The sequence below is a fragment of the Marmota monax genome, unplaced genomic scaffold (assembly GCF_021218885.2).
Source record: "Marmota monax isolate L192 unplaced genomic scaffold, Marmota_monax_Labrador192_F-V1.1 WCK01_AAM20220418_F8-fsc00179, whole genome shotgun sequence".
Lineage (NCBI taxonomy): Eukaryota > Metazoa > Chordata > Mammalia > Rodentia > Sciuridae > Marmota > Marmota monax.
In genome coordinates, this window is record NW_026695200.1 from 4,490,905 (window position 1) to 4,562,993 (window position 72,089).

At 35.1% G+C, this 72,089-nt stretch overlaps 1 long non-coding RNA gene across 1 annotated transcript; it reads right to left on the bottom strand.

The window, feature by feature from the left end:
- Positions 1–4,099: 4,099 nt before the first annotated feature.
- On the bottom strand, positions 4,100–53,203 carry LOC131423604 (uncharacterized). Its single transcript, XR_009225348.1, has 9 exons — positions 53,104–53,203; positions 49,854–49,894; positions 42,632–45,998; positions 40,173–40,328; positions 35,928–36,014; positions 35,279–35,365; positions 33,821–33,947; positions 26,864–27,013; positions 4,100–7,207 (listed from the first exon to the last, which is right to left on the bottom strand). It is a non-coding gene; the product is annotated as an uncharacterized LOC131423604 (long non-coding RNA).
- Between the last annotated feature and the right edge of the window lie 18,886 nt (positions 53,204–72,089).

Consider the following 72,089-nt stretch of genomic DNA (forward strand, 5'->3'; position numbering starts at 1 on the left):
CCAGCTCATGGCTGCAAGTGTTAAGGTTACAGATAAAGGGCAGTGCCACTGAAATTTTTCTTAAACCAACCTGGGGCATAAGTTAACAACTTCTCGTTCTTGAAGACAACATATGGGAGACAAGGAGCATTAGTTGGCCATGGGCTGAACAAACAAGATCCTGGTGATTTGCCTTAATGACCCTTAGGTTGGAGGAAAATAACAAAATTTGCAAGTAAATCCTACTGTGTTGAAATTCTGATCCTCACAAATATAGCTGATGCTATCCTTGGGTATTATGGTTTGAATATGCGGTACCACCAAAAGCTCATGTGTGAAACAATGCAAGATGTTCAGAGGTAAAAAAAATAGATTATGAGAAGTATAACCTAATTAGTGGATTAATCCACTGATAAGGATTAATTGTGTGGTAACTGTAGGCAGGTAGGGCTAATCTAAAAGTAGGAGGTCCTGGAGGTGGGAATGTCTTTGGGGTTTATATTTTTTCCAGATGCCCTTCAATAGATTAATGGATAAAAAAATGTGGCATTTATACACAATGGAGTATTATGCAGCACTAAAAAATGACAAAATCATGGAATTTGCAGGGAAATGGATGGCATTAGAGCAGATTATGCTAAGTGAAACTAGCCAATCCCTAAAAAACAAATGCCAAATGTCTTCTTTGATATAAAGAGAGCAACTAAGAACAGAGCAGGGAGGAAGAGCAGGAGGAAAAGACTAACATTAAACAGAGACATGAGGTGGGAGGGAAAGGGAGAGAAAAGGGAAACTGCATGGAAATGGAAGGAGACCCTCATTGTTACACAAATTACATATAAGTGGTTGTGAGGGGAATGGGGAAAAAAAAACAAGGAGAGAAATGAATTGTAGTAGATGGGGTAGAGAGAGAAGATGGGAGGGGAGGGGAGGGGGGATAGTAGAGGATAGGAAAGGTATCAGAATACACAGTCACTATTATGGCATCATGTAAAAATGTGGATGTGTAACCGATGTGATTCTGCAATCTGTAATTGGGGTAAAAATGGGAGATCATAACCCACTTGAATCTAATGTATGAAATATGATATATCAAGAGCTTTGTAATGTTTTGAACAACCAATAAAAAAAAAGAAATATCATCTGTGATGTGACTTTAAAACACAATTTCCTATATATGCCAAAGTGATCAGTATACCCCTCAAGCTGTGACATTTTATTCAAATGCCCAAGTAGACTTCTCTCCAGAACTAATGGATATATAAGTTTTTCTGTAGCATTCTGAAGAGTTGTAGATGACACTTCTGGGAAAGAAACAATATGCTCAATCTTCTCACAATCGATGAAAAGTGAATCCTAAAATCTAGGTATTCCAAGAAGGACTAAGAACATACTGCCTACATGTGAATGAACTAAAAACAGAGCATGTATCCTCAAATTTAAAACAGTATTTACTAAAGGAGAAAAGATAGCCTCTTCAGCAAATGGTGCCGGAAAAACTGGAAATCCATATGTAACAAAATGAAATTAAATCACTATCTCTCACCATGCACAAAACTCAACTCAAAGTGGATCAAGGACCTAGAAATTAAACCAGAGACTCTGTGTCTAATAGAAGAAAAAGTAGACCCTAATCTTCATCATGTGGGATTAGGCCCCAACTTCCTTAATAAGACTTCTATAGCACATGAATTAAAACCAAGAATCAATAAATGGGATAGATTCAAACCAAAGCTCTTTCTTTCTCCATTATCTGCCTCTAGCTGCACTGACTCGACTGGACAGCAGTGACTGAACCTTGTGAGGTTATATTACCTTAAACAAGAATAGGCAGAATACACATACTTATAAGGCCCACATGGAATGCTCACCAACATGTACCACACTGTGGACATAAAATACACCTTAAAATTTAATAATATCTTGTCTGTTCTCAAGTCAATATGAAATCACAGTAGAAAGAAAAAATCAAAAACTAATTGGAAAATACCCATACTCATGATGATAAAATAACCAATTTTAAATACTATGCTAAACATAAAGAAAACTCAGCTGGGCAAGGTGGTGCACACCTGTAATCCCAGCATCTCAGGAGGATGAGGGAGGAGGTTCACGAGTACAAAGCTAGTCTAAGCCTCTTAGGGATGTTCTGAGCAACTTAGTGAGACCCTGTCTTGAAATAAAAAATTAATAAGTGGGCTGGGGATGGGGCTCAGTGGTTAAAAGCCGCTGGGTTTAATCCCTGGCACAAAAAATTCTCCAAAATACATTTACTTAAATGTCAATTAAAATAAAAATTTATCAATAACTGTGGAATACAAGGAAAGCAGAACTTAGAGGAAAATGTATGGAACTGGATTCATGTCTCAGAAAATATGGAAGATCTAAAAGCAATCATCTGATTTTTTTTACTTTGATCCCAGAAAAAGATGAGCAACATATTTAGAAAATGACATAATATTGCAAAGATAATAAAAGAAATTAAACAGAGTTTTCAAATGACTTGATAATAGTTTGCAGACTATGATGTATCCAAAAGTTGAAGGAAAATACAGCACCCAAAAAGAATCACTGCAAACAGTGTATTAATTCAGGGAAATTTCATTTGCTTACTAAGGTAGCAAACTCTTAACTGTGAATAATCTGCCTAAAAGAAACTTAGGTAAATAACTAGTGGCACATTCATATTGTAAGACAGCACATGTGATAAAGAATAAGTTCAAAACAAATGCTGTCTTCTGAGACACAAGAGAATTATGAGGTTTGTGTGAGAATATCAACAAATATTTAAGAGGACATGCAGGCCCAGGTGAACATATATGTGTGTGTAATACTGAAATGTCTCCTCAAGACCTGCTCAGTGCTGCCTATCACCCATTGCTAGAGCTTACCTGGAATGCCTGATCCTGCCCATCATACCTTTGTCACTTACCTGTGTTCCCTTCTCTTGGGTTGCTGGAACGATTGTTATAAATGCAGAGTGGCAGTTGTGTACTCTTTGTTTCTTCATTCCAGAGTTACACGGTGCTTAATATAATAAGCTCTGGAAAGAAAATTGTTGTGTTAAATAAATTGCTTAGTAAAAGATAGCTATTATCCACAAATATAATCAACAACTTTTAAAAAGAATGCTCAAAACTGATATATGAACATGTAAAGAAAGTAATCTCAAGAAATACTATTATTCATTTATTATTAACTCAATAATTATTACCATTGACATTAATTAATTTTCAAAGCATAACATAAGGTATTGATAATCCATAAGGAAAAAGAAAAAGAAAAAACAAAAACAAAAACCCCTCCAAATTCATAAATCAGAGAACATAGTTTCTAGGTGGATCAGAGACCTATACCTAAATGTAAAAACAGTTCAATGCATCACTTAGTATAAAATTTAGCAAAATAAATTCATGACTTTGTGGTAGTAATTATGACTTTGTGGGTACTAATTATTAAGCTAAATCTAGGAGGAAGTATCCATATAAAAGAACAATTATCTAACATAGTCAAAGTGAGCAAAAATAGACAAAGACTGAATTAATCTCAAGAGTCTCCCTTTTTTTTCTTGTGGGGCTTTTGCTGACATTTAGAATTAAATTGCATGACATAGTGACAGTTTTTTTCTAACTGCAATATATATCATTTGTATCAAATGTAAAAATGCATTTCATTAACAATGAAAGAATAAAACTTTTAAAACCAGACAGGTAACTTTTATAACTTTTTTTTCAGTAAACATGCAGAAGGTACTCTAATACTGAATTATAATCCCAGTACTTTTCTATTTTTTTATGTTGAGATAGCATTTAAATTGCTCAGGCTGGCCTTAAACATGTGATTGTATCTCAGTTTCCCAAGTTGCTGAAATTACAGACATGCACCACATTGCCAAGGTAACTTAGAATTTTTATCTAAAATTTATTCAAAATAACCAGTTTGAGCTTATAATAACATAGTTATTTATCTTTTATAACTCCTATGATTGCATGAAAAACAGAAAGACATATTACTATACATAATATTAATAAAGGTATTCTAATATTCTTCATTCAGATGAAACTCTCATGAACCACATTTTGACTCATCTTACCCATGACAATTCCTTTTTTAACCATTATCTCTATTAATCAGAAGCACAGGTGATAGGGCTTTTTTTTTTTTTTTTTTGATACCAGGGATTGAACCCAGGGACACTTAAATACTGAGCCACATCCCTAGCCCTGTTTGTATATCATTTAGAGACAGGGTTTCACTGACTTGCTTAGTGCCTCACTTTTGCTGAGGCTGGCTTTGAACTCATAATCCTCCTGTCTCAGCCTCCCAAGCCTATTCTTGAGAGACTTGTGCTATATTTTCCAAAATTCTTTCTACTCTATGGACACTGTTTCTACATGTTTTAAAGTTACAGTCACCAGAAGGTGACAACAGAAGAGATTTGTTTGTGTGTATGTGTGTGTGTGTGTGTGTGTAGTCATAAGTTAACATGATTTATAATTTAATTTTTAACAAACAAGATTTTTAGACTAAATTTATGTATGTGCATCTGAGCACTATCACAATCACCATGAGCTTTCTAGCCAACAGTGTTCCTACTGTCAATTTCAAGATGTATCTTTATTGGAAAGAAAGGAAAATGTACACTATTGGATCTATGGAATACTTTACTTTTCTCTGAAACTTACCATTTCTCAGTGATTCTATATTATCTATTATTGAGAAAACATTCTAAAATACGGTTTTATATAAATTGACCAATGTTATTTACCTTCCATCAGGAATAAAGATGAAGTTATTAGTGAACTACTAGAATTTCAAGTTTAACTGTAGTGAATTCTAATAATTTTACATTGCCTTGACATACATTTTTGTATACATATCTAACTTGCTCATACCAAAAATTTGGTATAGACATCCATGAAACAGTTTATAGTTCTCTTTCTCTTCCACTAAAGAGCTTAAAGGAGGAAAAGAACTACAAACTGCTTCACATATGAATAAAACAAATTGCTAGTATGAGCTTATAGTAATGTATATATTTATTTATCTTGCATCACTTCATAAAACCACCTCATGGTGACAACTTCCAGGGGACAGGTAGATGTGGCAGTTTACAGGTATGCTGGCTCCAATTTCCTACAAGGATGATGAGATATTCCAGTGACCCGTTCTCATATACAGTGTGATTCCATGTAAAATGTGCTTGCTTCCTGGAAATCACCAATTATGACTCTCCTTGAGAAACATGCTCAAAATATCCTGTGCCACATGAAGGCTATAGCACACTGGTATCTCTTGTTTCTCTCTTTTCTCACTGTTCCTCTGTTCTGTGGGGTTTATGTCTGACTTCCTATAAACACTGTGGGGCATGCTGTCCACTTCTCACTGGGATCTAGCAATAAAGAAACGTATTATTTTTTCTCCTCTGAACTTTGTATTACCAACATACTTAACAGTAACTTATTTTCTAGTAAAGGCTCTCCTAGACAGTGTCTATCTTGGTAGGAATAGAGTGAACACAGATTATACAAAAGCCAAAAGGATATCTGCTATGTAAATAATTGTCCTATGTAAATGAATCTTGACATGGATAAGACATAGTGGTATGAGTTCATCCACCAGGTTAAAGAAGCATCCCATCATTTTGATTAGCTTTTATATAGTTGTGATCAGAAACCTGTCAAGAACAATTAGAATAGGAAAGGTTTATTTTGGCTTATGGTTTTTGAGGTTTAGTCTACCATTGGCTAACTCTGTAGCTTGGAGACCAAGGTGAGGCAGAATGTCATGGTGAAAGTGTGTGGCACAAGAAAGCACCTCGGGGCATGACAACAAGAAAGAGCAAAGAAAGGGAGGGGAGAGGGAAATGTAGAGAGAGAGGAATATGGAGAGAGAAAGAGAAAGAGAGACAGAGAGACAGAGACAGAGAGAGATATAGAAAGAGACATAAACAAAGTGCTGTACCAACCTGGGATAAAATATAAAATCCAATGTCATGCCCTCATTGATCACCACCTCCGGCTACACCCTACCTGCCTACAGTTACCATCCAGTTAGTCCATCAATGATCATGTTTAGCTTCCATAATCTAATCATTTTACCTCTGAAATGTCTTACATTGCCTTACACATGAGGTGATAGAGGATACCTCATATTTAAACCACATCACCTATGAAAGACCCATAAATACCTAGGACCAAATCCACTCTAATCCAATCAGAGTGGGGCTAGAGTTTATAGACACTGATGGGAGACCTAAAAAACAAATTACAAATAAAAATCCCTCAACATATATAGAATGCTAATTTAACAAACTATGGTTGAAAAACTCATTCAAAAGGAAAACAGAAATGACAAAATGTTTCTAAGATTGCTCTGGAGAGGCAGCTTTGTAAAGATGGAAAAATCTACGTACTCAGAATTTCTGCCCCAAACTTATGAGCAATGCTCCCTTTAAGTGACATTCAAAATTCATTTCTCCAACCCATAGCAATCCTATATCTATTTATTCTTTACCTTTATTTTGCTACTCACATGGACAGTTATCATGCAAGTCTCTTTATGAAGAAGACTGCAAATGTAGATGTATTAAGATTTTCATAAAATTTTAGATCTTTCCTCTTGCTTCTGTGAACAACACATATTGGGTACATGGTATACAGAACTGGCCTTTGTGTTCCATGATTAATATATCTCATTAGGAATAATCTCACACAATTTATAATATATTGGCACCTAGAATTTCAGTTTTTAAGAATACTCAATGTAATAGCAGGTTATGATCTGAAATGCATGCACCATTCTTCCTTTGACCAATAACTTCCATTAAGGCTAGATTGTGGAGCCAGGATGTTGTGCTCTTGTCTCAAGATGCAGTGTGACTTTGGGAGGCTTGCAATTTCATCTTTCTGAAAATTCACATTGTCAGATGAGCCTCTGTGAAATCTGCTCACAGGTGGTTGAGCAGGTTGTGAGAACTCATATCTGCTGTGCTTTCATGAAGTTATATTGGGAATGTGGTACTCAACACTGTCGCCTCTATTCCTATGAGCTCAAGTTAGTATAGTTCATTGTCTATCACTTGCCCTCCCTTAATCCTTAGCTCTCAAGTTAATGCTCCTACCATTTTGAATTGGGTCACTCTATGTCCTACTTACTTGGGTATTCTTGTATCCGGCCTATTGCTAACTTCGGTGTTATGTTTTTCCTTTTGTTCTTTCTTTTGTTTCTAGAGAATTTGAAGAGGAAACATTCTAAGTGTACATCACGATATATTCTAACATATGTACTGAAATAAATTGGACGTGTTGGTTAGACAATTACTTATATTTTAAGAAAAATTAAAATTACACAAGTGGGAGAACTCTCCATTTTTTAAACTGCAGATTTTAAAAGAGCCCACCATTTTTCAGGGATGAAAAATGAGCTTGGAATGGTTAGAAAGAAATTCTTGAATAACAAATGCCAATAAAACACCATACATACATACACACACACACACACACGTGCTATCCTGACCTCAAATGTGAGAAATGTGGTAGAGGTCAGGTGTGTCCCACTCTCTAGGTCTTTAGGCCATAAGAGCTAGTTTTCTCATTGTGGCTATTAGTGCAGTGTGGAGAATATGACCCATGATTACAGATCCTAAAATCAATCCTTGACTCTGTGGATGTCCACATGGTACAGTGTGCAGTCACGTGGCTCTGAAGAATATATAGATATGGGTCTTATATAAAACCCTGATGCTGACCATCTGAGAGCTGTGGCTCTGCGCAGGGAGCTGGGTAGTAAGTGGTCAGTCCTCCCTGCTCTGAAACTCTTTGTTTAATCAGCCCATATTCAGAGTTGCTGTTTGAATCTGCAAGGCTTTGTGGCAGCTCGGTTATTTGTGCCCAGCCAGACTGTGGCAGGATATTGCAAAGTCTGAGAGCTGGAGAGAGTGGAAGATAGGCTAAAAGTAGAAAACAAATTCTGAGTGTCCTAACCCCAAAGAACCACCTGGAGATGAGAAGAGTGGTAAGGAAACTTAGGCTCACCCACTTAAAAACAGTTGAAAAGACAGGCAAAATTTAAGTGTGATGCTAACAGAAGCATCCTTAAAACAGTGCAAACAGCTTAAAACCAAATTGTGAAAAGAAACCTAAGCCAGAAGTCTGAAGCCATGTTGTAGAACCCTTAGTAGTCTAGTCGCCCTCTTAAATCAGCATGATATCTTCCCAGGCCCAGACAGCTGCATATTAAACCTGAGGAAAAGTCCCCTGCAATGAGACAGCTTAAGAATCCAGCCAGAATAACTACTAGAAGGACCATTAGGAACCAAATATACTGAAACCTCCTATCCTTTACACTCACCACAAACAAGGGGAATGAATGGCCTGTTGGGGATAGATGCTGTGAAGTATACCTAGCCCAGCTCTGCAACCCAGGCAAGGACAGAAAGCCCAGTGCAGTGTCTGCTTGCTCAACTCAGATAGAGACAGCAATGAAGCAATATGGCCTCAAACAAAGGGTAGAAGATTCACAATGCACCAAACACTGAACTGGGTGGGGGGAGGCACAGTGGGAAAACTATGGCATTCCCCAGGATTATGGGGCCATACCAGAGGGAAGATGCATGAATATCCAGTGACACAGACATTCAGTGGAACATTACCAATCTAAGCAGCAGAAAGTTACGAATTCCAGCCCCATTGCATTGCCTGACACATAATCACAACACACAAGTGAAAGGACATTAGTTGGATATTTGTGGGACATTGCATAAGACATAGAAAACAGGGAATCAACAGCCAACATTCACAATGTGGGGCAGTGGAAACTAGAGTTTAGGTGAACCACCTGGAACCTTCAACTATGGTACCTCAGAGAGTGACTTCAATTCGTGGAATATTTCTGCACCATGATACAATGGTGGAAAAATCCACAAACAGAATTCCTGCACTCACAGATAGCCAACAAGATCTTCACTATCATGAAAAGGATACTGTAGAGGGGAACAGGTGTACAGTGACTCACAGCAATCACAGGGAACTCCACAGCCTGCATCCTGAACTTATGCATGCCACAGAGACAGGCCAGCCACAACACCACACCCTCTAAGTAATCAGCTGCAGGACCCTGGGCTAACAAACCAGAAGCTGCTGGTAATAGGTTCTTTACAAGTTGGTAATGGGCTCCTGCACACCTGCAACTCAAGAGAGAGATCCACAGACAAAGACTGGTGGACATCTGCTAAATGTCCAAACTCCAATGAAATCCAAACCAAGATTCAACAAGAATTTTCTTCTCCTTGGCATGGTTTACTATAAACAATTCTGACAAACTTTAATCCTTTAAATAACTCTTTAACTCAAATTATTTAGTTATTGCCCTGAAGCCAACACATTTGAATTATTAAATCTGAAATTTTTAAGCATTAATTGGAATTAATCTTCCTATCTTTGTTTTCTGAGCTCTGGTTTATACTTCCTCCTCTTACTCCTATTCATCCTCATGCATTACCTGCCACTAACTTAAAAACCCACCATTCACCTATTTCTCCTTTCTACCTTGGTGTGAATTATTCTTTCCTATCATTTACCTTCCTCCCTCCCTCCCTCCCTCCCTCCCTCCCTCTCTCTCTCTCTCTCTCTTTTTCCCTATACTTTTTGCCCAATCTTTCTTCCAACTCTTGTTTTAGCTCACACTTAAGATCATAGTTAGTTCACTAAATTCAACAACTAATTTTTTACCTATTTGTGGATTGTACTATAGTTTATACATACATTTGAAGAACCATAGAATACAACTGCAACAAGTTTTTGTTTCTTATAAGGTTGAACAGCATGAGGCATGGCTCTGAAGATATTATAAGTAAATAGATCTCAGTGGAATCTCTGAAAGTGGTGTTAAAACTGGCATCAGCATTGGTCACCCTTTGACTTAAAATATCATTATATGGATACTCACTCATCCCAGGATTCTTAAGGAAAGAAGCTAATTAACTATCCTTTGTGGGCTATTTGAGCGTCTTCACTCGGCCTTGGAGCTAAGGAGATTTTGGTTTGGCATTACAAGATATTTTGCAGCTCCTCACTCTTAATGGATTGTGCAATACATGAGACTTCTGTCTTTGCTTGGCTAGGAAGACTGATCTCATAGCTCTGGAGTTTGGCATGACCGACCCAGAACTAGACAGCCCATCTCTTACTTTAATTGGCTAAGAACATTCTGTAGAAAAACTCTGAAGTTCCCCCATATATATAAAGCAAAAACAGGCTCTTGCTGTCTCTTCCCAGTGTAGAAGTTTGGCCCTTAAGGTCAAAGAGCTGTCCTGTCCTGTCCCACTTTATAAAACATTACTTCTGTGTCCTGTGATTTTTTTGCTATATTTCCCAGCCAGCCCACACCATGCAGGGGAACCCAGCTTCTGTCTCCTGTGCTGGCTGTGGGCAAGAGTCCTTCATTTAAAAGAAGTTAGAAATGTACTGATAGGTAAGTATACATATAAATATGAAAAAGCAAGGGAACAAACCATTCCAAACACCCAACAATGCTTCAACAATAGAACTGACACCACAGTGGAAGGAATGTCAGGGAGGAATTTAGAAAGTTAAGATGTTTCACGAGCTAAAAAGGGAAATAATTGGTGTAACACTATGAAAAGCAGTTTAAAGGTTTCTCAGAAAACTTGGAATGGAACCACCATTTGATCCAGGCATCCCACTCCTTGGTTTATACTCAGTGAACTTAAAATCAGCATACTATGTGACACAGCCACATCAATGTTTACAGCAGCTCAATTCACAAAAGCCAAACTATGGAACCAACCCTAGATGCCCTTAAACAGATGAATGGATTAAAGAAAATATGGTACACATACACAATGGAATATTACTCAGCCTTAAAGAAGAATGAAATTATGGCATTTGCAGGTAAATGCATGGAACTAGAGAATATCATGCTAAGTAAAATAAGCTAATCCCCCCAAAACAAATGCTAAGAAGATGCTGATTCATTTGGAGGCAGTGGGTAGGGAAGAATGAAGGAACTGATTCATAGTGGGGCAGGGGGTAGGGAAGAATGAAAGAACTTTGGATTGTGCAGAGTGGAGTGAGGGGAGTGGAGGCGCTGTGGGGATGGGAAGGGTGATGGAATGAGATACTCATTATTACTCTATATACATGTGCGATTACACTACTGGTGTGACTTAGCACCATGTACAGCCAGAAAAATAAGAAGTTGTGGTCCACTGTGCATCGTGTGTCAAAATGCATTTTACTGTCATATATAAGTAATTAGAACAAATTAAAAATATAAAAAAATGGATAGAATTTTAAAAGCTGCAAGAGAAAAATGGCTGATCACATTTAGAGGTATACCAATCCAGATTTTAACTTACTTCTCAACCCAGAACCTAAAAGTCAGGAGGGCTTGGAAAAATACATAAAGAGTTCTTAAAGAAATGGTTGCCAGTCAAGAATATATGCCAAATAAAGTTAAGCTTAAGAATTAAAGATGAAATTAAATATTCCATGATAAAAAGAAAGCTGAAAGAACTCATAACTATGAAACTGCACTACAAACACACCCAATAAAATATTGCATGAAGAAAAAAATGAAGAATAAAAATGCAAACCAGCATAGGGATAAATTACACTAGAACACTCATTTAAAAGAGAATCAACTGCAATTTAAGCATTAGAAATAAATCAAAATGGCAGGAAATAAAGTCATCTCTCAATAAAAACCCTGAATGTAAACAGTCAAACTCTTCAATCAAAAGACATTGGTTGGCAGATTATAATAAAAAACAAGACCCAACAATATGCTGTCTTCAAGAGACTGACCTCACAGGCAAAGACATCACCTACTTAAGGTGAAGGAATGTGGAAAACAACAAAAACAACAACAACAACATCGTATTCATATGGGTCTCATAAATAAACAGAGGTTGCTATTCTCATATCAGATAAAGTAGACTTTAGGCCAACATTAATTAGAAAAGACAAAGAAAGTCATTTCACCATGCTTAAGGGAATCATACATCAATAAGATTTGATGATCATAAATATGTATGCTCCAAACAATAGAACATCAATGTGCATCTAACATACCCTTCTCAATATTAAGAATCAAATAGAGCAAAATATAATAATATTAGGTAACTGAAACATGCCTTACTCACAGCTGGATAGACCATCTAAACAAAAACCAAGTAAATATTCTACAGAACTAAAAAAGAAAATTAATATTAGGGACCTATCAAACATTCATAGAATATTTCATCCATCAACAAATGAATTCACTTTTTTCTCAGCAGCAAATGAAACACTATATAAAAGAGACTATATATTAAGTCACAGAATCTTGCCAAACATAAAAAACATAGTGACGATACCTTATATTCTATGAGACATAATGGGTTGAAATTAGAATATTAAAGATAATAAAAAGAATATTCTACTGTCATGTATAATTAAAAAGAACAAAAAATAGCTAACACTTCAACACTTGCAGATTAAATAATATACCTTTTCATTTTTAGTCGTAGATGGACACAATGCCTTTATTTTATTTATTTTTTTGTGGTGCTGAGGATTGAACCCAGTGCCTCACATGTGCTAGGCTAGCACTCTACCACTGAGCTACAACCCCAACCCCTAAATAATACACTTTTGAATGACAAATGGACAGCAGAAGAAATCAATGGAGAAATAAATTCTTAGAAGTAAATGAGCATAATGATAAACATATCAAAATCTTTGGACCAATATGAAGGAGTTCCTAAGAGGAATGTTCATAGAATTGAGTTCATACATTAAAAAGGATTAAGAAAAACATCAAACAAATAATCAACATTACATCTCAAGGCTCTAGAAAAGGAATAACAAACCAAAATACAAATCAGTAAAAGATAAGAAGTAATTAAAATCACAGCCAAAATCAATGAAATTGCAATAAAAAGCATTTCTGCAATCTGTATTTGGGGTAAAATTGGGAGTTCATAACCAACTTGAATCTAATGTATGAAATATGATATGTCAAGAGCTTTATAATGTTTTGAACAACCAATAAAAAAAATTAAAAAAAAAAGCATTACAAAGGATCAATAGAACAAAGAGTTGGGTTTTTGAAAAGACAAACAAAATTGATAAACCCTAGCCAAACTAATCAAAAGAATGAAGGAAAAACTCAGTTTATCAAAATTCTAAATGAAAAAGGCAATATCACCACAGGCACTACTAAAATCCACAGAATCATCAGATAATATTCTGAAAGTACTATATAATCTAAAGTAACTAGAGAATCTTAAAATACTAACAAATTCCTAGTGACGAAGGTTCAGAAAACATATGTTGGAGAAAACAGCCTTTTTTAACAAATGGGGCTGGGAAAAGTGGAAATTAATATGCAGTATAAGGAAATTTAACACCTATTTGTCAGCTGCCACAAAATTCAACTCAAAGTGAATTACCACAGTGAATCTCCATATTATGTACAACCAAAGTCTGGGAGCCTAACTGGAATAAGATGTAACCTATGTTTGTATAAATATGTCAAAATAATTTACTATCATGTATAGTTAGAAAGAACAAACCAAAAAAATGGGAACTAAAGACCTAGTAATTAGACCAGACATTCTATACCCTCTAGAAGAAAATGTAGGACCAATATTCCAACATGTCCATTATTGTAGTATACTGATTTTATATTCTTTGGGATATATATTGTGGAGTAAAATAGCTGGGTTTTATGGTGGTCTAATTCCTACTTTTTGGGGGAACTCCATACTGCATTCTGGAGTGGTTACAGTAATTTGCAGTTCCAACAACAACAAATTACTGACAATCTAAGTGCCTATTGAGCCAATCTAAGTGCTCTTCAACAGAAGAACAGATAAAGAAAATGTGGAATACATACACAATGAAGTATTGCTCAGCCATAAAGAAGAAAGACATTATAACATTTGGTGCTACATGGATGGAACTGGAGGCTATCTTGCTAACTGAAATAAGCTAGTCAAAAAGGCAAAAGTAGAATTTTTCCTTTAATATGCAGAAGCTAATCCAATATAAGGGGGAGGGTGTGAAAAAAAGAAGAGAAGAAAAATCAGTGGACTAGTCAATAGAATGAATGAGGGATGGGATAGGGAAAGATAGTGGAATGAATCTGACACTAACTTTCCTATGTACATTATCATAGTGAATCTCACCATCATGTATATCCATAAGAAATTAATTAAAGAAACAACTATAAGTAAATAACAGAAAGATCAGTAGAGTACAGGAAAGGGAACATGGGGAGGTCCAGGGGAATAGAAGGGAGAGTACTGGGGACTGAATTAAAACAAATAATTATGCATGTTTTTGTATTATGTAAAAATGAATACCATAGTCATATGTAATTAAAATATCTATATAAAAAAGTACAACTTTTAAGAAAAATTTAACACACAAGTGCTTTCTTTCTTTTTTTTTTAATATTTATTTATTTAGTTAGTTTTTTCGGCAGACACAACATCTTTCTTCTTCCCCAGTAAATACTTTTTTAAAAAGAAAGCACTTGACATACAAACAAAGATGTTGTGTTAAGTGCTTTCTTTTTAAAAAAGTATTTACTGGGGAAGAAGAATGATTTTAGAGTCCCTGAACTTTAGGGTGTTTTCCTGAAGCAGGTGCATGTAGGATTGAATTATTGCTAATAAGATGTTTTTTTGTTTTCTCCCTACATGATAATTTATTAACTTAACTCAGTGATAGGTATTGGTGTAAGGATTTTTATACCAATATAAAATTTTTACATTTTTATTTTCCATACATTTAGTTTCAAAGAAATTTTCAGAAAAAGCACAAGAGTTTCCTATACCCTTCAATTCATTCTACTGTCAATATCATGATAATGATGATATTCTGGGATACCTTACCAGATTTACCGTAATTTCTATTATTTATTTATTGCTACTCAAAACTGGCTTATAGATTATTGCCTCAAAACCAAAAATATTATTCTCATTTACCCAGCCTCAGGAATCAAGATACAGATGTTGGAGAATTCCGAGGACTCCAGTTAAAAACTGGCCTTGGGAAGTATTCACTCTAGCTTCTGTGACTGTTATTAAGAGTCAGTTCCTACCTGACTGATGTGATTTCACTGGAGAATAATTTCAAGAAATTAAAGAATTAATAGCCATCTTCACTAACTCTTCTTCTAAGAAGGTAAAAAAGAACATTAGGAGGAAAGAATACTTCCCAAGGTAAGTCTAGGACCTAACACCATAATGAGAGAAAAATGGGTTGTAAGAAAAGAAAATTACAATTTTCCCCATAAATTCCAAGGCAGCAGTTCTCAAGAAAATACTAGCAAACAAAAAAAAAAATATCAGCAACATATTTTAAAAGTAAAAAAGATTGTACACCATAACCAAGTTGTATTTACCTCAGGAATTAAATTTTGAATCAATACCCTAAAACAATAACTGAAATAGAATAAATTAATAGAACAACGGAAAAACCACAAGATCCACTTTAAGAATACAAAATAAGCATTTCACAAAGCCAAAAACACATTCATAGTTGAAACTATGAAAACCATAGACATAAAGAAGAATGTTCTTCCCCTAAAAGGGCAACCATGTAAAAAATAACAATTTGTGGTATCAGGAGACTCTCAGTGATTTTCTCAAGAAGAAAGAAAATGATACTCTTTGAGTCATAATTTGTGTCAGTGTAACCTGAAGACTCCTCTCTATCTCCTATCCTCTTCTTTTACCTCCTAACTTCTTTATTTTTTATCTCATCTTTCAACTGAAGTGAGTGTACTATCATTATGCTTAATCTTTTCAATCTATCCTATATTATTTTTCATCCACTTTTCTCCTTGGGTAATAGAATTTCATTATTTTTTAAACATTATTACTAATTAGTAATAATGTTTAAAAAATATATTGATACATGATTCATTCATAACCTACCACTGTTACTGGTGATTACTTTCTCTTCTCAAAGAGGTACTGAGAATTGAAATGAATACTATTGATATGCTGATTAGACATGTGGAAGGCTAAAGGATATCCCAAGCCCAAGGTTTATTATAAATACCGAACTACTCACTAAAGGATTCTAAAACAGCAGAGGAAGAGAAAGACATCCCAATAGATGTAAAAACAGAGGACCTTTAAAATTATGATGAGCTGGGCATGGTGGTGCATGCCTATAATCCCAGAAGCTCAGGAGGCTTAGACAATAGGCTCAAAAGTTTGAGACCAGACTGATCAACTGAGTGAGGCCCTAAGCAACTTAGTAAGATCCTGTCTCAAAATAAAAATTTTTAAAAAGTTCTGGGGATATGGCTCTATCACTGAGTGCCTCTGGTTTCAATTTCTGGTACCAAAAAAAAGGAAAGAACAAAATAAACAGGCTCAATTACATGTTACCTTTATGAGACTCACCTCACAGGCAAAGACATACACAGGATATAAGTTGAAGGAAAGCAAGCAGGAATAGCTACTCTCACATCCAACAAAGCAGGCTTCAAAATGAAATCAGTTACAAGACACAAACCATATGACTTCACTTTGGTAAAAAGGACACATAAACAATTTAAGTTAGACAAATAGTAAACAAACATTTATGCTCTAAATGCTGGCGTACCTAACTCCAAAATGCAAACACTTCTCAAAACATAGACTATAATGTAATATACTATATAATACTACTTGGAAATTTAAACACACCTCTTTCACCAATAGATCATCAAGAATAAAAAAAAATTTGTAATGGTCAGACCTAAAAATATTATAAATCAAATGGACCTAACAGACAACTATAGAATATTTCATTTAACCATATCCAAATTCATTTCCTATGTAGGTATTATGGAACATTCTTCAAAACATATCATATATTAGGTAACAAAGCAAGTCTTAGCAAATATAAATAAATTATATAATTCCATATATATATATATATATATATATATATATATATATATAATAAGGGAATAAAAGTTGAAATAAAAAGCAAGATACTATTCAATACAAGGTGTAATGTTTTGGATGTGATATGACCCCCAAAAGCTCCTGTGTGACACAATGAAAGGTATAGAGGAAAAATGATTGGGTTATGAAAGCCTTAACACAATCAGTGAATTAATCCTGATAGGGATTAATTGAGTGATAATTGATGTAGTAAGGTGTGGCTGGAGGAGGTGGGAATTGTTTTGTGGCTTGGGGGTATATATTTGCATCTGTCAAGTGGAGACTTCTATCTCAGCTTCTGATCACCAAGTGAGGTGCTTCCCTCTACCACACTTTTATGCCATGAAGTTCTGCCTCACTTCGACCCCAAGGAATGGAGCTGGTCTTCTATAGAATAAGATCTCTGAAATTGTAAGCCCTCAAATAAAATTTTCTTCTACAATTATTCTGGTCTGGTTGTTTAATCACAACAGTGAAAAAGCAGGCTTAAACAACTGGTAATTGAACTGGAGGCCATTTGTATCACATTTTTGGTTGAGATGTTGTCTGCATTTTTCTTATGTCCTCAAATTTTCTGTGAGACTGATCTTTTAAAAGTGATGGATTTAGTAATCTGTCAAAAGAAATCCTAGGCAGCATAGGATTCAGGTGGTAGCATGAATCCTATGCTGGCAGCTTTTAGTTAAGTTTCTTGTGATATTCAGGAGGAGAAAGTGGAGCAGAAACACTTGAAAAACTTGAACTTGAAAGGCAGGAGTAAAACTGGGGCTCAGGAAGTTGCAAATGTTAAAAAAATTACTGCCACTTAGAGAAATGCTAGACTTTGCTCAGAGACTAAGAAAGATGGTTGGAGGGCAACTGAAGAATTGGCAAGATAATATCCATCTCAGACTCAAGGAAAAAAAGGCAAATATTCTCTTTAGACTAAAGAGCAGTGGAGCATCCAACTTGCACAAGGGAGCCTAGGAAGTTCTTTAAACATGTTCATACATGGAGGAAGTCATGGTTCCTGCAGAAATGATGGCAGAACTTGGCACCAACTACGCGGTGCTGGTTCTGCATAAATGCAGGGATGATAGTTTTAGAGGGTCACAGAGGCTTCCACCAAGATTTCAAAGGAAGGCCTGGTAGTCCAGGCAAAGTGCAGGAGGGTCAGAGTCCCAGCAGGCAGACCCTGATAAAGTAATACATGGAGATCTAAGGAGAAACCCAAAGCTGCAGTGGAGCCCCCCATGGTTAAGAAATGCCAGTATTATGGGATGTTCGCTGAGAAAAACTGCAGGAATTGAGTGGAGACAAGCCAACAGGGTGTCCCTGTAGGCATCAGCCAGCAAAGCTACAGGAGTGGAGCAACAGAAGAATTTTGGAGAGAATATCATAATGTCTTGTTTTCCAGGTACAGACAGAGAACTACAAGAACTTGTTTTCCCAGCTGGATTTCTGACTTGGTTTGGTCCCATTCCTTCTTTATTTGACTGTAACTTTCTATATGCTTACAATGTATGCTTACATATTTCATACTTGTAAATTGCTTTTGATTTTTATAGGAGCTTATGATGTGAATTTGCTTTGAGTCTCAGAATAAGAATTTGGAGTTGAACTTTTGGGAAATTATGGACCTGAGAATATGGGAACTCATAGAAATGGACTAAATGTATTTGACATTATGAAATGCTCATGGGCTTTGGGGGCTAGGGGAGAAATGTTATAGTTTAGATATTAGGTAATCCTGAAAAGCTCATGTGTGAGACCAGCAAGAACATTCAGAGGAGAAATGACTGGGTTATGAGAGCCTTAACCCAATCAATTAATTCCCTAATAGGAATTAACTGGGTGTTATCTGAAGATATTATCACATGGGTGGAGATGTTGGTCACTGGGGCATGTCTTTGAAGAATATGTTTTGTATCTGGTGAGTGGAATTTCTCTCTGCTTTCTGATCATGTCCTAAGCCACTTTCCTCCACCACACTCTTCTGACATGATGTTCTGCCTCACTTCAAGCCCAAGGAATGGAGACAGTTATCAATGCATGGAGATCTCTGAAACTATAAGCATTCCAATAAACTTTTCCTCCTCTAAAATTGTTCTTGTCAGTCTGTTAATCACAGCAGCAAAAAAACCAGGCTATCAATGCTGTTATTAACTGAAATTTTGGTTGCAAAAGAAAAGAAAGACAATAAGCCCTTCCCACTCATAGTGTGAAGTCTGAAACACATTCTAATTTTGTGGTAATTACTATTGTCACTAAAAAAGTGACCAAATAAATAAATGGGCAAAACATCTCAAGAATTATTTCTCAAAAGAAATACTACAAATATCCAAGAAATATATGAGAAAAAAGTTGAACATCCTTGGCAAGCAGAGAAATGCAAATCAAAAGGTACACTGGGGGTTGGGGATGTGGCTCAAGCGGTAGCTTGCTTGCCTGGCAAGCGTGCAGCCCAGGTTCGATCCTCAGCACCACATACAAACAAAGATGAAAACTAAAAAATAAATATTAAAAAAATTCTCTCTCTCTCTCTCTCTCTCTCTCTTTTAAAAAAAGGTACACTGGTATTTCACCTCACTCCATTTAGAATGTTAATCATCAAGAATACAAATAACAATAATTGCTGGGAGGACAGAAGAAAGAGAGATACTTATACAGTGTCTGTGAGACTTCAAAAATTATATAACCACTTGGGAAAGCCGGATGGATATTCCTCAAGAGACTATGAACAGTGCTATTATCAACACTGATATGCATGTATCACTATAGTATATCAATTTTAGTTTTGGGGGATAAATAATAGGCAGTGGGAAAGCTGGGTTATATAGTTCCAAATTCAAGCCTTCTGAGAATAATCTTGGCCAGATAGTCTAATCATAGTTACAAACTTATGACCCCAAAACAAATGGAATTTTAATGTACTGTATGTAGTTTGGCAACAATATGTCTTGAAGTAGGAGGAAAGTGGTCCACAAATGATTCACTTAATTATTCTATTAGATTATAATTTTATTTATATTGTGAAAGAGAAAAGAAAGACAATAAGCCCTTCCCACTCATAGTGTGAAGTCTGAAACACAATCTAAAGGACCAGAAGCTGGTGAATTGGTTTTTCCCTTTTCGACCTGTCAAGGTACCCTTTCAGTTCAGGGGTCACTTGTGCAGCAGGGCAATTTCTTTAAGGCAATATCCTATAAGGGAAAATATTCAAGGGCAACCTAATGGCTATATATGGTCAAGCCCATTTACTTCTTTGGATATGTTCATCTGGAGAAACAACAGCCCCTCCTATTGAGAAGATTCTGTGCTTCTAACTGAGCTTTTGTGCCATATTTTTATCATTTACCACCCCATATGGGAAGACTTCCATATTATGATGAATATCAGGTGCACAGAGGAAGAAAGAGGATGGTCACTGTAATGGTTAGAGTTTGAAATGTTCCTCAAAAGCTCATGTGTTGAAGGCTTACTCCCACTGTAGCAATATGAAGAGGTGAGTGTGAGTTTTTAGGAGATGAACAGATCATGAGGGCCTGGACCACAATAGCTGAAGACTACTAGAATGACAGGAAATGTACGCTGGCGGGGCATGGTTGAAAAAGGATCACTGGAGGTGTGCCCTTAGGACTAGAATTATGTCTTGTCTCTTGGTCTTTCCCAGTGGTGTGTATACCCTCTCTCTCCCACACTTCCTCTCATCCTTCCTCCTTTCTCTCTGATTACTGGCTGCCATTAATTGAGCATCTTTCCTCTGTCACATCTTTCTACCATGATATGCTGCCTCACCTCAGGCTCAGAGCAATGGAGACAAATGAGATTGGACTAATATCTCCCAAATAATGAGCCAACTAAACCTCCTTCATTAAGGAGGTCTCATCAGCTCTTTGTTACAGCAATGAAAACAAAATTGTTAACGGAGAATCAGGGTTGTTCCTGTAATTATACCTGACCATGTGATTCAAAAGACTTCGACACTGGTTTGTGGAATAAGTTTGTATAGGATTAGAGATGCAGGATAGAGAAGCCTTAAAATGTTGTAAACTAAGCTTAATAGGCATTGCTAGTAAAAGCTTAGAAGACCAGAATTCAGATATAAATGTGGGCAATAATAACTGAACTTAATAAATTTCTGTTGGAAAAGACAACTCTACTGGAAATTAGAAGGGAGGCCATTCTTATTTGTTCTGGCAAAGAATTTTATAGTTTGTCAATGCCCTAAGACTATGTGTGAGGCAGAATTTAAAGGTGATAGATTAATTAAACTAGTGGAGGAAATTTTAGGGCACAACAGCATTTAGACAGTGGCATGAGGATTACTGGTGACTTTTAGCGAGGTTTACTAAGATACTCAGGATCAAAGAGCAGAGAATAAAGATTTGAAAATTTGCAATTGGGCCAGAAAAGGAAAATGTTAAAAGTTAGGGCTAACGAGGGTGAATAGATTAGCACAATTAAAAAGAGCCCAATATTTTGCAAGGACAAGAGAAAAGATGCCTTGAAGGGCATCTCTGGCCAGTCCCTGCTATCCCACCTATCACACACTCGGGGTGTAACACTTGCAAATACTTTGACAGACTTTGCTTTAAGAAGAGAAAAATGGATGAATTGCTCACATAGGGACACTTAAGAACTTGTTTCCCAGGATTTGTTTCACAATGCTCAGCTTCACTCAGAGGCCACTGCAGTCATGGACCAAAGGGGCCTAACTACTACTCCTGCTGATGATAGACTTTGGCTTTGTCCATGTGCAGCTGTTTTTCAGAAATGTAGGATGCTAGAGTTATGAGGTGTTGGGTTAAACACTAATCAGTGCCTAGGAAAGCTTGTAGTGATATAAAAAGGATTCTAAACAATGTAATATTGAAGAAAGTAGCAAAGGGTTTGCTAGTCACTTCACTTATCTCCAATATTTAGGTAAGTATCATAGCAGAGAAATTTTTTTTTTTTTATTTTTATTTTTTTTATTGTTGGTTGTTCAAAACATTACATAGTTCTTGATATATCATCTTTCACACTTTGCTTCAAGTGAGTTATGAACTCCCATTTTTAGCCCATATACAGATTGCAGAATCACATCAATTACACATCCATTGATTTACATATTGCCATACTAGTGTCTGTTGTGTTCTGCTGCCTTTCCTATCCTCTACTATCCCCCCTCCTCCCTCCCCTCCCCTCCCCACCCTTCTTCTCTCTCTACCCCCCCTATTGACCTTCATTTCTCCCCCTTGTATTATTTTTCCCTTTCCCCTCATTCCCTCTTGTATGTTCTTTTGTATAACCCTGAGGGTCTCCTTCCATTTCCATGCAATTTCCCTTTATAGCAGAGAAATTTTGGTTGCAAAGAATGCACCAATAGAACATCTGAAAAAATTCACTTGCCCAGTGAGTATATAACTTTTCACACACATACACACACACATACATACATATACTCCCGCTTGTAGATGTGATGAAGACCTCTACTATATCCTGAACTATTACTGCCTAGGAATGTAGGAGAATAAGAAAATGTCCAAAAGCTCTTCAGTGAATCCTCCAAGTTCTTTCTTTAGAATCAATACACAGTATGCTGGGCCATTTGCAGGGCTAGGGCTAAGAAACTGGCATAGCTGGCAGGGTCCTAAAGAGGAATATGTTGAGTTGACTCCAGAGTTGGAAAAGGACACAGGATCTGTGGAAGAAATCCCAGGCTGGCCACTAGCCTCATCGAGGTTTCAGGCTGTTCCCTATTGAAGAGGTGGGGACCACTGGGTAAGTATGGGGATGTCCTGAAAATACCAGAGGGATTGCTGAGAGTATTGGAAACACATCCAAAGTAGTCATGAGAAAGCAAACAAGGACAAAAAATGCCACCATAGCTGTAGCATAGCCCTTATTGTGGTACTGAAGTTAGGCACAGACCAGGAGTTAGCCACCCAAGCTCAGTTCCGCAGAATACTAGAAGAGTTAAAACTAGAAAGAGAAGCCCATTTAGCACAGGGTGACACAAAGATATGCTGTTGCAGTGCTTAGAACTTGCAGATGAGCATCTTCAGGTCATAGCATGCTCCTCTGCTAAATTTCATGGACACTATGGGTTCAAAGTCTGTGCTAAGGTATAGGTAACTAGCAAAAACTGGGATCCTCAGATGTGGGACCCACTCAGGGAGTCCACTATTTCCAGTGATTCATAAGTTGAGATTGATGATAAAGATATAATGGAAGACATACTGGTAATGGTCCAAAAGTTATTAAAGACTCAGCAGAAGCAGATTGAGGGGGCTGATCCAGGTCTGCTCTCTGCTCCAGAGAGATATTTACATATGACCATGAAATTGTATGTCCCTGGAGAACTGGTTGAATTGGGGTCCAAGTTCAGGCATAAAACAAAAGAAAGCATAATAGCATTGCAACTGTGCCTGTGCGACAATGGACCAGATGGAATAATGCTGAATGGTATACAATTGACTAAAGTGGTTTAAGTAACAGCTCACCCTGCTTCTTGTCAGTGACTACTGTCTACCGCCACAGGTATAAAAATATGGGGTTACTACTGCTTCAAATATGAGGTCTCCCCAAAAGTTCACATGTAAAAAAAATATTTCAGAGTGAAAATTACTAATTTATGAGACGTATGACCTCTGATATGGATTAATTTGGCAGCAAACTCTAGGCAGACAGGATGTGAGTGCAGGAAACTGGTCACTGAGGGTAAACCTTGGGAGCATACATTTTGTCCCTGGTGCAAGGAGCTTTCTCTCTCTGCTTCCATATTGCCATGTTCTGAGCTGCTTCCCTCTGACATGCCCTTTAGCCATGGGACTCACCTTGGGGCTAGAGCTATGGAGTTAGCTGACCATGGACTGAAAATCTGAAAACATGAGTCAAAATAAACTTTTCCTCTTTTACACTTTTCACAGTAGCAAAATTTAACTAAAACTACTAGCTGGGCTGCTTGTTGCCACTCACAATACATGAGTAAATTTAGGTGAAATTCCTACATGTAATGATACCTGGGCATCTGTGGAAAGAGTGAATAGCGATTTTTAGAAACAAGACATGAAATATGCTATTTCTGTGCAGCCTTGCCCAGGACTGGACAGTACAACTTTTACTGCTGGGATGAAGGACACATTCATTCATGTATTGATACATTCATCCATGTAGACTGTTAAAGGAAGTCTGTTTCATGTTTGGGCAGTTTCAGCCACGAAGCAACTGTTAGAGGTTGACAAGCCCACATTGAGGAAACTCATTACCATTTATGTACCCATCATGTACTAACTATGCTAGATCAGAAAAGAAGCTATCACATAATACTGGAAGGACAGGAAGTTATCACACCATCCTCATGGACTAACCCAATTTAAAGACACACACTTTGTATATCCAGTAACACAGGGATGCCACAACATGATTGTCAGGAAGGTATTATTTAAGCAGCCATATTTGGTGAATGAGTTTTTGGAAAACCCAGACAGAGTTATGATATGATGTGATATGATATGATATGATATGATATGATGAAATCATCACACAGGACGAAACAAGATCCACCAAGAGCCATTGACTATTCAGACAGGAAAAAGATCAAAAGGGACTTCTCCTTCCAAACTGTAGATAATCTGAAGCTGATATTTAAGAGAAACAGAGTCCACAGAAAATATGCAAAATTCTACCAAAATAATAGGGATCACTGGGATAGGAAGAGTTTTAATTGCCTTTGTATTCTTAGGGAAGGGGAGCATGGGAGGAATAGATGAACTCTAGATAGGGCAGAGGGGTGGGAGGGGAAAGGAGGGGGCAGGGGTTAGCAAAGATGGTGGAATGTGATGGACATCATTATCCAAAGTACATGTATGAAGACACAAATTGGTGTGAACATACTTTAAATACAACCAGATATATGAAAAATTGTGCTGTATATGTGTAATAAGAATTGCAATGTATTCCGCTGTCATTTATTTTTTAAAAAATCAATTAAAAAACTAAATACTAAGTAATACTATTACTAACTCTCACCACAACTTGAATTTAACTGATTAATCCATAAAGAACACTTCTCAGAAAACCAGGCCATGGGAAAAAATTACTCCTTTCACATGACCCTTATCCCAGATGTAGTCCCTAAACAAACCTAAGTTAAAGGAATCAAGGATAAAGTATTTGAAAGTGTTACCTAACAATTTGAAAGTGTTACCTAACAATCACAGATACAAGGATGGACATTTCTGGATTTGGGATAAATATCTATGCTTTATGCCAATTTCAGGCCCACTGAGTCAAAACTGTTCCACTCTGTTCAGAAAAGAAATCAATCATATGACCAACGGCCAAGTGTCAAATACTTTCTGGGATGAATTTCAGAACAAACTTGCCACCACATTACAATTTTATAAGAAAATGACTGGTTTGCAACATGCTGGACATGAAGACTAGGAAATGCCGGGCACCAAATGGAACTGAATGGTCACATGGCACCAACCTGTGGCTATGGTTTCCCCAAGATGCTTGAAGATGGACTATGGTGTATCAGTGGGTGAAGGGATAATAAAGATATTAAGTCGACTTGCTAATTATGCAAATCTTTGCCACAAGTGGGTTTTCATCTATATTTTCTGGTATGATCACCTATCATGGATCTCTGATTCCCTAATATCAAAAAGCATTAGACATTCTCATGGGAACCCAAGGGGGAACTTGTACTATCATAAAAGCTACATGTATATCCCTGAAAGTCCAGGAAATGACTTTCTGAATCTACAAAAGCAGTCCAGGAGGAGGCCATGATTGATGATTCAGGACTCAAACTAAATGCATGGTTATCATCTTGACTGGGTGACTACATGCTGGCAAAATTTAGTCATGTTTCTAATAGGTCTTATACGCATAGGATTATTCTTATCCTATGGGATTTATTTTTGCTGAGGAATAATGTCTTTATTACAAGACCCAATGAAATTACACTAGAATGAAAAAATAAAAAAAAATAAGTGGAAATTACACAAATTCATTATGATAAAATAACCAATTTTAAATACTATGTTAATCATGAAGAAGATTCTGCTGGGCATGGTGGTGCACACCTTTAATCCCAGGGTCTTAGGAAGCTAAGGGCAGAGGATCAAAAGTTCAAAGCCAGTATCAGCACTTTAGGGAAATCATGAGCAACTTAATGAGATTCTGTCTCAAAATAAAAAAAAAAAAATTAAAAATGGGCTGGGGATTGGCTCAGTGATTAAGAGGTGCTGGGCTCAATCCCTGACACCAAAACAACAACAAAAAAAAAACTCTCAAATACTTTGAATTAAATGAATTCAATGACAATTAAAATGAAACTTTATCAAAAATTGTGGAATGCAAGAAAAGCAGAGCTTAGAGGAAAATGTATGAAACTGAATGCATGTCTCATAAAATATGAAAGATCTAAAAGCAATCATCTGAATTTTTACCTTGGATCCCAGAAAAAGATGAATAAACTAAAATCCAATATATGTAGAGAATGACATAATATTGCAAAGAATATAAAAGAAAGTAAACAATTTTCAAATGACTTAAAAACTTAATATTCTGCAGAATATGAATGTATCCAAAATTAGCAAGAAAAATACAGCACCCAAAAAAAATCAGTGCAAATAAGAGAATATTAATTCAGGGAAATTTCTTTTGCTTACTAAGGTGGCAAACAGTTAACTGTGAATAATCTTCCTAAAAGAAACTTAGGTAAATAGCTAGTGGTACATCCATAATGTAACAAAGTACATGCAATAAAAAATAAATTCAAAACAAATGCTGTCCTCTGAGACACAAGAGAGAATTATGAGGTTTCTGTGAGTATATCACAGAATATGGAAGAGGACATGAAGGCACAGGTGAATATGTATGTGTGTGTAATACTGAAATGTTTCCTCAAGACCTTCTCAGTGGTCCATATTACCTATTGCTAGAGCTTACCTGGCATGCCTGATCCAGTCCACCTGACCTTTGTCATTTACCTGTGATCCCTTCTCTTGGGTCAGTGGAAAAATTGCTGTACATGCAGAGTGGCACTTTTGTACTCTTTGTTTCTTCATTCCAGAGTAACATGGTGGTGAATGTAATAAGCTTTGGAAAAAAATTGGGTTCTATAAGTAACTTAGTAAAAGACAGTTATTCTGCACAAATATAATCAATTTTAAAAAAGAATGCTCAAAACTGATACATGCACATTTAAGGAAATTAATTGCAAGAAATGTTATTATTCATTATTAACTCAGTAATCATTAATCTTAATATTAACTAATTTTCACAGAGTGATGTAGAGTATTGAATAACCAACAGGAAAAAAACCCCGCCAAATTCACATATAACACAACATCATTTCTAGCTGGATCAGAGATCTAGACCTAAATTTTAAAACAATACAATACAGTATTTAGTATGTAATTTAGCAAAATATATGCATGACTTTGGGGTAGTGATAATTATTACACTAAAATTAAGAAGTAACCACATACAAGAACAATTATCAAACATACTCAATGTGAGTAAAGACCAGACACAGACTGAAGTAAACTCCTTTTCTTTCTTGTAGGGGTTTTGCTGACATTTAGAAGTACACAATTCAATAGAGTGACAGTTTTCTCTAATTGCAAGATGTTTCATTTGGATCAATTGAAAAATGCATTTTATTCAAAATGAAAGAGTAAAACTTTTTGAACTGACAAATAACTTTTATAATTTTGATTTTTTTTTTACAATATTGGGAATTAAGGGCTGGAGAATGGCTCAGTAGTAAAGTAGTTGCCTAGCATGTATGAGACCCTGAATTCAATCCCAGCACCTTCAAAACAAAAAACAAAACAAAAACTCAGGGTGCTCTCCCACTGAAATATATTCCAAGTCTTGTTTCTTTCCAGTCTATAGAAACCACTTCTGCAAGGTTTGATGTTACAGTATAATCAGAAGTTGACAAGGTGTGTGTGTGTGTGTGTGTGTGTGCATGTGCGTGTGTGTGCGTGTGCGTGTGTGTGTAGCAATTAGATAAAGATGATTTATAATTTATTTTTTTAAAAAAAGAAGTTTCAGCCCTAATTCATGTGTGTGCACAAAGCACAATCACAATATGTGACATGCATTCTAGCCAACAGTGTTTCTATATTGTCGATTTCAAGATATCTATATTGGAAATATCTATATTAGAAAGAATTTGAAGTGTACCTGGTAGGATTGATGGAATACTTCACTTTCTCTGTGACTGACCATTTCTCATGATTCTAGGCTTTATGATGTCTCATCTGCCATATTATCAACTACTGAGAAAATATTCTAAAATATAATTTCATGTAAGTTGATCAACTCTATTTACCTTTCATCTGGGAATAAAGACAGAGTTATTAGTGAATTACTAGAATTTCCTATTTAAATATAGTGAATGCTAATAATATTATGTTGTTTTTTCATCCATTTTGAATACATATCTAACTTGGTCATATCAGAAATTTATTTAGTCATCATGAAACAGATTATTGTTGTCTTCCCCCTCCACTAAGGAGTTTGGAGGAAAAAATGAACTACAAACTATTTCACATAAGAATAAAACAAATTTCTAGTATAAGCTTATAGTAATATAGATATTTATTTTATATCACTCCATACAACCACCTCATGGTGACCACTTCCTGGCGACATGTAGATGTTGTACTTTACTGGTCTGCTGGCTCCCATTCCCCACATGGATGATGAGAGATCCCAATGACCCCTTCTCATACACAGGGTGACTTCACATAAAATGTGCTTGCTTCCTGGAAATCACCAATTATGACTCTCCCTGAGAAACCTGCTCAGGAAATATCCTGCACCATATGAAGGCTATAGCTCACTGGTGTCTTCTGTTTCTCTCTTTTCTCACTGCTCCTCTGTTTTGGGGGTTATGTCTCACTTCTTGACATCTCACAAACTTTGTGGGACATGCTGTCTGTCCACTTCTCACTGAGATCTAGCAATGAATAATCTGTGTTGCCTCCTCTGTACTTCATGTTACCGACACCCTTAAAGTAACTGCTTTTCCAGGTAAGGCTCTCCTAGATAATGTCTATTTTGGTTAGGAATAAAGTGAACATTGATTATACCAAAGCCAAAAGCATATCTCTTATATAAATAAGATTCCTCTGTGAATGAACCTTGACACGGGTGAGACATTGTGGCATAAGGTCATCCAGCAGAATAAAGAAGCACACCATCATAAGGATTAGCTTTTATATCACTGTGATCAAAAGATGAGTCAAGAAAAACTAAAAGAATAAAGGTTTGTTTTGGCTAATGGCTTCAGAGGTTTAGTCCACAAATGGCTAACTCCATAGTTTGGGGCCCATGGTGAGGCAAAACATCAGGGTGAAAATGTGTGGCAGAAGAAAGCAGCCAGGACATCAGGACATGAAACAAGGAAGAAGAGAGAACAGGAGAGGGAGGGCAGAAGGTGGAGGGAGAGGGGAGAGAAACAAACAAACAGAGAGTGTTCCACTAACCTTGGATAAAAGGTGATGTCCCCCTCATCTAGCTCCTCCAGCCACACCCTACGTTCCTACAGTTACCATCCAGTTAATCCATCAGTAGATAGATACACTGATTAAAGCTCCCATAACGTGATCATTGTAGACCTCTTCTCCTCCACTAAGGAGCTTGGGAGGAAGAAATGAACTACAAACTATTTCATGTATGAATAAAACAAATTTCCAGTGTAAGCTTATAGTAATGTAAAATATAGAAAATACTTCAGAACATTAGGGCACTGACTTACACATGAGGTTTTAGGGGACACCTCGTATCTAAACTGCAACAACCATGAAAGGCACATTGTAAACACACAGAACCAAACTCAGACTAATTCAATCAGGCTAGGGTAGAGTTTATGGCCACTGGTGAGGAAACTAAAAACCAAATTAGAAATAAATATATCTCAACATTATTTAATGCAAATCTAACAAACTATGGTTCAAAAAATCATCCAGAAGAAATATAGAATTGACAAATTTAATTATAACAGGGTTTTCTAAAGGACTTGAAGGTAAGTGTTGTCTTTTGAATTCTTGAGAAATAAAATCTGATTGAAGAATATATTTTCTAATTGTGAAACTATTTATGCTCCCTGTTATTACTGACATTCGTCTGAGCTTCTCATTTCAAGTAAAAATTGCACTCTTAAGAAACAACAACAACCACAAAAAAAAAAAACAAGAAAAAAAATAAAACATTCCAGTGGGAATATCAGTGGGAAGCTGCAAGTACTTTGCCTGGCAATAACAAGAAATAGCGCTTTCTGAGTGTTGGGAAGATGGTAGAATTGAGCTAGCCAGCAAGTACTGAACTCCTCCCAACACAGAAAGGAGACAGCAAAGAAAAACCAGAATTGACACATGTATGACAAAGTAAATGCTCCAAGACTCTAAAGTTGAAAACCTGGAGAGAGTGGAAGAAGGTCAGGAGTAGAAAACAAACTCAGAGTTTTTTTTTAACACCAAACCAAAACCTGGGGTTGAGAAGAGTGGCAGGGAGAACAGAAGGAGAAAGAGAGAAAGGGGGAAGCAGAATATCTCTTAAGATCACCCACTAAAAAAGAGTTGAAAAGACAGAATTTAAACCATGATGCTAACAGCGCAAACAGCCTATATCCAAATTGTGAAAAGAAAACAGAGCCAGAGGTCTGCAGCCATCTAGTGGAATCCTCAGCAGACTATTTACCTGCTGCATCACATACAGCCAACATTCATCTTTTCAGTCCCAGACACCTGCCAATTAAACCTGAGAAAACTCCCCGGTTGAATCTAGTCAGAAAGAACTCCCAGAAGGACCACTACTATCCCCAAATCACCGAAACCCCCTCTCCTTTACCCTCACCACAAACAAAAAGAATAAATGGGCTGCTGGGGACATGTGCTGGGAACTGCACCTAGCCCAGCTCTGCAACTAAGACAAGGACAGAAAGTCCTGTGCAGTGTCTGTTTGCTCAACTCAGACAGAGACATCTATGAATCAGTTTGAGCCCTGAACAAAGGCAAGAAGATTAATCATGCCTGGACCATGGGGGAAGGGCACTGTGGGGAAACTAAGGACAGTCTCCATGATTATGGGGCCACACCAGAGGGAAGCTGCCTGAATATCCAGTAACGTGATTCTGCAATCTGTATACGGGGTAAAAATGGGAGTTAATAACCCACTTGAATCAAAGTGTGAAATATGATATATCAAGAACTATGTAATGTTTTGAACAACCAACAATAAAAATTAAAAAAAAAAGACTCCATGGAAAATTACCAGTGAACTCAGCCAGAAGGGGCTGCTCCCAGCCTTAACTGGTTTATAGCCTGACCTGCAATCACAATACACAAGTGAAAACACATTACTTGGTATTTGTGGGACTCTGCATCAGACTTAGTAAACAGAGGGAATCAACAGCCACCATTCACAACCTGGGGCAGTTGAAACTAGAGTTTAGGTAAACCATCTGAGATCCTCCATTATGGGACAACAGAGAGTGGCTTTGGCCAGGGAAATAGTTCTGTACCACAGAACAATAGTGAAAAACCCACAACCCGAATCCCTGCACTCACATATAGCCAACAAGATCTTGACTATCATGAAAAGAATCCTGTTAGAGAGGAGCAAATTAATGGTGACCCATAGCAATCACAGGGACATTCCACAGCCTGCATCCTGCACACAACAGAAAAAAGCAGCCACAACACTGCACCCTTTAAGCAATCAGCTGCAGGCCCTTGAGCTAACAAACCAGAAGCAGGTTCTTAGCAACTGGGAAGTTGGCTCTGATAACCCTGTAACTCAGGAGAGATCCACAAAGACTGATGGACATCTGCCAGATGTCCAAACCACAAGAAAAACCAAATGAAGATTCAATGACAATTTTCTTCTCCTTGGGATGGTTTACAAATGGAAAAGAATAGAGAAAAACAAAGACAAAAACCAACATAAATGCATTTATGTGAAACTAGACAAAGATCCTGAAAACATATGTTGGAGAGAATATAGCCTTTTTCACAAATGGTGCTGGGAAAACTGGAAATCCATACGTAGTAGAATGAAATTTAACCCCGATCTCTCAGCCTGTACAAAATTCAACTCAAAATAAATCTCCACATCATGTATAACCACAAATCTTGGAATGTAATTAGAATAAGATACACTGCATGTTTATATAGATGTGAAAATATAATCTATAGTCATGTATAACTAAACAGAAAAAAATTAAAAAGTGATTTAAAGATGTAGGAATTAGACCAGAAACCCTACATATACTAGAAAAAAAATCCAGGACCAATATTCTAAGAAGTCATCTCAGAAACTGACAATCAAATTAAACAGCTTCTTCACAGCAAAGGAAACAATTGAGAGTGTGAGGAGTAAGCCAACGAGATGGCATAAAATTTTTGCCACCTGCTCCATAGAGAGGTCACTGAATATTCAGAATATACACAACACTGAATTAACACCAAAAAAGCAAATGACAAATCAATAAATGGGGAGTAGAACTAAACATATACTTCTCAATTGAAGAAATATAAATGGCCAACAAATACATAAAATCCTGTTCAAAATCTTTACCAATTAGGGAAATACAAATCAAAACCAGATTGAGATTTCATCCCACTACAGTCAGAATGACAATTATCAAGAATATAAGTAACACTAAACATTGGCAAGGATGTGGGGAAAAAGGCATATTCATACATTATTGGTGGAACAGCACATTAGTGTAACCAATCTGGAATGCAGCATGGAGATTCCTCAAAAAACTAGGAATCAAACAACCATACAACCCTACTATTCTACTCCTTGAAACATATATCCAAACAATTTAAAATCAGCATACTACTATAATGGAGCCACATCAGTATTTACAGAAGCACTATTCACAATAGCCAAGCTATTGAGCCAACCTAAGTGCCCTTCAACAGAAGAATAGATTTTAAAAAGGTAGAACATATACACAATAGAGTATTACTCAGCCATAAAGAAGAATGACTTTATGGCATTTGGTGGTAAATGACTGGAACTGGAGTCTATATTGTTAAGTGAAATAAGCTAGTCCCGAAAGTTAAAAGTAGAATATTTCCTTTAATGTGAAGAAGTTAATCCAATATAAGGGGAGGGGGTAAAAAAGAATAGAAGAAAAATCAGTGGAATACTTAAACAGGTATAAAGGAGGGATGGGATAGGGAAAGATAGTGGAATGAATCTGACCTAGTTTTCCTATGTACATATATCAATATATCACAGGGAATCTCACTATCACGCATATCCATAAGACACTAATTGAAAAAGAAACAACTATAACTACATAGCAAAAAGATCAACAGAATAGAGGGAAGGGAATTCAGGGAAGGGTCAGGGGAAGGTAAGGAAGAGTACTAAGGACTGAAATAAAACAAATTAAAATAAATTATGATTTTCAAATAATGTCAAAATGAATATTATTGTTATGTATAACTTAGAAAAAAATAAAGAAAGAAAATAAATAGAGCTTTCAGAGATATTGAGACACAGGCACCTTTAAAAAAATTTACTGGGGAAGAAGAAAGTCCCTGAACTTCATGGTATTTTCCTGAAGCAGGTGCATGTGTGTTTGAATGATGGCTAATAAGATGCTATTCTTTTCTCTCCCTACTTGACAATTTATTGGTTTAACTTGGTTGTTCATGTCAGGATTTTCATGCATTCATTTTATTTTAATTAAATTTTGTCTTACAGAAAGTTTCAGAGACAGTATGAGAATTTCAACTCTTTCTACTGTTAATATCATGCTAATAATGTTAATCTGGGATACCTTATTATATTTAGCAGAACTTGTACTATTTATTTATTGCTATTTAAAACTGGCTTTTATCTTATTGCCTCAAAACCACACACATTACTCACAATTACTCAGGTTCAGGAATCCAGATATAGATGTTGGAGCACGTTAAATCTGGAGTTGGGAAAGATCCACTCTAAGCTTATGTGACTACTATTAGGATTCAACTCCTGCCCGACTGAGGTAATTTCACTGGAAAATACCAAAGCAGAATTCTCAAGAAAATACTAGGAAACAAAAAAAAAATATGAGCAACATATTAAAAAAATAGTACAAAATAACCAAGTTGTATTTATCTCAAAAATGAAATATTGGTTCAACACAAAAAAACAAAAAGTGAAACAGAATATATTAATAGAATAAAGAACAAAACCCTTAAGATCAGCTTTAATGATACAGAAAAAAACATTTCACAAATCTAAAACACATTCATAGTTAAAACACTTAAAAGCTTAGACATAAAAAAGAACATGTGTATATGTGTAATCCCAGTGGCTCAGGAGGCCAAGGCAGGAGGATTGTGAGCTCAAAGCCAGCCTCAGCAAAAGCAAGTTGCTAAGAAACTCAGTGAGACCCTGTCTCAAAACAAAAAAAAAAAAAAAAACAAGCCAAGCCTTGGGATGTGGTTCAGTGGACAAGTGCCCTGAGTTCAATCCCCAGTACCACCTACCCCCCAAAAAGAATGTTCTTCCCCTAAAAGACCAATCATGTAAAAAATAGCATTATGTGATATCATGAAAGTCTCTGTCATTTTCTCAAGATTAGAAACACAAGGATATTGTTGTAGTCAGAATTTTGTGTCACTGCAACTAAAAAACTCCTTTGTATCCCCACACTTTTTCCTTCCTAATTTATTTTTTATCTCATCTTCCCATTGAAATTAGTGCACTATCACTTATGCTTAATCTTTATAATCTATTCTATATTATTTCATACCCACATTTCTCCTTAGCCAATAGAATTGTAGAGACCATTAGTAATAATGTTTACAAAATGTTGATGTATGGTTTGCTCTTAAACTACCACTGCTACTGGTAGTACTTTCTCTTCTCAAAGAGGCACTGGGAGTTGAAATGAATACTTAGATTATGTTGATTAGATATGTAGAAGCTAAGAGATATCCCAACCCCAGGTTTATTATAAACCCAGAACTATTCACTAAAAATTCCTAAAATAACAGAGGAAGAGATTGCCATCCCAATATGTGCAAAAACAGAGGACCTCAAAAAATATGATGAGCTAGACATGGTGGTACATGCCTATAATCTCAGAAGCTCAGGAGGCTTAGACAGGAGGATCACAAGTTTTAGGCCAGACTCAGCAACTTAGTGAGGACCTAAGCAACTTAGTAAGACCCTGTCTCAAAACAAAACAAAAAAATTACAAAAGAGCTGGGATGTGGCTCAGTCATTGAGTGCACCCGGGTTCAATCTCTGGTACCACCCCACCTCACCAAAAAATTAAAAATAAAAAAGGAAAAATAATAAACAGGGCCAGTTATCTGTTACCTTCATGAGACTTACCTCACAGGTAAAGACGTACACAGAATGTAAGTTTAAGGAAGGCAAGCAGGAATAGTTATTCTTACTTCCAAAAAAGCAGGTTTTAAACTGAAATTAATCACAAGAAACAAATGATGTCACCACACATTGGTAAAAAAGAACACTTAAAGAAGTTATAAGAATAGTAAATATTTATGCTCTAAATGCCAGTGAGCCTAATTCCAAAATGCAAACACTTCTCAAAATATTGACTTGTAATATAATACACTAATATAATACTACTTGGAAATTTCAACAAAGCAAAACTGTCTACATTCTTTTATAAATGGTATTAATCTCAGTAATGCACTTTTCTTTCAATATACAAAAACAATTAATGCAATGTGCTATATTAGTAGCATAAAACACAAAGCCACATGAATCTCAAAAGATGCTAAATAAGTACTTAACCTTTAGGAAAGGTAGTAGAATACAACAGTTACTAATATGGCATTATGTAAAAAGGTGGATGTGTAACCGATGTGATTCTGCAATCTGTATTTGGGGTAAAAATGGGAGTTCATAACCCACTTGAATCTAATGTATGAAATATGATATGTCAAGAGTTTTGTAATGTTTTGAACAACCAATTAAAAAAAAACCCATTCAAGCAAGGTGTGAGAGAACATACCTGTAATTATAGTAACTCAGGAGGCTGAAGCAGAAGGATCACAATTTTGAGGCCAGACAGCAACTCAGTGAGATTCTCAGCAAGGCCCTGTTCTCAAAACAAAAAGTTAAATATACAATGTAGCTCAGAGGTAAAGTGTCCCTGGGTTCAATCCCCAGCAAAGCAAAAAACAAAGCATTCATGATAAAATCTTGCAATAAATTAGTCATAAAATATCTCCAACAAAACAAGGATCCATGAAAAATTGAGTTTTCCTGAAAGGCTGAGTAATTTCCCCAAGTTTAGACACAAAACAAGGATGTCTACTCTTACCACTTCTACTCAAAATTGTGCCAGAGGTAGTGATCACAGCAATTTGGCTTGGAAAAAAAAATGGACATTCAATTTAGAAACAATCTCATATTCTCTGTTTATAAATTACATGAATCTTGTATACAGAAACAACTAGTTATTCTAATTTATTAGACATTGCATCAAAGATCATTAAGGTTGCCTAAGTTCAACCTAGAAAGATCAATATCATTTCTATGTACTATCAATTAATATCTAAAATGAAACTCAGAATTCCACTTAACACATCAAAATATTTATGAATAAATTTAACAAGGAAAGTGTAAGATGTTTACACTGAATATTAGACTTACTAAATGAAATTAGTAAAATCTTACACAAATGGACTATATGATACTAATCGCTTAGAAAGCTTGATAAGATGATAATACTTTTCAAGTTAATGTATAGACTATTATATACTTGTCCAAGTTAATTCTAAAATTCATACATATATGCAATATATCCATAAGCCAAAACAATTTTGAGAGAGAATAAGATAGTTGGCATAGTATATTCATACTTCATACTTCATAATTTCATATTCATACTTCCTAATTTCAAAATTCAGTAGTGGTACTAATCCCAATTTGTTGTACAAGAATAAGGAGAGACATATAAATCAATGGAATATAATTGAGTGTTCCAAAAGTAACTTTTAAATTTATGGTAAACTGAATTTATAAGGTTTTCAAGAAAATTCAGTGTGGAGAATATTTTTCAATAAACACTACTGAGACAATTGTATGTTCCCATGGAATTTGGCCTTTTATCTCATATCATCTACACAGTTGACTAAAAAATAATCATATATCTAAATTTAAGTGTTAAATAGGCCAAACCCATACATGAGAACACAAGAATACATATTAACAGGAACAGGTAACACAATTTGTTCTAATGTATGACTCTGAACACAAAAGTAAGATAAGAAAAAAAAATCATGTCTATTAAACTTCACCAGAATTAAGATATTTGTGATTTGAAGAATACCATGAAAAATAAAAGGACAACTGAATGGAGAAATGTTTTCAAGTCATAAGTCATAGGGTTGATTAGTATAAACATATAACATTATCTAAAAACTAAAAAAAATACAAATTAAAATCAGCAAAATTATCTGAATACATATTTTTCAAAGAAGCTACAGTCATATCTAACAAGCACACAGAAAGATGATGCCTGCCATTTTTCATTAGAGAAATATAAATTGAAATAATGACACACATTTTAAAATCTAAAAGGTATATTTCTAAATTAAAAAAAAAAACATATCGAAGAGGCAAAATACTGTGTAATTCTATGATTTCCTAAAAAGGGCAAAATTATAGACACAGTAAAGAGATCAGCAATTTGTAAGGGATTAGGAGAAACAAAGATCAATAGGTTAAGTTCAGGGGAATATAGTGGTGAAATTCTTCTCTAAGATATAGATATAGATATCGTATACGTAATACTGATTTTTTTTGTCATTTGTGACTTATAATTACACATAATAGTGGGGTTCATTTTGACATTCATAAACGAACATATTTTGCTCCATTTCAATCCCTAGTACTTTCCCTTTCCTTTCTCTTAATCCCTTTCTGCTCATCAACTAGTCTTTTTTCTTTTTATTTATTGTTTTATAAAAGTGAAAGGAAAAACCATGGAAAGAAATTAAACAAATTATGTTTTGAGTATGATTGCAACAAATTCTACTTTTATGTATAATAATAATATATCAATTAAAAACAGAATTTATCAGGTGGAGTGGTCCATGCCTATAACCTCAGTACCCAGTGTTATGTTTTGAAGTTGTCTTCCAAAAGCTCATTTGTGAGACAATACAAAAATATTGAGAGGTGAAATGATTGGGTTATGAGAGTCTTAACCCAATTAGTGAATTAATCCCCTAATGGGGATTAACTGAGTTTAACTGAATGTGGGTAGGGTGTGGCTGGCTGAGGTAGGCACTAGGGATGTGCCTTTGGGGTATATATTTTGTATCTAGCAAGTAGAGTCTTTGCTTCCTGATCACCATGTGATCCACTTCCTTCTACCACAATCTTCCACCATGATGTTCTGCCTCACCTCAAGCCCAGAGGAATGGAGCTAGCTGTCTATGGACTGAGACTTCTGAAACTGTGAGCCCCCAAATAAGCTTTTCTTTCTCTAAAATTGCTCTAGTCATGTCTTTTAGTCACAACAACAAAAAAAGGTGATTAAAACACTCAGTTACTTGGAATAGAAATTTTTTAAAAAGATGGGAGGTAGCTCAGTGGCAGAACACAAGGCCCTGGGTTCAATCCACAGTACTCATAACAAAACTATGAAAAAACAAAAATCTCCAGATATTTATTAAACATGGATTTTACTTATACATATGTAAATTACAAACCTTATTTAGTAGTTTAGGGGATTCTCAGAGATAAAAGCAGAAAGAATATAGTTTTAATTCAAGCATATAAAACAATCTCACTTGAAAGTTGGGGAAAAAGAAGACTGACCTAAATAACATAGAAAATAAGTGGATCCAGGTGTGGTGGCACATGCCGGTAATCCTAGCACCTCAGAAGCTGAGGTAGACGGTTACAAATTTGAGGCCAGCCTCAGAAACTTAGTAAGGCCCTATGCAATAGACAGAGCAGATAGTCCTCCCTGCTGTGGGAGTCTTTATGTATTTAGCACATGTTCAGCCTGTGTCCAACTCCTAGATCACAGCATGGTAGTTGGGAACACTGTGTTCTATATTTTGCTTTTTTTTTTTTTTCCTACCAGGGTTTCTCCACTTATGCACAAAATATGTGTAGCACATATCTGCCCTCTCCTTTCAGATATGTGGTGATTTAAAGTTAATTTTGAAGTTGGTATAAGTAGGGGTTGACCTAAATCATCATACCATCACATCTACGAATTAATGTTAACTATTTATGCACGCAGCGCGCGCACACACACACACACACACACACATTTTTTCTGCTCACCTGCTATCATGGCAATACTTTTCCTATGCTTTGTGTTCGCCAATGGGTAATATGATTACAGGATATATTTATCAACAAAGTATATGGCCCCCCAAAATACCTTCCTTGGATCAGTAGAAAAATTTAATTTTCAGAGGGTTTTCTCAAAGCATTAAATGTCAAATAATCTTTTTAAAACAGAAAATGGGAATTCTGTTCTCCAAGAACACTCTTCTGAATGCAGAGATGATTTGTTTCCTGACACTGATGTTTCTCAACAGTGGCTTTTAATAAACTGAAATCACATCTTCAAAAAAAATTAGTGGGATGTTACAGATGTATTTACTGACAATATGTAAAAACAGGGTTTTCAGGGTATGTGAGGCATAGGAACTCATCTTTGAAGAAATATTATTGATGTTAAAACCAGTCACTTGGTAATGAGGAGCCAGTGAGGAAGAAAGGAAAAGAGTCCCCAGAGTTTGATGAAGTGTGTTCCTGAAGCACTTGTATTTGGAGCAGATGATAATAAGGGAAGGTGCTTTGGTATTCTCTCCCTAAGCATCCACTTAGCACCTGAACCCAATGTTTTTGGTTTATTTCTATTTTAGGGTGGCTTTCTTTTTTCCATCAAAATGATAATATAAAATATTCTTTTCAAATATTTTTAGATTTACAGTAAGTCTCAAGAATTTTTACAGTTTCATATACCTATCAGCTTCGTATACTATTAACATGTTTCAAAATGATAGTGTATTTGTGAAAACTTGGAAGTTAGTACTTTTTCAAAACTATTAATGGAACTATAGACACTCTTTGTATTTTACCAGGACTTCCACTTAAAGTCATATTCTCATTTCACTATCTATCCAGAATACCTCATGAGAGTTAACTGAAAACTGTACAACTTACTCATTGCTGCATATTGTCACATAGCTTTGGGGCTCAAAGCCTCACAGACATTACTCACAGTTTCCCCATGTCAAGAATCCAGATGTAGATAATGGCATAGACCAAGTTTTCCTGATATCTCAGAGGGAAGAATCCCATTCCAAGATTACATGATTGTTTTTAGGAGACAATGCTGCACCAGTTGTGAAGACTTCACAGCTGAAGTATTTCAAGCCTTTAAAGAATTAATAATAACCCATTATATAGTCTTCAAAGAACTGTACCATGAACAGTGGAGAAAACACTTCTTGAAACATTCTATGAGGCCAATTTACCCTGATATCACAAATAGTAAGAGTTTACCATAAAATGATGTTACAGATCAATATGCTTTATAAACATAAGAGGGAAAGTCCTTAAATAAATACCACCAAAACAAATGAGCAACATGTAAACTATTATTCATTATGATAAAATGTAATTATCTCAGTAGTGAAAGTTTGGCTCAACATAGAAAATAATTTAATACAAAATATTAATAGGACAAAGGAAAAAAATGACCATCTGTAGAAATGCACAATAATTATTTTGACAAAAACCAAAACACATTCATGGTATTAATACCCAATAAACTAGGCATAGAAGAGAAATTTCTTCACCTAAAAAGGCAATCTATGAAAAGCTCATATAACAGAGTATCATGAAAGTCTCAGTAATTTCCCTTAGATTATGTATGATAAGAATGTGCACTCTTGCCATTTCTCTTCAACATTTACTGGATGATGTAGCCATGGCAGTCAGTTTAGAAAAATAAATGTTATGGTTTGGATATCTAACATCCCCTGAAAAGCTCATGTGTTAGGCAATCCAGAAATGTTTAGTGGTGACATGATTAGATTATGAGAGCGGTAACCTCATCAGTGGATTAATCTGTTTGATAGATTAGTAATTTAAATAAACTACTGGGTGGTAACTATATAGATGGAGTATGGCCTCTAACTATGTCTTATTTCTGGTCAGTGTCTCTCTCTCTCTCTCTCTCTCTCTCTCTCTCTCTCTCTCTCTCTCTCTCTCTCTCTCTCTCTCTCCTCTCTGCTTCTTGGACGTCCTTAGCTGAGTAGCTTTCCTCTGTGATATCCTTCTACCATGATGCTATACCTCACCTCAGGCCCAGAGCAATGAAGTTGGCTAACTATAGACTGAGACATCTGAAACCTTGAGCTCCCCCAAATCCTTTCCTCCTATAAGTTGTGCCTGTGAGGTACTGTGGATATAGTGACAAAAATCTAACACAATAAATATGAGACATCCAGTTTAGAAAGGAAAAAGTGAAACTACCTAAATTTGCAAATGACATGCGTATATAAAATCCTAAGTTATCACTAAATAAGATTAGAATATAAAAACAAGCTCAGTAATTATTCAGTATAAATACGGTCAGTACAAAATTAATTGCATTTCTATATAATGGCTATTAATTAATCTAACAATGAAGGCTCACTCATATGGAAGTAAAAAAAAGTTGATCACATAAAAACAGAATGTAAAATGATGGTCTCTAGAGGTTAGGAATTGTAGCAGGTTGCAGAGACAGAAAAGGGTTGTTTAACGATTACCAAAATACTCCTTAGATAGGAGTAATAAGTTCTACTCATCTATAGCACAGTAGGGGGACTATAATTTATGACAATTCAATATCTCAAAAAAAGTAAAAGAGGGATGTTGGTTGGTCTCCAATACTAAGAAATATTAATTACACTGATTTGATCATTACATGTTTTATACATGATCAAATTATCTCATCAAACCCATAAATATGTACAATTAATATGTGATAATTAAAAATAAAAAACAGCAAATAATTTCATTACTAATAGCATAAAAGGAATACATACTTAGGCATACATTCAACAAAGTATGTATGAGGTATGTCCACTGAAAACTGCAAAACCTACTAAAGAAATTAAGTAAATCCAACACAAATATTAAACAAAATTCTTTATCATTACTCAGTAGGTTTAATATTGTTATGATGGCAATACTTTCCAAATGGGTCTATAGATTCAATATCATTCTTACGAAAATTCTTGCTTCTTTAAAAAGTTTTTCAGTAGTTGACAAAATTATTCTGAAAGTCACATGGAAATAACTTTCTCTAGAACTATCATACCATCTTAGAACAAAATTGGAGTACTTAATTTGTTAAATATCCTAATATCTGAACTTACTATAGTCTTACACTAAACAGACATTATAGTATTGGTATAGCAAATAATATTTCAATAAAATCAAGTTGAGTGTCCAAAAAGTATTCCCTACATTTGTAGTGAACCGATTTAATAAGATTGCCTAGAAAATTCAATATGGAAAATTACTTTTTCAACAAATGTTGCCTAGACATGCTATTATTAGCATACATGTTATACTCTTTGCTTACTCTGTATATATATACATATATATATATATATATATATATATATATATATGTATATATATATATATTGAACTTTCAACAGGTCATAAACTTAAAAGCAATACCTTAAATAAATGGAGAAGATGACTGAAGGGAGCTTGACAGTGATTCCTGGTCTCCTCACAACACAAAAAGGAGGCAGTAAAGGAAAAGCAGAATTGAAAGGTGGTGTGACAGATACCAGACCTGATTATAAAATGAAGGTATAAGAACAATGATGAAAAACCAAAGCCTATGGAAAGGGTTGATTTTACTATACTTTGTACCTTTCTAAACTCTGTAGGAATATAGCTACACCACTTAACTGCTAGTATAAATTATATGTTACTATGCCACTTAACTGCTGACTAAACTAAAATCTCATTGGCTTAATTCTTAGAACTTTAGCTCTTAGGGAGATGAACTCAAGTCATCTTGAGTTATTGCTCCCTATGGTGAAGGCCATTTCACAATGACATAGGTGTTTAATGTCTTTGTTCTACACCTGGGAACTACTTACCTTAAATTCCCTGTGCATGGTCTTTGGTCATGTAGACCAAGAATCCAAGCCCACCAATGTTGTAATGGTTAAGAAATGATGTCAAATTTCCTATAAAAGCCCCATGTTACCTCAGCTCAGGGCCCAGATCTTCAGAGCACCACCTCATCTGGGTCTGCCAGTATAAAAAAACCCGGATTCTCCAACCCTCTGAGTGATGCTTGGTCTCTTGTTAAGTGTAACTGCCATACCATTTTCCAGAGGTCTCAGTGGGATTCCAACCATTCAGGTCCTTGGAACTGCCATTTGATTTGATGGTAGAGAGGGAGCACCGGAACTGACAGAAGAGTGCACACCACCTGAAGACTTTTCTGGGTTCCTTTAGGCTGATGCTCCAGTTCCCCCAGAATGGCTGAACCCCAACTAGACTCAGAGGAAGGACAGACCAACTCACCAGGATCCACTGACCACAGGAAAAGGTAGGTTCCAGGACCCAAGTCAGGCGTATCCCTCTGGATAGAAAGAGTCTTATCACCTCTCAGAGCAGCATGAATATGCTCCATGACAATTTGGAGTGGAAACTGCAGCTGCAAAGGAAAGGAAGGGGCTAAGGCAGTAGCTTAGTAGGCTCCAAGGCAGTTCAGAGCGGAAACTACAGCTCTAAACGGGAAGGGGGGGACACGGAACACACAGCTTGAGTATAGGCTGAGCTCCCAGGAAAGAGGGGAAGCAAAAGAAGCAATGTTAAACTTCTTGCAAGTTTTATTTTTCTTTAAAACCCTTTTTCTGAGGACTTCACATGCTTAAATATCTGGGCTGACTCTATAATCGGATCCAACTGTGGTCTGATAAAGTTATTTTATGCATGCCCCTTCTAGAGTAATAATAACCATGTTAACTTTTTGTCTTCATCTTTTTCTGAGCTCAATTTTTTATGATAAATTCACCTTTTCTCCTGAACCAATTAGTCCTATTTTGTCTAACTGAAGTTTATTGCCCTCTGTTTTTCTTTCTGCTGTCTTTATTCAGAGGCCAGCTGTTCAAGCTCTCAAATACACTAGAAAAAGAAAGTCATCTTCTCCTTTGAAGAGTCCTAAGCAGGAAAATAAACAGTAGTGATGGTGGCAGTAAATCTGCCTCCTCAAGGAGGCAAGGCCAGCTGAACCTTTGACTTCAACATCCACCATGACTAACAAAACTTCATTCCCAATGTTTAAAACTTCACAAGGTTCTATTTTAATTTCTAAAGGGCTAAATCTGACAGTCTATTATAATAAATCCTTATAACTCTTTTTTATCCCACCTGTGGAAGTCATACAGGCAAAAAGCAATAAAGTCTTTGTTTTCTGCCGATTTTCATGTATATGTGAGCACACTGGTATATTGTATACTGTGTCTACATGTGTGCTTGAAAAACACCAAAAATTGACATTTGAGAGCACTCATAAGGGGCTGGGGTTGTGGCTCAGGGGTAGAGAGCTCACCTTGCATGTACCAGGCCCTGGGTTCGATCCTCAGCACCATATAAAAATAAACGAAATAGAGCTACTGTGTCCAACTACAAGTAAAAAAATAAATATTTTAAAAAAATAAAGAGTGTTCATAAAATTAAAAGAATGGATACAAATACCTTTCATTTCACATAACTTAAAATGATTAAAGAGATAAAAATTTTAAAATGTTGTTGAATTTACTAATCCACACATTTTTTCCTAGGTGATCAGCTAATGAAGGGTATTGTTTTCTATAAAATGTTTAATGTCAATTGCTTCTAGGATTTTTCTTCAACATAAAATTGGCTTAAAATGGTAACTAAACTTGATTTTCATGAATAACCTAAGTTAAAACTGCACAAACTAGAATAAGTGGAGTGCCTGGTATATGGCTTAGTGGTAAAGCATGTCCTGGGTTAGATCCAGAATATCACCAAAAAAAGAAAAAAAGATTTTAAACTCAGTGAGAACAGGCCATCCTTTGAAGGATACCATATCTAAGTGGCATAATGGAGGATGACAAGACTGTTTTCTTTAACTGTATTTTTCAATCTTTACATAATGATCATATGTTTGTAACATTTTGGACATTTTTAAATTGCATATATAGCACCAAAAAAACTAAAGACAAGTATTAAGTAATAAATTCATAAAAATTATTCTAAAACAATGGGAAAATAAGATTTAACACAAAAAGGATAAACATTTATAATTTTAAAATATTGTTGATCATTGGAAAGTTTAAGATTGCTGTTTCTGGGTCTACACTAAAAGCAAGATGATTAAGGATTAAAATTCTACTTTCATGTATTGTTCTACACACAAGGATAAAAGGAGAAAAAACTAAAAAGATGATCTTCTTGGTTATTTGGAACCAAGGAGGGTTCAATATTCTGACTTAAACTTTACTCCTCCTAAAGGCCCACATTCCTGGACTTCTGACTCTAGGAATGTGGCCAACAATGATGGTAAGAAGAATCTGAGGCAGCTGCAGTAGCTTATTCCTCTACCTGCCCTGACTGTAAGCTAAGAAAAAATCTGTATGTGCAACTTTGTCTGTTTTAAAGGTTCCCATCTGTCAGCCATCTTTTTGATGATCCTCTTGTCTGCCTGCTTTTTATATCTGTTACTAGTTCTTTAACACTTGGACCATACTACATTGATCTTACTGGTAGTCTCTGGGAAAGAAAAATCTTGGCTGAATGGGCCACCCATATGTATGGCCCTGTCTAAGAGAAAGATGTTCCACTATAACACAATCTAATTGCACCATTGGCCCAAAGAATATTGACATAAATTTTGGAAGACACTCTGTTTTAAGAAGATGAAATTGAGAGTCTGGAAGAATTAAGCACCAAATTTCACGTCCACTGGTAAGAATAGGAGAGAGGCATCATGCCAGGTTCCACACAGGTTGCCATTACTCCACTGAGACATGAGTTGAAGATATCTGGAAGTAGTCTAAAACAAAAGAGCAAAGACACAAGGAGAGGTCATTTAAACAAACTTGACTTTCAACCATTTTATCTAATCCCTGACTGCATAAAGATAGAGGACCTTATAATAAATGACTATTTTGCAACAAGACCAAAGATGAAGGGAAAACTTTTAGGTATCAAGTAAAAACAGGTTATAAGATTAAACCATCTCATTTGGACACCAATCTGTCATTTCTTTGTAATCTACATTTGGCACATAAAGTCACCAAATTATAAAATAATGCAGACAGCAATTTCAATTTATGAGAGAAGAACACAATTATCATGCAAAGAAAGAGAAACCAGAAAAGCTTATATTTTCTATTTGTTTCTCTAGAAAACCTCCAGTTTACATTGGTGATTATCTTGTCTCCATCCTTCATCATAGAAATGCCACTTCTAAGTACTGTGTATAGAATACAAGGTTGCTCTTTACATGTAGTGACATTATTTACTTGGTGCCATGCTCTAATACTAAGGATGAGGGGAACATTTTCAGATTTTATTTTAACTAATATCTGGCCTTAAAATTATCTTTATACAATATTGAATTCCAGAGGCAATGGCTGCAGCCATCTTGGTAAAACAAGTTACCACAATTAATACACAGTAGAACTATATATAAAATATCACTATTAATGAATTAATGTCTCCATCCCACCAGATTAGCTTTTAGAACATGCTATTGACCATTTTATTACTTGCACCCAAGACCCATGCTCTTGAGTCTCAGAGATGCACTTGTAGAAATGTTCCTTCACAGAAGAATGTGCCCCTCTCTACACAGTCATGCTGACATTATTTTTTCCACACTGAAGGCTCCAAACAACTCCTAGTCACCTTTCTGGAGTCCTGAATTGTTTCTGGACTGTTTTGTTTTTGTCTCTCTTGGTAGTTTAAGGTGAAGAAATCCCTGTTCAACACCAGTTGAGGAATTCCATCTTCAATAACCAGGACAGTCAACATCTATTCATACTTAAACTATGTGGAGGACTGCCAAGGGTTCATCCCTAAATCATGGATCAAGTCAATAATATGAAGATGGATAAGTTGTTTACTAATCAACAAAATGGAAATCTGAAAAAGTCACAAGCATGAAAACTTTCTAAGAATATGATAGATGATCAAAGACCACAATTCTCCTTCCATAAGTCAATGTTACAATAATATGTGCTGCCTGAAATACATAAATGTACACAATTTAAATGTTTTTATTTTGCTGAGAATTGAAAATAATTTCTGGTAATTGCTGATTAAAATGTAAGAAAATACTGCATACATTACAAGTGATTAGCATAAGGAAATATCACATGGATGTTTACAGAAATGAGATGGATGAAATTATGAACTATAGATAACGTCTGTATCTTGTATGGAGGAAACTTAAAACAATATAATGAGGCTTACATCTGCACAGTAATGAAGTTGCTGGTCTCTGCATTCAGACTGGGAAAATTAGTGTTCTGTCTACACAAAGTAATGACTTTGTAAACATACTAATAGGAAAAATTAAGTCATAAAATGGAAACATTCACAGATTTTTTTTAGCATGAGTCTGAGAAAATTTTGCCTTTTTAGCTCCCAGACTAGTTTGTCTTTTTCCTTTTCAATAGGAGATATTTCAGTAAGAATTCTGAAAACTTAAAACAGAATAAATAACATCTGTCATTTCTAGCAAAAGTGATATTTTCATTTAAATTATCAATGAGTGGTAGAAAAAAGATTAAAATAACTGAAATGAGTATTTATTTATAATGCTTTATATTTTATATTTTTTTTATTTCTTACATACATGACAATAGTGGAATGCATTAAAATCATAATTATCCATTCACAACACCATTTTTCATAACTCTGTATGTAAAGTATGTTCACTCCAAATTATGCCATTATACATGAGCTCTCTTATTACTATTACTTTTGAATAACAATTCTTAATACACATTTATACCACAATTTATCATATTTCTGATTGTATATAAGATATGTTGACACCAAATTCACATCTTCATACATGTATTTTGTGTAACGATGAGGGTCTCCTTCCACCATAAAACTATCATTAATGGATTTTTAAACACAGGAATGAAAAGCCTTATTATGTAACATAAAAAGACAAATTTGGTTACAGACACTGTTATCCAGATTTCCTGTGATTGATTTATAGCATGCCACTCTACCCTTTTCTTTTTTAGTCCAAACTTTAGTAAGAGATGATAGTCACAGCATCCATTACGACAGACTGTAATGTATGCTTTGAAATGAAGAGAAATGGTTTTGACAAATCATACAGATATTACAAAAATGTAGTTTAGGTCAGTTGTATCTCAGGGCAGATCTCCAGGTGGCAGGAAATCATTTCTTACTGAATTTATGAAGGTAGTATGGAAAATGCATGGTTACAGAGCAAGAAAACAAGAAATTTGTGTGTGTGTGTGTGTGTGTGCAGTCTCAGGGATCTATAGGTTTTGTAGACATGGTTCCTGGACACAACCCTGCTGCTGCCCAGCAGAGATCCACAGGGCATAAGCAAGAAGTTGTGTAGCATAAGTGGATAGTCTTCCCCACTGCCAGATTCTTTGTTTAGCCAGCACATGTGTAGAGTCTTCATTAAGACTTTGTCAATCTCTCAGATCATTGAATGGAGATTTGGGGGTATGTTGTGCTGACCTTGTTCTTGTTTACCCCACTGATCTATCCATATCTGTGCATAACACATGTGTATCACTTATTTGCCACCTGCAAAACCTTGAGCATCCACATATTCATTTTCAGATATTTATAAACAGGAATTAGCCTAAATCATCATTTAAAAAAATATACAAATTTGTATCCTGCTAAAATGTGGTAATGAGGAGATCTGTTCTGTGTCTTTTGAGCTTGGTCACAGGTAATAACATTCCCTGACAGGTGTGTTGAGAAAATACTTGATCTCACAGAATTCTTGATGGAGCCACAGTGCAGTGGCACACACTTGTAATCTCAGTGGCTCCAGAGGCTGAGACAGGATGATCAGGAGTTCAAAGCCAGCTTCAGCAACAGAAAAGTGCTAAGCAACTCAGTGAGACCTTGTCTCTAAATAAAATACAAAATAGGGCTAGGGATGTAGCTGAGTGGTCAAGTACCACTGAGTTCATTCCCCAGTACCAAAAATAAGAATTCTTGATGGAGTCTAAAATAAGATCTTAACTATCATAGGGCTTTCTGAGAGGCTTGAAAGGACAGTTGTCTATTGATCATTTGTAGAAGGAATGCTATACCAAGAAAAACTTCTCCTGACTGCATAGATATGATTCATGATCCTGTCACTGACATTTTTCCAATATTGGCTTCTAATATCCAAAAGTCATGTCTTCCAAAAATGCTTTAAGAGGGATCTTAAGATATACCACCACATACTATCCAAATACAGAGCTTCTGGAATATGTGAGGCATAGGCATCTACTTTTGAAAAAGTGGTTAATGACACTTAAACTGGTGACTGAGTTACAGGGAGTGCAATGAAGAAAGAGAAGGAGAGACCCTGGATCTTGATGATGTATGTAAGTTTGGCAGGGTGGATAGATAGGAAAATATGGCAAAGCAATTTTCTTATTTGCCCATTCTTCTCTTGAGCCCAAGATATCTTTGTTCATTTTTCACACAAAATGCACTTAACAAATGCACTTAACAAATCCAAACTCTATAATAAAATCTCAAAACAATTTAGGCATAGAAGGAACTTTCTTTACCTAAAATGTCACACACAAAAAAAAATCTCATATAAAATCATTTGTTATCTGAAAAAAAATCAAAATTTTCCTCAATTTAGAAACAAGTCAAGATTGTCCACTCTTACCATTTTAATGTTTACTGGAAGATGATGTCAGGACAATGACACTAGAAAAAAATGAATATCAGACATAAAGATTAGAAAGAATGTCAAACTTTCTCTGCAAATGACATTATTCTATATTTAGAATAATAAGGACATTAATGAATGCAATTAGAAGTAAAAATGAGTCTGGTAATGTTTCAGGACAGATAAAAACACATAAACCCATTGCATTTCTATACAGTAGCAACAAATGATCTAAAAAGGAAATCCCAAAACTATTCTTCCTTAAATAGCATTATAAAAGTAAAAGTACTTGGGAATAAATTTAATAAAATAAGTATAGTTTATAGACAATGAACTAAACTTATTGAAATTTATTAAATACTAATTATAAATGGAAATATTTGATGTTCATTAATTAGAAGGCTTATTATTGTTAAGATAGCAATAACTTCCAAGTGGTTCTATAGATTTAATGCAATCCATATTTAAATCCAAGAGGGCATTCTTTTTTTTTACTAAATTGATAATCTGTTTATAAAATTCTAATATAAATGTAATATATCCAGACCAGACAAAATAATCTTGAGAAAGAATAACAAAGTTAGCATGGTAATCTCATAGGTCCTGATTTCAAAAATTACTTTAAAGGCATAGTATTAAAGTCTTATGGGGCTGTTGTAAGGATAGATATTTATATTAATGGAGTAAAACTGAGTGCCCAAACATAACCCTTACATATGATCAATTATTTCTAACATTGCTAAGTTCATACAATATGGAAACTATTCTTAATCAAATGTTTCCAGTTGGATTTCACACATAATTGGGATTCATCTATCACAACATATAAATAATTAAAGCAAATTGTTCATACACCTAACACACAAATAGTATTGCTAAATAGGAATATTATGTAGAGTAAAAGAAATACATCTTTGTGGCCTTCAGTTAAAAAATATCCTCTAAGATAAACATTAAAACAGTAAATGCACAAGAAATAGGAGAAAAATATAGATATATTGAAATTTATCACAATTAAGGATTATATGATCAAAAAACTTTTTTAAAAGACACCTCAAAAGAATAGGAGAAAATCTTTCCAAGTCATATAGCTAACATGGGTCTATTTTCCAGAATCCATAAACATAACTTACAAATCAAAACTAAAAAGGAAAATATCACAATTGAAAAATAAATTATTTGAATAAACTATTTTGCAAAAAGCTATACAATGTGCACCCAAAGACACTAAATATATTTTGTCTTGGGGAAATGCAAATCTAAATCATTATCAGACGTGCTTCATAAATATGAAAGACATGTCACTAAACGAAAAAAAAATGAAAGAAAAAAATTTCATAATTCAATTTATATGACACTCTGCAAAAGTATAGATATAGTAAAAAGATTAGTGATTGGAAAAGAGTAAGATTGAATTTGTGACTACAGGAAATTGCTTTAGGGCAATTAATTCCCTATAGTAACTTAATGATAAATTCATAATTATGATTTTCAAATCCTACTTTAATAAAACATGAACTTCAATATATAAAAACTAACAATATGTATGTATATCTAACAAGAGAGTGTCAAACTATATGTGGCAGAAACTGATAGAAGAGCAAAGAGAAAAAGATGAATGCACTATTATATTTGGAAATACCAACACCCTCTACGAGGAGTGGATAGATCCAGGAGGCGTATTTTCAGTAAAGATACATTTGAAACCAATAGTACTATCAATCATTAGGATATAATTGAAAACCACAAGTATCTTCAACAATCACATACATACTCTACTTACTGTTACATGGAACATCCATCAAGATAGACTACATTCTGATCCAAATAACATATTCAGAAGAATGGAAATCATATCCTGTATGCTCTCAGACCACAATGGACTTAAGTTACAAATCAAAGAGTAAGCGAAAAGATAACTAAAAAATCTCAAAATGCATGAGGATTAAATGATGCATTTTCAAATAACATGTTGATGAAGGAAAACACCTTAAGAGAAAACAAAATCTGATGTGAATGAAAATAAAACACAAGTCTTCAAAATTTGATACAAAAAAAAAACAGAACTGGGAGGCTGGAGTTGTGGCTAAGCAGTAGAGCATGTACAAGGTACTGGGTTTGATCCTCAGCACCACATAAAAATAAATAAATAAAATAAAGGTATTGTGTCCAACTACAACTGAAAAAAAAACATTTAAAAAAACAGAACTGGGAGGGAAATTCATAAGCGCTAAGTAAATCATCTAAGTTTCAATCTTTGGAATACAGAAAAAGAAGAACAATAAAATTAAATCCAAAATAAATAGAAGATATATTATTTAAAAAATCAAAAAAGTAATAATTAAAGCAATTAGAATCTCTGAATGAACATTGATAACTTACTGGTTCCCAGAACATGGAAATGTCTAAAATTGTGAGGGTACCCACAATATTCTAAACTATATTCTTGCTTTACATTTTAAATGAGAACATAATGATTTTTAGAAATGAGCAAAGGCACACTAACACAGGGAAAGTTTACAACTTTACTAAATTGCATAGTTTAAAACTGCTACAAGAAGGCTGGGGATGGAGCTAGGGTTGTAGCTCAGTGATAGAGCACTTGCCTAACTCATGTAAGGCACTGGGTTCAATCCTCAGCACCACATAAAAATAAATAAATAAAATACAGGTATTGTGTCCGTGTATAACTATTTTTTTTTAAATGAGAGCTGGGGATGTAGCTCAATGTTAGTCAATGTTAAAGCACTTGCCTAGCATGCATGAGGCCCTGCGTTCAATCCCCAGCACCACAATCTCTCTATATTATATATATTTACATATATAATAATAAATAAACCTTAAATTGCATAAGAATAGATTTTAATCTCATCACCACAAGGTATACAAATTGGTGAGGTGCTCTATACAATAATTAGCTTAAATAAAACGTAATGCAATGTATATATATAGGTCAAAGCATAAATTTTACACCATAAACACAATTATTGTCAACTAAAATTACATAGATAAATTTGGCGAATTATGAATAATTAAGAAATTTAAGTACATAAATACGTACGCAGTGTAAGAGACCGCGTGACAGAAAGAATGTCTACAAAATAGCAGCAACAGTCTGAGAAACAAGAAAATTAATGAGGTTTGTATACGAACAGAACACCACATTACACATAAGGTCATGCAGATACACAAGCGAGAAGATGTGTCTGTCTGCAGGGAAAGCCAGCCAGCCGCCCCTACTCCCTACCTCCAATCCAGCGCCATCCTCCTCCGCATCTCAGAGATTCCGGCAGCTTCGCCACCTCCCAAGGCTTTGCTGCAACTCCTGCTTTGCTGGCGGGGTTCCTTTGGCGCGCAGCTGCGGAACTCCTTTAATCCCTTTTCCGGTCTGACTGCTCAAAGCTTCCGATGTGTGGCATGCTGGATGCAGTTGAGTAGGGTCCTGAATTTTCTTATCCACGAATCCCACCTACCTCTTAAGAAGGACCCAGGGTACAAGAACCTGCAGTCCATGTAGGGACATCCAAGATCGCTGGGACTACTGATTCATGAGCCTAGGATTTCTCTCTGCCCCTCTGTCCCTTTGCTCCTGACATCATAAAAAAGACTATTTTATATGCACATAAATAAACCAGTAAAAATAGAGACCTCAAAAACAGGAACGTGTGTATACACACACACACACACACACACACACACACACACACATATATATATATATATATATATATATATATAAATTGATAAAAAGATCAATGAGGTGAGGATGGATTTGTGTGTGTTGTAAGAAGTTGAATATCCATTTGAGAATAAAAATCTAAACTTTACCCTCATATTAAACATGAAATTAATTTCAGACAGATCATACACCTAAATATAGAAAATAATTTAATACCACATTTATTATATATAAAATAATTTCAGGATTAGGGTATTTTTTTAAATAGATCTGCAAAGTATTTGCCACTTAGAAAAAATACAGCTTGTTTGTGGTGCATTGGAGGCATGAGCTCTACCACCGAGTTACACCCTCAACACCAAAATACTCTAATAGTTAAAATATATAAGAACTCAGACAACAGACACAGTCAAGCTCAAGATTCTTTTCTTTTAGATGTTCTCTCAGATTCAGAACAGGACCATAAGAGTGGTGATAGTACCTGCATCTTGAGATGCTCTATGAGTAAACTAATAATATATAAAATCTGTAGACTAATCCCCAGTCTGTACTGACCATTAAGCCAGTATTTGCAAATACTAACAGGTTTTCTAATAATTGCAAGATGCAAGTTATTTGTTCCAATTTTAAAATTAATCATGTTATAGCTGATGAGCACATTGAGACAAGAAAAACTCATAATTCATAATTTAAGATGTATGAAATTGTACCTATTCACCACCAAGGTCAATTAAGTTAACACCAAGTTCTGCTCTCATATACATGAGCCATTTTTCATTGATCACTGTCTTCTATTCAGGCTGGAATGTGGCAGCAGGGTTTTTGTCTCATGATATGGTCTGACTCTGGCATCTTTCTGAGAATTCCATTGGTTATGCCAGCCTCAGTGAAGTCTGGTCACAGGTGATTTAGTGGGTTATGGGAAATCACATCTTCCATATTAGTGAGTAATATGTGGGAACTGGTTGCTCAGCTCTGTCTTTTTTGCCTGAGACTTCATATTAGTAAAGTTGCCTATCCTATCAATACTAAACACTCAGAGTCCACTGAACCTTGTTAGCCATTCTGAGATGAGTAACTACTCATTCAATTCTACTTTCTCATTAAGGGCCTGAATATGTACTTTTTTTTTATATTTCCCCCTATTTTCTTCCTTTTTAAAGCATCTGTGCATGTAAAATAACAATAACAACATAACAAAACTATTCCCTTTAATAAAGCACCCCATTTCCCATTATATTTTCCCTGTATACTAGTTAATTACAAGCTAATGGGACACTGCCCATCTCAATTTACTCTATTCTTTCTCTGGCTATCCATTGTGGAATTTCTTTCAAATGAAGTTTCATTAACCCTTACTGACTTCACATCAGGTTAGTCGCAGAAGGCTGAGGCAGGAGGATCGCAAGTTCAAAACCAACCTCAGCAATAGTGAGGTGCTATATAACTCAGTAAGACCCTGTCTCTAAGTAAAATACAAAATGGGCCTGAGGATGTGGCTCAGTGATCGAGTGATCCTGAGTTCAATCCCCTGTACCAAAACAAAAACCAAAACAAAAACCACTGTGTACCACAATTCTAATTTCTTTTCAGTTTTGAGACCCCTTTTCCCACGCTATCAAATCTAAAGATTGGAAAAGTCAGTTTCGAATATTTCCATTGTGCTAGAACAATGCCTAATATCACAGTTCAAATAATGGAAGTACTCCAATCGAAGTTAATACATTAGGATGTGTCATATTCCAAAATCTTCATGCCCTGGACACTGTTGGCCTACCCAGGGGATGAAACTGGTGTATCCATGGGTGAAGAATGGTATTATTATATAAATTGCTTTGAACGAATAGTGTCTAATCTGTACCTTTTAAAGGACAAGATAAAACCTATCATATAAATGAGATTCAACCATTTTATTGTACTGACCCATTCCCAAGGATGGGCAAGTGATCTAAAAGAGCATGGGGAAAATGTATTTGATTTGTTATTTCTGCTTACTCATTCTCATTCTGATCTGCATTCTTTATCTTTGAAGATCTCTTACCATTCAGATACTAAATTTACTCTTTTTTCTCCACAGGCACCAAGTCAGCTTTAACATGTGAAACTTCTATGGAAATTCCAGAAATAGGCATGCAGGAATCAAAAAATACACAACTCCTGCTTATTGACTTTTTTTTTAAGTTATAGGCACTTGCAAAACAGCAGGAACAAGATCATTCTTACATCCATTTTGTTTCTTAAAGGCAAGAGATGTTAAAATGTTAAGGGTGCCCTTCTTGTGCTAGAATGGAATCACCATTCTTATCCTAAAGTACAGGAAGTCCAGACTGAGAGGACTCTGAACATACCTTAAGATTACTCTTATGTTTTAACCCTCCATACATATAAAATGGATTAACATTATGACTGAAGATATTTATCTCAGAAATGCAAATTTGCAACATTTTTTTAAAAATAGAGCATAATGTTCTATATTAATAGAATAAACAACAACCAGATGAACACCTCAAAGATGTATAAAAACTACTTAACATAGGCAAAATTTATTTATGATAAAAAACACTGAAAAAATTAGACATAGAAGAAAAAATTCTTAACTTAAAATGAGAATCCACCAAAAAAAATTCTTATAAAACCACATTAGGGGCTGGGGATGTGGTTCAAGTGGTAACGCGCTCACCTGGCATGCACGGGGTGCTGGGTTGGATCCTCAGCACCACATAAAAATAAAGAAAGATGTTGGTGTCCACCAAAAACTGAAAAATAAATATTAAAAAATTCTCTCTCTTTTTAAAAAAAAAACACATTAGTGTGAATGTCTCGCAATTTCCCCAAGATTAGAAAATACAAAGATATGCACAGTAACTCCTCTGTTGCTTCTATTAGTGTAGGTTGTAATCAGGGCAGTTAGGCAAGAAAATTACATACTTAATATTCACATTGGAAAGGAAGAAGTCAAACTATTTGTCTTCATATTATATGATATTTTATAGAGAGTATTATATAGTCTGCTAAAATAATTGGAACTAAAAATCAAGATCAGTCATGTTGCAGTACATAATACGCAGAAGTCAATTTCACACTATCAATCAGTAATAATAAAACTCAGAAAACTAGATATATTAAAAAATAAATATACTTAGGAAGAAATTTAGTAAGTGGAAGCTATATAGACTGAAACCTACAAAATATTTTGAAATTAAATAAATTTAAAATAGGAAAATTTTCCATGTTTGTTGATCAGAAAATTTAAATATTAACATAGTGATACTTTCCAAATTATATATAGTTCAATGAAATCTGTATAGAAATTATATCTTCCTTTTTAAATTTCATAGTTTTGCAGTAATTGGCAAACTACTTTTAAAATTCATAAGGATGTGTATGGGGTGAAGGTGGGAGTTCATAACCCACTTGAATCAAAGTGTGGAATATGATATGTCAAGAAATTTGTAATGTTTTGAACAACCCACAATAAAAAATTAAAAAAAAAATAAATAAAATTCATAAGGAAATTGAAATGATCTAAAATAACCAAAACACTCTTAAAAAAGAAGAACAAAGTTGGAGTAGTAGATTCATAATTTATGATATCAAAATTTACAGACTGAGCATACTCATGAATTTGTGGCGCTGGTATAAAAATAGACACAAATATCAATGGTATAGAGTTGAATATCTAATATTAACCCACATATTCATGAAGAACTAGTTTTAAAAGGGTGCCAAGACAAGTGGGCATAGTGACGCATGCCAGTAATTCAAGCTACTCAGGAGATCAAGACAGGAAGATGGCAAGTTTGAGGTTAGCCTGGACAACACAGTAAGACTCCATCTCTCAGAAACAAAAATAAGCACCCCCCAGAAAAAGGTTGCAAAAACAATTCAATATGGAAAAATATTTTCTTCAACAAATATTGCCGGAACAAGTGAATATCCATTATCCACATGCAGTTTGGACTCTTCTCTCATACCATATATGTAATTAACACAAAGAGATCACAGACATACATGTTACAGCTTAAACTTCAAACCCTACAGAAGAGAACATACCAACAAATCTTCATGACATAGATGAAAAAAAATTCTCACAGATGACAACATAATAAAAATGAATGAAGAAAGAGCTTTTGTGTTTCTAAGTATAATATTACAACCTCCCCCAAAAGGGAAAACATGTTTGCAAAAGATATAGCTATAGCCCATAATATATAAACGCTCCAACAATTCATGAATAAAGTGAAATATTCTAATTTAAAGTGAGTGGAATATTTTTTCAAAGAATATATAGATGATGCCTGATAAATACAGGAAAAGAGGCTCAACAACTTTATTTGTTAGTGAAATGCATATCCAAACCATCATGATATAAACTTCATAAAAATTAGTGGTATATACTTAACTGAATAAAGCCAACTGGAAAAAAACTACATAGTGTGTAAGTCCATTTACAACACTCTGAAGAAGGTGAATTTATAGAGATGATGAAAAGATTAATGGTTACTAGGGACTTGGGAGAGACAAAGTTTGAAAAGGTGAAATACAGATTTCCTTCTGACAGTGAAATTATTCTGATGTTGATGGTGTGTTAATGATACTATTTTTCAAATTTACAGTCCCTTATATCAAAAAGAATGAACCTTAACGTATATAAATTTAAAACTAGTTAATAGGTTAGAGGACCACAGGGAGAAATGCATAGAACATATAACTGTGTAACAAATATACATAATAAGCTAAGGGAAGGAAGTGAGGGGTAAGGAGCTGACCTAAATAATAGGAAGTATGTGGAGATTCTAAGGTTAAATTCCAAAGGAGTCATATGTAAGCATCACCCTTTTGTTGGTAAAGTTGTTTCAGTGGGGGTATGAATTAAAAATTTTGAAACCTCTACCAGTGTTTGGGCAGAATGATCAAATAAATCAAATTACTCTTTTAGAGTGAAAGGTTTTGCACAAAGAAGTAGACATGATTAGACTGATTCACAAGGTGTTAGATTAGATTCAGGTCATTCTGGGAACATTAGTAGGAATTTATGTTTAACTATATACGCTGACAGGGGTAAATGTAGAAATATTTAGATGAGTATTTGTTGAAGTTACTGTATGCATATATTTCATTGTGCTCTGTCAGCTGATGAAGCTTAGAATGAATAGACACCTGAGTGTCAGTGACTACACCTGGTACCCAGGCATTTATTTCTAATACTATTTACTATCATATGTGACTAGGACTCTAAGAAGAAATGATAAATGCTGGAATGGGTTAGGAATCACCAAAATTATTCTGGAGTACATTACAGTTGCAAGAGTAAAACTAAACAATAATGCAACCAACCAATCAGCCAGACATACAAAATCACACTACAATCTCAGTACAGGAACCAACTATAAACCCTTCTAATGTCTAACATTGTAAACACTTGAACAACAAAATAAACTTACATAAAACATAGTATAAGCATGAGAAAAACATTCCAGAAATCCCAAATTGGGAATGCCAAATGTTAAAATAAACAAGGAATGTCTGAGGAATTGTCACAGCCAAAAGAAGCCAAAATAAAGAGGGTGTCTAAGTGTGAAGTGGTTTCCTAAATAGAATCCTGGAACAGAAAGTGGGCATTCAGTAAAAATTAAGAAAATCTGAATAAAGTCTGGATGTCTGTGAATGGTAACATAATATTTATTCTTTAATTGTGATTATGTGCCATGCTAATATAAGAGATTAATAATATGGAAACATTTGCATATGGTATATGTAAAACTATCTATGATATATCAGCCTTTGTTATAAAATGAAAAAGTTAGATTTTCAAAAATTTAATGTCAAACTTAATAGAACATTATCAATATTGTTGATGCCCCCATATGAATTCCTCCTAATATCTCTTCACTTTGGGGTAAAGATTACTAGTATTTTGAACTATTTGTCTTCTTAATTTTCATTTTTTTCTGTTTGCATTTCTGAGCCAAGCACATTTTTACTTGTCTTAAAACTTAGATAAATTTGTAATCTAAATTACTCCTTATTTATAGTTTAATCTTAGAAAATCAATGGACAAATCCATTTTGTGGGGCACACTAGAAAATACCTAACTTTTTCTTTTCACAAAGGTTAATGCTATGCAAAATGAGTCAAGAATGAGAAACTGATTTGAATGTCAATTCCCTAAATAAATTAATTAAAGGACATTAATAGAATGGATCAAAAATAAGATTTGACTGTCTACAAAAGCCTACTTTATTATACAGATATAAAATGAAAGTAAAAGGATGAAGTTAATACACTTTGCTAATACTCATTCAAAAGAAAGCAGCTACAGCTATGCTAATTTCTGACTGAACAGAATTTGAACTAAAATGATCAGGGATAAATAGGAACGTTACAAAAGGAAAGAAGGGTCAACTTTCCAAAAGTTACGTAACTATCCTAAACATGTATGCACCTGAGCATCACATTATATGGGGCAGAAGCTGATAGAACTGTGAGAAGTAGATGAGTCTGCATTTATCACTGAAGAGTTCAACACCCTCTATCAGAAATGGACAGATATAGTGAGAGAAAATCAGTTAAGGACATAATTGAAAACAGTATCAGTCAATCAACAGGATTCAGTTTACACGTTTAGAACAAAGTGCAACAACAAGCTAAAAGCCTGCTTCTCTCTAGCCCACAGGACACTTCCCAAACAGATAATATTCTAGGCCAAACTTGCCATTAGGATATGGAAGATCCCTCCAAGCCCCATGTGCTGAAGGCTTTGTATTGGGAGGTGCTGTATCCTTTAGGGGGGTGGGGAGTACAGTGGACAGTCTCTAGGAAATTGAGAACATGCCCCCAAAGAGGACTGTAGAACCTCAGTCCCTTGCTTTTTCTGTCTTTGCTCCCTGGCCATGAGGTGAGTGGTTTCATTCTGATATACACTTCTGCCATGATTGCTCCTGACCTGTAGGCTAAGAGCCAAAGAACTAATGATCATAGACCAGAATCTCCAGAACTATAAACAAAATAAACCTCTTATCTGCATATATTTATTATTATATAAGGTATGTTACAGTCATGGAAAGCTAATGCAAGGCCTTAAAATCCACCTTGATAAACAATAAAATCATGGAATTCATACTCTCAGATCACATGGAAAATAATATAGAAATCAATAACTGAAATATGAATGGAAAAATTCCAAATACATGGAGACTAAACATCATACTTTCAAAAATGACATAATCCAAGGAAGCAATGTCAAGAGAAATACAAAAGTTGTTTGGAATTAAATGAAAATTTAAAAAATCATTTCATTTATTGGATAGAATGAAAGCAGAGCTTAGAGGAAAATGTATTGAATGAATACATTAGTCAGAAAAAAATCTAAATCATTTAAGTTTCCACCTTAGAAATCTAGAATAAGAACAAAAAAAAGCAGAAGAAAAGACATTATTGTACAGGCAGTGAAAATAAAATTAAGGATGCAGAAAAAATATTATTCGCATGAATCATGATAGCTTAACAGTTTCTAGAATGCAAACATGTCTAAAATCAGCAAGAAAATACAACGTCCCCCAACAGAATCCTTATTTCAGAGCCTGCAGAGGTGACAATCCCTTCTCCAGGATGAAGTGGGACAAGTCTTCAGAAATGATCAACCAAGGCACACTGATGTGGGAGTAATTATATTTGGTTTCTAAGTGGGGAAATACTGCAAATATAAATAATCCACAAACAAGAAATTTAAGCAGGTAACTATACTATATATAATGTAAAAGGATATCAAGAGGTGGAGGTAACATAGTCTTATAATACATGTTATGCTATGAGACAAATGAGAAAATCATGGTTTGTTTGAGAATAAGAAAGAACATGCAAGTAGACACGCAGGCACATATGTATGAACATGTGTCCATCCATGGAGAAACTTCTCCACTGGATCATTGACCAGTCCCCCCATGCTCTGCCCTTCCTGCCCCTGCTACTATAGAATTTTCATAGCTGTGCTTCAAATCCACTGATCTCTTCTAATGGCCTGGTATGTGCCATGGACATGCTTTTCCTTTTCTATTTCCTCCCCTCTGTTCAACTCATGGCTTCTCAATCTTCAGAATATATTGTAATTCTCAATTAAAACCACAAATGCAGAGAACAAGTGAAAGACAAAATAGGAACAACAAATAGGAAATAAGAAAACAGTATCAAATATATTGGATAGTAATTCATCTTATATCAATAATGTTCTTCCTCTAAAAGGCCTTCCTTTAATGTCCCACTGCAGGTCTAATGTTGTTATCTGAGTTCCAAGAGCAGCTCTTCTTCCTACAGTTTAGATTTGTGTTAATTTTTCTAAGTCCCCAATGGACTGAAATCTCCACACATGGAAACTTTATCTACATTGTTCTCACATATGGTGCACAAACAGGAACACAGAATATTTGCCTTTATATTGAATTTCACAAATGAATTAATGAATCATTCATAATCCCCTTTTATAATCTTACTTATAAAAACAAAAATAAATTTGGGTATAGATGATATTTATGTTCTTCCCAAAACTAAATTTACACAAAGTGTTAAATGTAAGTATATATATGATTATGTCAAAATGAACTCCACTATTATGTATTATAAGGTCCTTGCTTAGCTTCTGGATGGCCATCTTAAGTGACAGCCACCATGTTAAAAATAAATGTCTCACTTTCCCGCCTAAGGGCATTTCTGAGAAAGGCTCACCACTCCCTCATACCAACCCAATCCTTAATCACACACATTAGGACACACCATACACAACACACACACACACACACACACACACACATACTTGCTCCGATTCCTGAGCCTCCCCTCTAAAAGTCCTAGAACGCAAGCCTGTTTTGCCTCTCTCTCATAGAGAGATGGACTTTGTCAGCTCTGACAAATAAATTCTCCCATGTATCAATTCCTGTTCTCCGTCTTTCATTTCTTGCTTACCCATCTCTCATTCTTCACTTTCCCTTCATGAATAATTCACCATTTTTTTAATGGAAAATATTTAATTGCTTTGCTAGCAAAGGAGAAACACAGGGGACTCCTGTCCCAGAGCCTGTGATTCTGCCCATCAGCAGGAACAAGGGACTTTTAAAGAAGTGACTCAAAGGCTACATTCCACTTGTTCTGAGGTCTGAGGTCTTCCAATACCATCCCCAAAGTCTAGATTATTTTGTTCCTATGGTGGGTGTGTACTCAGGGACAGATAACTCTGCCTAGGATAGGGAAGAAAAGTAATCCCATTTCCCCTGAGATTAGGGAAGGGGGAAATATTAGGGAGGAGCAGGGAGAGAGGAAGAGAAAGAAACATTTCCATTTTAAAAATAAATTGAAGTGGCAGAGCAACAAGGATTATATTCAACACATAAAGTGAATCACTGTTACATTTTCCCACTGTCAACTTCCACATTCCAATTCTATGGGAAAAATATAATTCACTATTAAACTGTAATAAAATAAAAATATATAATTGCATAGCAAAAACTATTATTGCAAGTCAAGCCCAGGAGGTTACATAATTAGCAATACAGAACGATCAAAGTCCTTTTATTATAAAAGAAAAATATATAAAATAATATTTATAGAGATAGACCAGGAATCAGCTGTCCTTTGTCACACAAACTCCACAGAGGGTTGAGCTCATCAGTTCCTACTGTGGTCCTACATTTGGCGAGGATGGTCTAGAACTGGGCACATCTTTTGGGACCTCTGACCTGTAGGTTTCTCTTCCAAGTTTCTCTCCTGCTGTATATTGAAGGGGAATTATAAATAACAAAGCCTCCAGAAATTAGGGAAAGAAAAAGAGGTGAGGCAAGATTGAATAAAATTCAGAATATATAATTATAATGATTATAATAATATAAAGTGAGGAGTGATATGGAAAAATTGCCCAAGTTTCACAAGAACTTTAGGGAACTAAGTGTAAATAGCAATGTTTTTGAAAGGAAAGTTACCACAATACTCGGAGTGACCAAGAGATCTTTATTGTAGCAGTGCAAAAGAAGAGAGAGAGAGAGAGAGAGAGAGAGAGAGAGAGAGAGAGAGAAGAAAGAGAGAGCAAGAGAGAGAGAGAGAGCAAGAGCAAGAGAGGGAGACAGAGAGAGCAAGAGAAAGAGAGACAAAGAGAGCAAGAACAAGAGAGAAGGACCTGGCAGGAGGGAGTTTTTTATAGCCCAAATCTAATGGGGTCTCTGCAAGCTGCCTTGTTGGCATACAGTGATTGGATCATACAGCCTTCAGGCAGATGGGGCAGGGGCCAGATGTGGGTTTCCATTGCACCAGATGGGTAGGGGTCGAGTGTTCAGCCTTGAGTAGGGTTGAGTGTTCAGACTTGATGCAAAAGGTGATAAAGGACCAGACAGAGTGGGGTTTGATTGTGTGGGTTATCCTGCAGCTAAACATGAAAAGTTGAAAACCTACTATATCCATGTATAAGACAACCACTTCAAAAAGGAAGGTTAATGGGAAAAGGATATCAATTATTAATCAACATTGGGTGACACTGAATATCCATCAGTACACATGAAATCTATATTTAAATGCACAATGAATGCAAATCAATTGCAAGTGATCATAGATCTAAATATAAAAATTTAATACAGCATATAGAATATTATTTAAGAGTCAGTTTGTGACAATGAGGTGGAGTAAAAACTTCTTAATATAAACCTAGAATATATTTAATATACAAAAGAAATAACATAGCATAGTTGAAGTGAGCAAAGACTCTGGAGAAAAAATAAGTTCAGGGTTCCTTTTACTCCTTTCTTGTAGGTTGTCAGATCAAATTCAGAATTGAACAATGGGACTGGTAATAGAGCCTGCATCTTGAGATGTGGAGAGGTTCACTGAACTAAGAATATATGAAGAGAGGCAAGAGGTCTATACTAACTAGTACATCAGAATTTGCTAGTACTTAGATTTTTTTAAGTAATTGAAAGATGTATTTTTACAGTTGATGAATAATACATCACAATGAAAGAAGAAAACTATTAACAAATTATGACACAAACTTCTCCCAACTTAGAATTTTCAACTCATAACTATCAAAAATTAATCCTTTTCACTTATATAAACTTAAACATGTTTTTTATCACTCTTATAACTACACGAGATGGAAAATAAAATATTTTAACAAAGATATTTCTATAATTTCTTCCATTAGATCAAATCCTCCTGGATCACTTTTCATCCAATTTGGTCTGCAATTTTCTCACAATATTGCCATCTATCCTGATCAGAAACTTGGCTATGCCACATTTCTTGAGACAGTATTATATAACTTTCTGAAATTATCTATCCTCATTATTGATAGCCCCTCTTCAAGATTCGAAGTTGATGACATCATCAAAAGATGGCAAAGGTTTTTAGACCAAGTTTAATATATGCACTTGAGGACCATCACATAATGACTACCTTCTGGATAACAGTGTCTTCATAATAAAAGTTTAAGATGGCCCCCTGAAAGATGTGAAAATGTATACCACGAAATACACCTTTTTTGACTTCCCATTTCTCAGTATAAAATCATGGACACAAATATAAGCATGAAACTAAGACTTCCATACTAAAAATAAAGGAATACATTTTCATGGCTTAGGTTAAACAATGATTTCTAAGATATAACCACAAAAATTCAAGTGAGGAAAAAGGCAAGTTTTATATTTTGAGCTGAAATTGAAGAAACTTGCTTATACCATTTTAATAATAAATGGACTAACTCTAGTTACCTTCTACCTAGTTATTGAACTAAGAATGCAGTGAATGAAGAAGTAATCCATATAATTTATAATTAATCAAGTTGACTGAATTTCCCCTAAAGCTTAAGAATCCATGGAGGCTGAATTAAGTGAAAAATAAATCCAAATGACACTAAATAGAAATCAAGAAAGCAATCCAATTTACAATAGCTACAAAAAATACCTAGGAATAAATTTAACCAAAGAAATGAAAGATCCCTATAATGAAAACTATAAAATGTTGATGGAATAAATTAAAGATGTACCCCAAAATACAAAATCTCCCCATTGTTTTGGATCAGAATAAATGTTAAAATGTCCATAACCTCCTAAGCAACCTGCAAATACCTCTCAAAATAACAATGATATTCTTCCTAAAAATAGAAAAAGAAAACCTACAAAAAACTGAAAGTCTGAAACAATTTGGAGCAAAACAACAAAGTAAGTGGTATCTAACTTCAAAATGTACTGCTACAAAGCTGCCATAATCAAAAAAACCAAGGTATTGGCATAAAAACAGAAAAATCAACAGAACAGCATACAGAGCCTAGAAGTAAACCCATACATCGTCAATTACTTTTTAGCAAAGGTATGAGAAACACCATGGGGGAAAGGGCAATTTTTTCAATAAATGATGTTGAGAAAATTGGTTATGTGCATGGCAAAAGAAACTCAGTCATCTCTTTACCAGATCCAAAAAGCAAATCAAAATAGGTTAAAGACTTAAATATAAGACATGAAACTCCAAGAAGAGGAAACATACTTTAGGGCATGAAGCGGGCAAATATTTTTTGGATATGAGTCCCCAAAGCTCAAGAAACAAAAGCAGACAGATGAAATTATACCTAGCTAGAAAGTTTCTGCACAGCAAAGGAGAAAAATCAACAGAGTGAAAGGACAGCTAACAAAATGAGAGAAAATATTTCCAAATTATACATATGACAAGGGATTGATATTTCTGATATGTTAAGAAATTAAAAAAAAAATCTCAACATAAAGCATTCAACCTTTGACTTTTATAACCAAAAGCTCAGTCCTTGTCCTTGATACCAATTCAATACTAAAGCCAAGGTCTTGAGGAAAAGGAAAAAAGAAGGCATTTTGCTTTGCTAGCAAAAGAGAAACACAGGGAACTCCTGTCCTAAAAGCTGTGATTCTGTCCATCCAGGAACAGAGGGCTTTTATAGGATGATTCAGAGAAAATGAGATTAGGGAGGAGAGATTAGGAAGGAGAGAAAAGAGTTTAGGGAAAAGAAGATCAGGGAGGAGAGGTTTAGGAAAAAGAAGATCAGGGAGGAGAAATTTAAAAATGCCTATTCTTTCTTAACCCTTAGTTGATTGACCCCAAATGCCATTTTTCAATGGCTAACTTCTTATTCGTGTATATTGTGTTTCCTTTATTATCTAACATTCTGTCTTTCTTATTTGTCTCTGAAGAATATGGCGAGGTAATATTCATAGGAACATTTATGAGAGACAATATTGTAGTCACTGAAATTAAGATGATAAGAGAAGTCACTTCACTACTCTAGGAACTCCTATGATAATGAATGGAAGACTCCTCATTCTTTTAAGATGATGAATTTAAATGAGGATGTCCTTCTTTCTGAAATAGGACAAGGCAGAGTGAGAAGGTTTCTTGAATAACAAATTATAGCATCTAAATATTTGCTTTTCTAATCTCAGAAGTGAGAAATATGATAGAGGTCAGCTTTATCTCACTCCAATATCCAAACATAATAGCTCATATTTTCAAAAAAAAATCTATGAATGCAGTATGGAGAATATACCCCACAGTATGGCTCATAAATCAAGAGTCTTCATATTGTAAATATCCATGAAGATCATTGAGCAGTTTCATAGTTTTAAAGGCTTTCTAGACATGGTCCTTGAACACAACCCTGGTTCTGCCTGCAGAGAGCTGTAGCTGTGCACAGGGGGCTGTGGGTGATAAAGTGGGCAGTTCTCCCTGCAGTGGGAGTCTTTATTTATCCAGCATATGTGCAAAGTTCTCATTCAGCCTTTGCTGATCTCTTAGATCACTGCAAAGAGTTGGGAATATGACTTTATGATTTATTCCTTTTTTATTTACTTCCATTTTTCCTACTAGTCTTTCTACAACTGTGCCTATTTTAAAGTACTTCCCTGCATCCATCATTCAAAAACCTGGCATTAGAAGGTTCAGTGCAAGGTTTGTGAAAGTAAGCACTGCTCTAAATCTCCATTTTACAGTTTAAGGCTATCCTGACAATACCTAGTCTGTGGCTTTGCAACTTGGCTATAGGTAATACAATTCCACAATGTGACTTTCATATGATCCCAAAGAATTCATGAGAGATTATGTAAAATAAAAAGAACCTGACAATTGGGTATGGTGGTGCACACTGTAATCCCAGCAGCTCAGGAGGCTGAGGCAGGAGGACTGCAAGTTCAAAGCTAGCCTCAGCAATATATCAAGGCCCTAAGGAAATTGGTGAGACCCTGTCTCTAAATAAAATACAAAATAGTGCTGGAGATGTGGCTCTGTGCCCACCAAATTCAATCCCAGGTACCAAAAAAAATAGAACATGACTATCAAAGGGTCTTCTCAAAGACTTTCTAAAATACTTAAATAGACCCTGTACCAAGAAAATATTCCTGAGAGTGCAGAAATTTGATTTATGCCCTTTTTGTAACATTTTTCATGAGTTGACTGTTATATCCAGAAACCATGTCTTACAAAAGGGTCTTTAATGGGGTCTTGAAAACATGCAGACCAACAGTCAAAATTAGGGTTATTTGAGGTTCAGTACTGTTTGATTCTGTTTCCTATTGCTATAGCAAAATACCTGAGGTTGGAAACATTATAGTGGGAAAAAGGTTGATTTAGCTCACAGTATTGGAGGTTGACTGTCCCAAATCAAGTGATCAACTATTTGATTTCTGTTGAGGGCCTTGAGACTGTCACAACATGTCAGATGACATTATGTCAGATGAAACTTTACCTTTACAAAATTTTTTAGATTTAAAAAATTTTGTAAAGGTAGTGCATTTTGAGAAGATATCACATGGGAAGACAGGAAATGAGAGATTTAGTATATAGGCTTGCTCTTTCTTATAAGGTCCTCTTTCTAGAACTAAATAGGGTCCCATGAGAAATATATTGATCACTTCAGAGGATGGTGCCCTCAATGACCTAATTACTTCCCACTGGGCACTGTCTCTTAACTTTTTTTTTTCAACTCTTTTTTTCCCAACCCTTTCCTGACACTGCCATACTGGAAACAAAGCTTCTAGCACATGAAGATGCACACAAACTGCATACAAGCCATATAGGCACTTATTTTTAAGAAGTTGTTACTCAAACTGGTGAGTAGGTAATGAAAATAATTATATGAAAGTAGAAAAAGAAGGACCGTTTCAGAGATCAAGGGAATATTTTAAAGCAGAGTGTCTATATTTGCAAGGGTAGATAAAAAGAAAGTCCTCTGCTATTCCTCTATACATGTCTATTCGACACCTTAGCTTAAGTACATTTTGTGTATATCCATGTTTGTTTGTTTGATGCCCCAGAAATACTTGTTAAATATTTTTATTTTGAAGTTTAGATTTTAAAAAAAATTGTAAAGGTAAAGTTTCATATATCTTTACCTTCTTGTAAAGTGAAAACCTTATGTAACCATTGAATATAGACGCAATCTGAGAAACGGACAATGGTAGAAAACTAAAACTAAATTACAGATGTTCCAATTATGTCATTTTTTTGTGTCCCAGGGTACTGTCTTACATAACTTACATTTAGGTAAATTCATTCTTTATTGCTTTATAACAAATTACCACATAGTCCCATGCCATATACACATTACTCACAGTATCTTGAGTCAAGAATAAGATGTAAATGGCAGAGGATGCTGAAGTCTCAACTCAAAGTTCAGGTGGGGAAGGACCATCCTCCACGGTCATGTTACAGATCTTAGGAGTCAATTCCCTACCCAGGTAGAGATGACTTCACCGGAGAAGTATCCCAATCCTTTAAAGAATTAATCATAATTCTTCATTAACTTTTATTTTATGTAAAAATAAGAAAACATTTTCTACTGTATTCTCTGAGGTCATCTCACCCTGATTCTACAACTAGATAAATACATTGTAATGTAAGAAAAGAAGATTATAGACCATTATGCCTATTGAATACAGAGGCCATTATTCTGAAGAAAATACTATGAAAACAAAATCAACAACATATAAATATACCATAACCAAGGATATCCATCTCAGAAATGCAAATATGATTCAACATACAAAAATAATTAATGTAGCATACTTTAATAATAGAATAAGGAGCAAAAACATATAATCACCACTAAGCTCATTCATGATAAAAGGCATAGAAGGAACTTTTTTCATCTAAAATGAGTATCCATGAAAAATGGAAGATTGATATTCATTATCATGACTATCAGTACTTTGCTCAATATTAGAAACAAGAGAAAGGTATCATCACTGGGTGCCATGGTGTACACCTGTGATCCCAATTACACAACAGGATTACAAGTATGAGGGAAACCTGAGCAACATAATGAGACTCTGGTTCAATTCTCAGAACCAAAACACACACATACATACACACACAGAGAGACACACACACAAAGATATCCATCTACTTTGCCTCTTCTATTCAATATTTTATTGTATTTGAGGATATAACCAGTGAAATTAGGCCAAAAAATATCTAAGGCACTAATATCAGAAAGAAGAACTCAGACTATTCACAAATGACATGATCTTCTGTACAGGAAATTCTAAAGGATCTACTAAGATGCCCTTTAAATAAAAAAAAAAAAATCAGTAAGTTTAGAGTGTACAAGATAAATACACAAAATGATTGCATTTCTGTACATTATCGATAAGTAATATAAAATGAAATTCATGAAAAAAATCCTATTTAAATACCCAAAAGGGAAATTTTAATGGAAATAAAAATAATGTCCGTTTAAGATATATGTTAAAATTATAAAACAAATTGAAAGAAATTTTAAAATTTCTATATAAGTGGAGGGACACTTTTGTGTTTATTATCAGAATGATTAATGCTATTAAGATGCAATCATTTCCAAATTAATCTATAGACTCACTGAAACTCTATTAAAATCCCAACTCTTATTTTTTTTTATTGTGCAGCAATTGATATTCTGGATCTACAATTGTATGGAAATTGAAGTACTCCAGAATAGCCCAGAGAATCTTAGAATAAAGTAGAATTACTCAACTATACTTCTTGACTTTAAAACTTACTACAAACTGATAGTATTTAACACACTATGGTATTAATCTAAGGTTAGATACGTAGATCGATGGAATGAGAAACAAGTATGTAAAAATGATCCTTACATTTATTCACCCCCGCCTTGTTATCTTATTTGAAAAGGGTTTTAAGACGAAATGTAGAAACTATCTTTTCAACAAATGTTGCAGTAATAAGTGGATATCTACATGTAAATTGGACTCCCACATCACATCACTTATACAGCTGGCTTGCTGGGTGCAATGACACAAGTCTAATCCCAGAGGCTCAGGAGGCTGAAGCAGGAGGATCATGAGTTCAAGGACAATCACAGCAACTTAGCAAGGCCCTAAGTAACTTAGCAATACCCTGTCTCAAAATAAAAATCAAAATGGTCGGGAAATGTGGCTCAGTGGTTAAGTGCCCTGGTGCTGGAGAAAAAAAAGGGGGTGGGGGTTAACATGAATCATGGACACAAATGTAAGCATGAAACTAAGACTTCCATATCAAAAATAAAGGAATACATTTTCATGGCTTAGGTTAAACAATGATTTCTAAGATACAACCACAAAAATTCAAGTGAGGAAAAAGGCAAGTTGACATTCTTTAAAATTAAAACTTTTTTTAGAGTCAAAGCATACTACCAAAAAGTGAAAAGATAGCAATGTTTTCTCACAATTTTGGGTTTATTTTATAAGGGCATATTGTTCAGAATAAATAAAAGCATCACGAAAATAAAAAATATAGAGGCAAATGAAAAGATAAAACCTTGTAAATTATTTAAATAGATATTACTATACAGAATTTAATGTATAAGCACCTGAAAAGAAGTTGTTCAATATCTTAGTCATTTTTCAAATCAAATTAAAATGAGACATACTTCACAAATCTTAAAGGCATATTCTTAAGTGAAATAAGTTACTCTAAACAGATGAAATACTATGTAAACCCATTTATATGACACTCTGGAAAAGGCAAAGTTACAGGGATAAAAAAAATTAGTGATTGCAAGGGGCATCAGAGATAGGGAGGTAAGCTAAGTGAAGTTTAGAAGTCTTTAGCTCAGTGAAATTATTCTGTATATTATGGTTGGATATATGATACAGGCTTAAATTCAATAGAACTTCATAATATAAAGAGTGAATTTCATATTAAAAATATTTATTAGGCTTGAGGATATAAGAAAGGGATGCACAGGAAATTGTATAATGGCATAATAAATGCATGGAATAACCTTAGTGAATGGAATAAAGAGAAAAATGGGTTGACAAGTAATTTAGCAAGTAAGATTCTAATTTTGAAGTCGAAAAGCCATATACATAAGCACTGCACTTCAGTTGGTAAAGTCTTTCCATACTGGCATAGCTTACCAATCAGGATAGAATGTGGAGATAAGGCCTTGTGCTTTTGCTGTCTAGCAGCCTGACAGAACTTAGCAGTTCAGTTAATAAATGGCTCCCACATTTGAGATCAGAACTTGGTTTCTACTTCAGACTTTCTGGAGACTAAAGGTCCAGGTGAAATTTCAGTCAATATCC